This window comes from Lampetra planeri, chromosome 32, assembly GCF_965212315.1.
Source record: "Lampetra planeri chromosome 32, kcLamPlan1.2.h2, whole genome shotgun sequence".
Lineage (NCBI taxonomy): Eukaryota > Metazoa > Chordata > Hyperoartia > Petromyzontiformes > Petromyzontidae > Lampetra > Lampetra planeri.
The window spans coordinates 10,402,500-10,463,151 of NC_136138.1; the positions used below are offsets into that span (position 1 = coordinate 10,402,500).

Consider the following 60,652-nt stretch of genomic DNA (forward strand, 5'->3'; position numbering starts at 1 on the left):
GCTAACACTGCAGCCCATGAGGCGCGACTCGAAGCAAAACAATTGCCACCTCAATGACGAGCACAGGACAAGGTCCCGCATACACAAACTAACAAAAGACAAATATCACACGTATAGGAGCAAGCGATGTTAGCGAGTTGCACCTCTGAAGGCCGGCATGGCACATAAGGGGGTTGGTGGCCTGCGCCATGCCCGGCTGCCTTTGTCTCCCTAGTTGGCGATGTTTACACATCACACCAGGTACTCATTTGAGGCTGAGTCGACCCAGGGGAGGCCCAGGACCGGTTCAGATAATCATAACTGGTGTTGGCCGTGAGCGGGAATCAAACTCGGTCGCCGGGTTTAGGCACAGCGCGCTAACCACTGTACTAAACTGTGAACACACACACACACATTTGTGCATTGTTTTCAAATACTAACACCACGTGGATCGATTTGAATCTAAAAGCTAAGTTTATTTTGCTCTGCGCTGGAGCTTATGGTAAAACGTTTCCAACACAAAGATGCGGTAACAATGGAACAATTTTATTGATCTGATATAATAAATATTATTTTCAAAAACATAACCTGTTCTCTTATCATTAGAATATTCACGCTTTCGGTTTTTAAATGTAATTACACTCAACGTAGCTTAATGTCACTCCTTTACAGCATGTAAAAATTACGTCAAGTGATGGAAGCAAACATCCTTACATAAAAAAAGCAGGCATGTTTTCGGTCGTTCCCTCAGCGGCAACAATGTGCATTGAAAGTGTCCCACGTTGACTGAACGATTAGAAATTGAACATCTTGGAGGCGAATCGAAGAGACTAGAATCACCCCTTGCGAGGCGATCGAATTCCAGGGTTCATAATTGCATTTTAAAATAGTTTCTCCCGTGTTTTTAACACTCACGATCATCGTGTTTCCGTGAGATAGTAAGCAGCACATTGTTGCAAAAGCATTGTCGTGTGCAGAGCACCATTCTCATAAAGGCCCCATCAACATTAGGTTAGAATCACATGATCGCTAAAAGAACTTACATTGTTTAAAGAGGGGAATTTATTTTTGGTGTTGCTCAGAAAATAATCAATAAACCGGGTAGCAACTAAACCCTAAAAAGCTGCTTAAATCTAATATTCAAGTAAAATCGTGTTATGACGACAGATATGGCTGAAAAGGTAGTTAGAAAATCTACTTTTATCTGCAATGTTTTGTTTTACACAATGAAACAACTGAGTGAAAGGCAAACTGTCATGAACACATGATGTTTAACGACCCCAAATAGTCGGGTGTTTACACAACGGTTATTCTGTAGCCCTGCTGGACGGAAAAAACCCACCGAGTGAGCACTTGGCGATGACAACACACATGCAATAGGTAGGTTGTTGTTGTTATTACAACAACACAAAAACAAAGTTGTTACAGTGCGAAAATTATGCAAGGTACCCAAAATAAAATTTGCCTTCACCGAAATTATTCTCATTGGGAGTCGTTATAACGGGATTTTACTGCATTCATCACAATGCCCGCATTTATCAGAATCCGGCGGACGCAACGCAAACGTACGGTACACTGTCGACGATTCCCAAATTTCGTCCCTTTATGCCCGAGCAGCATCACGGGGCAGCATCTCCCTGCCACCCCAAGCCAACAAACAAGGTGCCAACGACGTTGCCCCCAGAGGAGCACGTGGTCCCCCGCCCGTGCCTCGTTCACGACAGCATTCATTTCAACAGCTGACAAGGGGGGGGGGGGGGGGCCCCGTCGTTCGCGGCGGTTCAAGCCATCGACTCGAACGCTGCGAGGAACCTTCAACGCAGTATAACACTGGCTGGTCCGAGCGATAATAACTTATAAAGATCACACCGCTGCTTGTCGACACCGTTAAACAATGAGAACATCTTGAAGTGGCGGCGGCGGGGGGGGGGGAGGGCGGGCAAAATGCACTGTACAGCGACTTGAAATGGAACACGCGTGTTGTCTAATTGGCCGTCAAAAAAAACGCCAAGTGTGGAACCCAATCGAGTGCACTGCTTGCGATGACTTTTTTCTATTTTGTTTGAACCGCAAGACCAAGAGACAGCGAGTGGGAGAGCCCAAAAGCCCCTGCGCATGCAAAAAACGTGTCGCGGTCACGTCCACGCGGGACCGTGGCAGCGGTGCAGTGCAGGTGAAGGTTTTTTTTATTTGCATAAAATAAAAAAAAACACCTCCCGCGCCTTCTCAGACGACGTCCGCTCGCTTGTCCCGCATCTTGCTGCGCGCCTTCGTGCGCGCCTTGAACGTCGCGGAGTTGAACATGTGCTGGCGGGGGGAGGGAGGCGGGGTGAGCGGTAGGGAAAAGGGGAAAATGAATTGCCATTAAAACCCACGCTCGCGCTGGAATAAATCCTTTATTTATAACAAAAGTGACAAGCCATTGAGTCTTGAAATCGCTTTTTCAACAGAGGGAGTCTAAGAGTGGGTTTTTTTTTATGGTACCCTTATGTAAATTATTTATATGAACAACCACTAACCAACCACCACCCACGTGTCGAGCGGAAGTTTTGGCTCAAATTAACCCACAGCTCAGGACAGGGGGAGGGCGCTTTGCAAGTATTCGGCCAAGGGCAATCCCTTATATGCTGGCAATACTCTGGACTGTGACCATAAATGGGCGTGCACAGTGTGCAAGCCAGATGCAACGGTCGGATTGGGGTGCTTTCGCAAATCTCTGCTCTCCTCTGTGCGGCGCTACGCTGGAAGAGAGCGCACAAACTCACGCGCTCGAAGCGAGAGATTTTCGTGGTCTTCAACATCGACGGGTCCAGCAGCAGAGGAGGTCCCAGCTCAAAGATGTCCCGCAGCAGTTCATTCTCCTGGACAAAAATTGACGTATTTAACAAGGCTCGGCAGAAAAAAAAACACACGACACATGACAATTTTTATTAAATTCCTTCACAACGGTTTTGGCTTGTAATTGAACTACAGAGGACGATCGTTTTTCGGTGGTCGATGGCGTGCGTTGTACGTCCCCCCACACACATGCACAGCAATTGAGTGCCGTTCGTGAAGACCTGGGAACCAGTCACCCAGCCCTCATGATAGCCTTGTTTAAAAGGCACGTTCCTTCATATAATAATTGTACAACAGGGCGGGAGTGAGCGAGCTTATAAGCTAGCACTCATTGCACACAATTTCTTGCCACAAATGAACCACAATAGCGCTGGCTGATCTTGTCATGAAGCATAAACCATGACATTAGCTCCGGTCATCCTCACAGCGGCTTTTGGCTAGTCATCGAACAAAGGCAGTCACCGCATCGCACGCTTTGCGATGCCCTTCTGCGGCCGTCTGGAACGCTCTTCCTTCCGTTATTACGAAGCCACTGGAGCTGTTCACTTTTAAATGTATATTGAAAACTCATTTCTTTAGAACTGCTTGTTGTTGTCTTTATAGTTAGTTGTTCTTCCCCCGCACCTCCCATTAGCAAGGTTTGGCTGTGCAGGGTGCGAAAGAAGTTCAACGTGCATACACACGCACCTGGAGGTGCAGCCGGACCCCCGAGCCCAGCGCGTCCTTGAACGCGTCGTACGTGCGCTTCCTCAGCCAGCTGTCCACGTAGATGCACTCCGGCCCGAAGCGTATCGTCTCGGACGGCGCCTCGCCCTCCTGGGCAACGCAACAAATGGAAAGCCAACAACAAGAGGAGGCTTGCCAAGTGACCAACGGGGGAACGGCCCCTTGCTTGCTGACACGTGGGCGGCAGTGGCGCAGAGTGTGGAGACCAGTTTGGGAGTTTGGAGACTGTTGCACGTTCTACATTAACGATACAAACGCAAGCTACGGCGAAAGGGTCAGAACGAAAGACATTTTGCCTTCAGCAAGGGGAAGAATAAACGACAACAGGTTTTTTGTTTGTTAATCCAATAAACCTTCTAAAGCATTTATCTTTGTTTCAGCGTGGGAGGCGGCAGGAAGCAAGCAGCAACTCGGCATGGCTTACTCTTCCACCAGCACTGCCAACAGACAAGGGTTGGCTGAAGGGCAACGAATGACCTTTTGATTCATCTTAAAAAAGTGCATTCATCCACAGCCATCGGGGGACGTCGGCTGTGGCCCGAAGAGGCCCCTAACAGTAAACATCATGCACTCTGCCGGCTCGTGGCTTCATTGTACGACAAACGCTGCCCTAGTGCCCTCGCCCCGATCATTTTTCAGATTCCACAAAGGAGGTGGTGGGGGGATGGGGAAGTGGAGGGGGTGGTGGTGGTGCATGGGTGGGCGAAAATGAATACGAATGTGCGGCAGTACAGCCATATTGCTTAACCTTTGTAAAGGACACTGGAAATGGAGCTGCCGAGCAGCGCTGGTGAACTCTGGTTACGCAAGCGGCTTGTCCCAGCGTGACTCTCGTCCACATTGACGCAATGCCCCCCCCCCACCAATCCCCTACCCCCCCCCCCTCACGGTACAGTGAAGCCGCCGTGTATGTTTCACATGAGCACTCACAGCTAATCGGTGGAGTGCCGCCCATTATGTTCCGGGAGCGTACACAATCTCACGTTCTGCCACTGAATGATGTATAAAGGCGTCTCTCTTTCAATATACTGCTGGATGAAGGTCTCACGCCATGCTGGATATATCGGAGTTGTTTGGTCATACTTCACCACGCTGGTTAATGTGGGGGGGGGGGGGTTGGTGAAGAGAGTAATATGTAGCTCTCCACCGATGTGTACTGTCGCTGGAAATGCAACTGTGGTAGCCGTGGCCGCACCCCGCAGAAAACACGTAAATCCGTTCATATGTTCACTTGTAAATCGGTCACACGTGGGGTGACCATAATCTCCTATTTACAGTCCTAAGCCAGTGGTGGAAATTCCATGTGGTTATGGTAGGGGCAAGTTAAATCGACAAGTTATGAATAGCTATTGTGAGTATTGTTTGACCAATTATCGGTTACGCGTTTTCAAAATTGTTTTTCCACACAATGATTGCCTGCGGTATATTTATAAAAAATATATAGATATATATAAATACGTATGATAATTAATCATTAACAATATAGTGATAACTTAACCAGCACTGGTCCATTCCTTCATCAACCCGTACTGACCAGCTTGGCCAAGTCTGGTCAAACAACCCCAATAACCGACGCAATCTGCCAAAGTTTTTCTCCAGCAGTGGCCTACCAAAGGGCTGTAAATTGATCAACACTGATGTCAGCCATGCCCAAGAACCCAACTCAGGTCACCGGGTTCATAGGGCAACGCGCTAACCACTGCGCCACCACTCCAACCCAAATCATTGTAAATGTCAAAACATCTGAACTCCGCAGAGATGAAGGGCTGAGTCAAGCATTGACCAGGACTTAAACCCGTAACCTTCTGTTTGCGAGACGCGTATCTTCTCTACTGTGCCATCAGATCACAAGAGTGCATGCACATAAACAAAATCCGCATTCCTATCGCCAGAGACTGAAAATATTTAAGACTGTAAAATGACAATGACATTAAACAAGTGGAATCAACATCCCATCGTCAACGATATTCTACTATCATGCATTCATTCCTTGCATCACAGGTCCATCCGAGCCATTTGCTTGGCTGTACCCACTGGAGTGGATGGATGGACCACTAGGTGGTGCTCAGGATACACAGAGACCAGGACAATATATGCCATTAAAGGTTAACCTTAACATAACCCATTTAAAAAAAACCCACAAAACTACATTATCTAAAAGAGTAATGCATCAATCATAGCTGTCATGATACAGACTCGAACTCTGCTGTCAACATTTTGTTCTTTCCCACCTTTCGATGTATTCCAATTGCAGTAATATATAATTCAATGGCACGAGATAAAGAATCCATTCGGAGAGCCAGATTAATTCGGCACGGCTGAAACCCAAATTTGAACCCAGAATTATCAGCGGTGCAGGCTCAGCGCTCCGACCGCTCCAGTCACCCGACCAGCAGCAGCTGCTGCAGTCGGCCAAGTTGAACGAACGCGCTTCGACTCGAGTTTATCATCCCAAAATAATGGTACCGCTTTGAAACACACACGCTCATACACGTTACAAGAGACGCGGTTGACATTTTTTGTTGCCCACCAGGTCAAGGGCACGCAGGACACGCAGCCAGTACCAGTGGCACGCGCAACCGCAATCCCCTTTAATCCACGGCACCGCATTCATCTTGAGAACGCGACGTACACACGCGCGTCTAGCCAACAGCAAGCAGGTACTCACTCCAGGAATGCCGGCTCCGACTGCACAGCCACTGTCCATTATTATAAGAGCCTGCTTATAATAAACCGCGTTCCAGGGCACAGAGGCTGTCTATATTTAACAGCGGCACACTCACTCTCGCCCCCCCCCCACCCCACACAGAGTCGCTGAACACCACTCGCATTACCACGAGATGCTCATTCCTACAGGGATGGACAGTGGGGCATGGTGAGGAGGGTGTGGGGGGGCATGGTGAGGAGGGTGTGAGGGGGCATGGTGAGGAGGGTGTGGGGGGCATGGTGGTGAGGAGGGTGTGGGGGGGTTCAACACAAACTACGATGCCAACCCTCATGCCAACTGGACTCGCCTTCTAGCCACTGATCATGGGGGCGGGGGTACAAAGCGGCCAACTGAGTGAGCAACCCAGCTAGCAAGCTTCAAGGCAAATATTTTATTTGCTTTCTTGTTTTCTTTTCGAGCGCATCAATAACAACGACCCTCTTGGCAAGAAGGCAATGGAAGAAGTGCGTGTGTGTGGTATTCGATTGCGCGCAAACAAAAGCTCCGAGAACAGACAGGGGCGGGCGGGTGGGCGCGTGTCAGGCCGGTCTGTCTCCAGGAAATAAAAAAAAATCCCACACCCCCCCGCCCGCACGCCCCCGAAAAAATGCGTGCAGTTTCTCTTTTACGTACGGGTCATATGGTGGTTGCAACAACTGTGCAATTCTGAGAAAAGCCTGTCTAGAACTAGACATCTCAAATGAAACAAACTATTGAAATGATGATATACGCGTAATCTTGAATAGCAAGGTGACATCAACCATCTGGTGCACATTATGCCCACATCCCACATCCTCACGATGACCCCCCCTCCTCTCAACTCGAGGCTGCTACGATTTTAGCTTTTTTATATTTAAGCTAAAATGATAGCAAGGCAACTCTATACTGGTTCCATTCTTATAATTCGGGAGCATTACTCAAGTACAGCCATCACTGCTCTGCTGCTGCTTTGTGAGATCACGCTTCGATCAGGCCCTGGGATATTTTTAGCCGATGGCTATCACAAAGCTGTGTAACTAAACATGTGCAAGGATGGTGATGTCATCCCGGCATGCAAAGAATGCTGGGATTCCGGCTATTGTTTGCCATTGAAGGCAACTGTGCATTTTTAACACATTTCATGCTGGCTGCTGAATTTCCTCTTCAGCTATAAGTTACTTCAATTTGGTTTTGCTTAAAACAGCAAAATGGAAGAGGCCCTCATCTAGCAGTGATTGCCAAAAGGCTCCCTACGTCCGCGTCAACTTTTTTAAAATAAAAAAAACATCGTAATTGTGATCGTCATCCCACTTCTGAGCCAAGCGAGCACGGCCGATTCTGTTCACGGTTATGGGTGTTTTTTTCACCGAGCTACTTGCTGTGCCAAGCCGGAACAAAAACTATGATCTGCTGGCTTCACAGGAACATCTGAATCTGCCCGAGGGGGGGGGTGGGGGGCAAACAGGGCCAGGGGACGGGGCGAATGACGTGCTCATTGCACGTAACGTCAGCGGCACAGCTCTCGGTTCCCGCAGTCGAAAAACAACCCTTCGCCGAGCTGCGCCGAACCGGCTCGCCACAGCCCTGGGACGGCTCGGTCGCACGGCGCAAAAGATGCATCGGAGGGCACAAAAGATGCATGGGAGGGCACAAAATTCAAACCGTGCGGCAGCGTGAAAAAAACGACGACTCCAGCGTCCACAAATTCGGTTTGACGCGGTTTGACGCGGTTTAACGCGACGATGTAAAATTTTAAAAAACACGGCACCTCGACGGCTTTGAGGACGTCGCGGAAGATGGCGCGCTGCTTGCGGCGGTCGGTCTTGGCGCGGGATTTGTTGCCGTCGGTGGCCAGGTCCTTGAGTTTGTCGCACAGCTCCTCCACCCCCACGTACTGGAAGTCCTGCAGTGGTCCCGCGGGTCAGTGGCCGCCCCCACCCCAAAAGCCGCGCATCATAGGGAGAAGGCACAAGAGAATAATAGAGTTATACATCAGGTACTTTGCACTTCACCCCGCCCCCCCAATTCACGACCCCGAGGAGGACGGTTGTAAGCAGATGTCACAAATGCCCTGCCGACACCCTGAGACTCGGTCTGCGTACAAACCGTCAACGGGAGGGAGGGGGGCTTTCTATTGGCTTTCTCGTCACACTCCAAGGGGGCCTTTATTTCACTTATTATGGGGACCAAATATTATGACGTGTTCAACATGATACTGAAAGCCATTTAGATATTTAAACTGATATTGCTCGATTAGTAAAAGCATAAAACCTTCAGGTTGTAGTTTTTGCAGGCATAAATTAACAAACAGTTGAGATTTATCTAGTTTTAAATAAAGATTGACAATATTTGCACTACATTCTTGCGCTTTTTAACCATTCTGCATCAACATAAGCATTTATTAAATTTGTCAGTGACTCTCATAATTCTCCATCGCTATTACGATGATAAAACGTCAAGGAGAGTCGACTAGGACTATATTCCACCGGTGGGAGTGGACGTTGCGTGCGGTGCAAGCGTGCCACCCGGCCACGGGTCGGCAACACAGAATAACGGAGTCACTTTTTGTTCGAATTCAGTGAATAAAAAGGAACCCAATATTTCACGAGCCGCCATGCACGTGCATACGTGACGGTGGTCCTTTATAAATAACGTCTCGAAGCGGTCCCTGAAAGAGCCGCGTTGCAGGTTGCTGACCCCTGATATAGGGGGAATGTTTGACCATAATTGGGTGCCACTGTGGCGAGATGTTAACTACCTTGCCCGGGGTACAGGAGGTCGTGGGTTCGATCCCGACCGTGACGCCTGCTGTATATTTGGAGTTTGCATGTCTCTCTTCCCTGCGGTCACGTGGATTTGTCTCCGGGTCCTCCAGTTTTTTCCCTCCACGTTTAGAATCAACAATACGCGTTTAGAGTATTTGGCTGCTACTATAAATTTCCACGCGATAAGCCACTTCGTTGGGCTATCATTTGTGGCCAGGTCGCTTCTAAAAAAGAACTACACAACTCAGTGGGCCTTACGTTGTAAATAAAAAAGCTTAGTTTTAGCTTTTATACTTCACCTCACCACGTTGGTCAGTGTGGGTTGTCGAAGTGGGGGTGGTGCGGATATAAGGGGGGGGGGGTGGTGGGCAGGACCAGCTCAGATATATTACTTCAGAGTAATTGCTCACCGCGTCCGCCTCGTGCGCCAGCTCGAACAGCAGGGCGATGGCCTCCCCGGCGGCGATGCGCATGTTCACGTTGTCGCTCGACAGCAGGGCCGGCAGCTTGGGCAAGTGACTGCACACACGGCACACGACACCGGGAACTGCCCTTTTAGAAAACACGCGTAGAGTTTTACTATCAACGACGAGACCATTTTTTGCCGCCATCAAGATGATGAAAAAATAGGGTTGAACCTTTCCGGAACGGACAGCTATTGCAAGGCGTCAAAGTCTGTATTATACCGTAAATGCTTGTGGTAAAACAATGCAGCGAAATTTATTTGATTTCTGTATGTTGAAATTCTTTCGCACCGTACGTGGCCTACCGTGCTAATCGTAGGTGCAACTGATAAAGTGCGCTTTAATAATGTTTGCATCGCCCTTGGAACTGATTGACCTACACCAGACTTGTATGATTGCCAGAAAGGGAAAAGCCTATTCTTTTTGTATCATCTTGTAGTTTTATTGATGCTCTCAAGCATTTCCGGGGTTGTACCGCACGCCGTTCAGCGTCACGTCTGACGTTTCGCAACACATGCTGGGAGCTTCTTCAGTTTCCTGATGAGAAACATCAAGTCTCTAGCAATGAGACTCCATGAAGCCTCCAGCCGCGCAGAGTGAAATCTAGGACGTCACGCTGTACGACGTGCGGTAACTATCCGCAAACAGAGGGCGACACACCACTACCCTTAAAACCTACACATTCCATTGCTGTTTGTTTGCAGTGTTACATCATATACATATTTGAAGGTAGATTTTAGACAAAATGTGCACGTTTTCCCACTTTATAAAACATAGCTTTCATCACAAGAGACTTGTCATCTTGCCAAGCGCTCACAAGGTTTAATATCCCAAAATAAAAAGCTGTACCGTGTTTTTATTTATTGCATTTTTCTAAACCGTTTTTATTCACCTATATTCATTTTCCCGATGGAATGATGTCTCTGGGTTTGACCTTGATGAATTGGTCACAACCACCAGGTGAACATGTACAATAAACGTCGCTGTGATCCTCAATGCCAGCGTATACTTTATCATTTCTGTTGGCGTCTCCCTCCGTCTCTGTCTCAACGTTATTCGTTTTGCCGTCATGTGACAATATTGCCTCAGTACTGTTATTTCTGCTCATCATTTCTGTGTTCAGGACAAGGACATTTGACCCAACCAAAAGTTAAGACAATTTGCTAAACACTCCTTGTTAAATCGACATCATGGGACCTCCTTTGCCATTGCCAAAATATGATGATAGGTTTTTCCCATTTTTTCTGACAACAAAACAGGTGTTAAGATGTTAAAACACCAAACTGAAACCTTTTACAAGGAATCATGTCTGAATTAACCACAATGCTTGTGGTCAGAATGCAAACAAAAAAACACTCTGTGATAATATCTGTGGCATTGTCCTTGAAACTGATTGGTCCACACCAGAGACAGCTTTCTTTTGAGCCTCGTCTCAAACGGTGTTAGACCAGAGGACGCCAAAAGACACGCCTTTTGGCGTCCATATATTATCAGTGTGTTTTTTTGTTTGCATTCTGACCCCAAGCATTGTGGTTAATTCAGACATGATTCCTTGTAAAATGTTCCAGTTTGGTGTTTTAACGTCTTAACACCTGTTTTATTGCCAGAAAAGAGGGGAAAAACCTATTATCACTCCTTGTTAAGGTTGCGCAATATACAAATGTGTGCGTTTAACTTGATATACATTTTACACCGAAACATTTTTTCCCGATTAAGTTGACGTGCATTTATTTTTTAAGCAACCGGACTTGAAACGTGACTTGAACATCGTCAAGTCAAATATAGGACAAGCAGCAGCAACAACAACAAGGCCAGTTCCTTCATTCAACTATACCTGAAACATCCCTGGCTTAATTACGACTCTACAATATTGCACCGAGGTTACAGCGAGAGAGTTGAGCCAGAACAAGGTTAGCAAGGCTTAAATATCCTTGTCCCCAGCACAAAACGCATCAACAATATACACAGAGCAGTCAAGCGGAACCTCCCGCCCATGTCATGTTACACAAGCGCGAGGTGCCGGCCAAAATCAATGCCGTTCGCGACGTCTGCCAACACAGCGGGGCATAGTGCGGCGACAAGTACGGAAAACGTACAGAACACAGCAGATCGCACGCTGGAAGCTGTGCATGATAGAGCACAACGGCCTCATCCGATAACGCTGCCACAGCGAACAGTGAAACGGCCACGGTGCAACACAAAAAAGCCCAATGCAGAAAACGAGGCCACAAAACAACAGCGAGGAAAGAGAAACCAATGAAAAACATTCGGCGGCAAAAACACTAATTACACAGTGGGAGTGGGGGGGAGAGGGGAGTGGAAATCCCAGCACAAAGCAACAACAGCACAAAAACAACACTCGTCAAAACATCACCCAACGGCGCCGGCTGGGTGGCTCGGGAGGGACAAAGCAGTGAGCTGGTCCCGGTGGGATTGTCTGGGTGTGGATCAAGGGGCGAGCTGGTCCCGGTGAGCTGGTCTGGGTGTGGATCAAGGGGCGAGCTGGTCCCGGTGAGCTGGTCTGGGTGTGGATCTCGGGGTGAGCTGGTCCCGGTGAGATTGTCTGGGTGTGGATCAAGGGGCGAGCTGGTCCCGGTGAGCTGGTCTGGGTGTGGATCTCAGGGTGAGCTGGTCCTGGTGGGATTGTCTGGGTGTGGATCAAGGGGTGAGCTGGTCCCGGTGAGATGGTCTGGGTGTGGATCAAGGGGCGAGCTGGTCCCGGTGAGCTGGTCTGGGTGTAAATCTCGGGGTGAGCTGGTCCTGGTGGGATTGTCTGGGTGTGGATCAAGGGGCGAGCTGGTCCCGGTGAGCTGGTCTGGGTGTGGATCTCGGGGTGAGCTGGTCCCGGTGAGATTGTCTGGGTGTGGATCAAGGGGCGAGCTGGTCCCGGTGAGCTGGTCTGGGTGTGGATCTCGGGGTGAGCTGGTCCCGGTGAGATGGTCTGGGTGTGGAATCTAGGTGATTGGCCCATGACTAAATGAGTCTCAAGCACTGTGAGTCGCTGGTCTCTTACCCAGGCACCAGTGCCCGCACAATAACAAAAATCCCTCACCTTTATGTAAATTGTCATGCTATATTTATTTTTTCACTTAATTTGGCTTAAATTCCACTGCTGAGTCACACATTTGGTATTACTCCCAAGTACACAAAAGGTGTATGCCTAATGAAGGCCATTTATAGGTAGTTTGGTGACTTCATTTTCAGAGACCCCTCACCGAGTCAGTGAAGTTTCATATACAATCATGGAAACACACTGGAACAATTTTTTGTTGTAAAAAAAATAATACCGTTCTCTACTGTGGACCAGAGGTCACTTAAAGGGGTCTCAGAGGTAACTCTGTAATATCCACTTCAAAGGGATGTTCTTGCCGGGGGTGGGAGGTGGTAGGGGGCAAGTGGTGTGATGGAACAATGGGGGGACAGTATGTATGTTGAACTTCTTTCGTACCGTACGTAGTCAACCGTGCTAATCGGAGGTGCGGGAGAAGGACAACAAACTAAACACAAAAAGCAGTTCTAAACAATAGAGTTTTCAATCGAGATTTAAAATTCAGAGCTCCAGTGGCTTCCTCATATCGGGGTGGGGGGTGGAGTGCGAGGGCAAGGTTACGACGTGGGGAGCAACGGCGCACCTGGCGATGATGTCGCGGGAGGCCGGGCAGATGGTGAGCAGCAGCGCCCAGCCGAGCAGTGCGGCGCAGCGCAGCGCCTGCAGCGCGGGGCTGGGGGCCGGCGCCGGCGAGCCCGCGCTAGGGTACGCCGCCGAGAACACCGCCTCCAGGCACTTCATGGTGGCCACCAGCTCCTGCGAACGGCACGCAACAATAACGAGCTGCAGCAGCAGCAACAGCAGCGGCAACAGCAGCGGCAACAGCAGCGGCAACAGCAGCGGCAACAGCAGCGGCAACAGCAGCGGCAACTGCAGCGGCAACTGCAGCGGCAACTGCAGCGGCAACTGCAGCGGCAACTGCAGCGGCAACAGCAGCGGCAACAGCAGCGGCAACAGCAGCGGCAACAGCAGCGGCAACAGCAGCTGCAACAGCAGCGGCAATCGCGGCAACAGTAGCGGCAACAGCAGCGGCAACAGCAGCGGCAACAGCAGCGGCAACAGCAGCGGCAAGAGCAGCGGCAACAGCAGCGGCAACAGCAGCGGCAACAGCAGCGGCAACAGCAGCTGCAACAGCAGCGGCAACAGCAGCGGCAAGAGCAGCGGCAACTGCAGCGGCAACAGCAGCGGCAACAGCAGCGGCAACAGCAGCTGCAACAGCAGCGGCAACAGCAGCGGCAACAGCAGCGGCAACAGCAGCGGCAACAGCAGCTGCAACAGCAGCGGCAACAGCAGCGGCAACAGCAGCGGCAACAGCAGCGGCAACAGCAGCGGCAACAGCAGCGGCAACAGCAGCTGCAACAGCAGCGGCAACAGCAGCGGCAACAGCAGCGGCAACTGCAGCGGCAACAGCAGCTGCAACTGCAGCGGCAACAGCAGCTGCAACAGCAGCGGCAACAGCAGCGGCAACAGCAGCGGCAACAGCAGCGGCAACAGCAGCGGCAACTGCAGCGGCAACAGCAGCGGCAACAGCAGCGGCAACAGCAGCTGCAACAGCAGCGGGTGCCCACGGGCTGGTGGGGCCCTGGGCACCGGGCGATGCGGAAGAGGGTGGAGGAATTGGACAGGGGAAGGGTCCCATTCAATTGTTTTGGCACCAGGGCCCACGCTGATCGCGCTATGCTACCAAGTGCCAAGTCACCCACACGAGCACAGGCAGGTGCTAAACAGGTGACGAAATGTTTTCATGGCCCAGTGGGTGGGTATGGAATGCTTTTCTTCTCTGTGGTCCCAAGTCATGTGCGTGTCAGGTCCACCACTGATGGCCTCCCCCCCCCTTCCCCCCCCCCCCCCCCATGCCTTGCAGACTGTGGTTGTTATGTGACCATTCAATGTCTGGTTAGCGAGGGTTGAAGGATGGCATCACAAACGTGGGAGCATCAAGGTAGAGTGCAATACTTTCCTCTGCTGTCCACCATATATATCTCCGCAAGTGATAACTTTATGTGCCCGGTGGTTGCCTATCCAAGCGTTATCCAGGCTCACCCCTGCCGAGTTCCGAGATAGGATGAGATTGCGTGCATTCTGGGTGATTTGGTCATAGGCAATGGCCTATGACAATAGGTTGGGTAGTGGAAATTAAGCAATTAACTAACTCCACACAGGTAGTGAAGATTCAAATGACAAAGAGGCTCTTGTGTTTTGTGTACGCACGTGTCCAAAGTGTTTCAGTTTCATGTATTAGGTATAGCCCTGTGAGCCATTCGGCTCTTGAATCGGGTGCAACCGCAACAAAACAAAAACATGAACAAGAAAACATCTCAAAATGACTATGCGCAAACAGAAAAATCCAGGAAAAAACTGCAAAGTCTTCCAGAAAAAAAGCACCGTACACCAACGGTGTGCAAAAATCCCAGTGACACATGGAGCGCCAGTTCCATAGAACACACAGAAGGATCTTAATCATCAGGCGTGTGCAGCATACGGATCGTGAGGACTGGGGGTTGGAAAAATCTGATCTACACGATTCCATCCCCGTGGCCAGAGGTGCCGTGCCCACATTTTCACTGCACCGACACAAAAAATCCAATAACCAATTTAATGCAACGTATCCATCTATTGTTCGGTGGACACAGGTGATTGTTTTTTTAGAATGAAGGAACCTGCCCGAAGATTCAGTATAGATACAGTAATACCAAAAAAGACTATTTGCAGAAATCCCCTGGAAGGTGGTTTTTTTTTTTTAACTCAGGCAGGCACATTTGATTAAAAGAGTCCCACATATGACTGTGTGGATTGGTTCTTTGAGCGCCTTTAAAAGAGTAAATGGATTCGCTTTTAAGAATTTTTCATGTTTTTTATTCTACAAATTCTTATCAAGCATCATTTTTTTCTTGGCATTATGAAGGAAAAAAAGCCTAAATACTCATCATAATAAGGGTTTTTGGGCGAGATCGCGTAAGAACACTTTATACTCAGGCCATCTAACCCAAAAACCTCTATTATGAATAATATTGGTCGCGAAACCAAAATACTCCATGTTATACAAATAAATATTCAGTAACCAACCCCCACCTCCAAGAGATATTTATTTTATAAACATGCGTTTAAGACTATTTGGCTGCTATAAATTTCCACATGACGATAAGCCACTTATCGTCGAGCTATCATCTGCGATAGCCAGGGCGCTTCTGAAATAGAACTAAACAGCTCAGTGGGCCTTACCTGGTTAGATAAAACAATTGTTGAGTTTCATTGCCACAAAATGTTTCACCAATTGCAGATTGCAATTCGCAAACTATTTTTACGTCCTCTATTTACCATCATCCCGTTAGTATCATTTCTCATTTTCTCCATCTTGTTTGTACATTCCTGCCATCCCCGTTAGCCTAAACCAACATTAGCATTTAATTTGCACGAAATTTGCATACCCCATGAATAATTAATTATCGCGGCGTGATTTGTATTAATCATTGATGCATACTAAACACAGCATGGGGAGCCAACATTTGTCATGGTAAGACGATGCAATCACATGCAGAAATGTGTCCAAATGGAACGTCAATGAATAAAACCCGTGCCCAGACGCGCTTGCCTCTCCTGTTTCACCGCTCGTAAAGTGGCGACATTGCAACGCTGCTCTCTGATGTGATGGTTGCTGCTCCAGAGGTCACCCGGCACGCTTAAAAATCCAGCGCGTCGCCGTCACTAAAATCTTCACCCTTCCTAGACGAGTGAGCAATTGGGCGAGCGAGCAACCACGCCACGTGACGTGTGCCGAGAACGGCAAATTTGCATCGGCTTCAAGAGCATCACCACCAGAAGGAGCACTCGCAATTGTACCTCGGAAGGCTTCACTAGAAATTAGTGTGGCGAGCGACACACTTTCTTAAACCAATTTAAAGTGCCAAAGAATCTTTTTTTTTTTTTTAAACAAGACTGTGACCCGATATGTAAAATTGAGTCAGCCTAGCATATATGGGACATATTTCCAGTTTGAAACTTCACAGACGAGGTTTTTGGGTGATGTGACATTTATTTAAAGTCACGAGGTTGGCAAGCACCAAACTTTCCAGTACCGAGTCACCGTAACAGTTTTATTTTTACACCCATTTATTTAACTCACTCTGTCTGTTGTTGTTGTCGTATCCTCAAATCTTGTAACTCAATTTTAACCAACTTCCCAATGTGCTATCGACTGCAAACTTGGTATACATATGTCATACTGAAGACAATACTATATTCTATCATAAAAAAAATCTATATTTTTAAACATTCTTTTTATATGTTATGTTTCGGCTTGGGTCTAATTGTCCATGCTTAACTGACGTTGGCTGTAATTGGCCATGATCCCTTACGTTATGGCAAACTTCGGGGCCACTTCCTGGAGTCGTGGAGTTCTTCCATTACTCGTACGGTACATTTCATTAAAGGGTGTTTTAACAAAAGTCTTTTTAAATGTTACTTAATCTACCCATAATCCAAAGTGAATGGCATATGGTGGTGAACATGTGTTTTGTAACATTCAAGAAACCTGGCCAAGTTATCTGCTGTAAAGTGGGTTTAAACCAGAGTCAAATGGTGAATATATAAAGGGAAATGTCACCTTCTTTAAGAAACTGAATAAATAAGAAGCACATGCCAAATTTCAAAGGCTTTCAAAGTCATTCACGAATAATAGACATGAATAATAAGATCACATCGTGATAACCACGTGACTGCTGGGATATGACAACATAACATTTGCTGTTTGTATTAATAAATTCCCTGAAGAGTATCGAAATTAAATACCGACCTGTGAAAATTAGACTGAGGCTGTATCGATGAACCCCGTGAACTTCAGTCATTTATTTCTTCAACCATGCTGAGGCCACGGCTCTATCAGACTGATCATTGCATCTCATCCACACTCTCGTGTTCAACCACCACACTTGCAGGTCACCTCACACTCCTCTTTCCGCTTCATGCCTCGCACTGCTCAAATGTGGAATCCCCTCCTCCAATCATCCACCTTTCTGAAGCTCAAGAAATGCATTCACCCTTCAACCGTTACACCTTCAATGGTGCCGTCTTGTTGCTCATCGCTTGCCATTTTGGGACTCTGAGCCTGCAGTCGGCAATTGTTATTTACAAGCCGTTGCAACGTAATTCACCGAACACCAAAGTGAGCACCATGTTATCTTTGCCAACTGTGTTGCATAAAGCTTCGCTTCACCCAACTCGGACCAAACACAACAACGTCGAGCAACTATCCGGCCCTGCGCATGTTGTGGCTTGCAGCACCACTTGAACGTTCAACTCACCTCCATTCCATCCGAAATGTAGCAGCACATGGCCAGAGCTGTAGCACACTGCAAAGAAGTGCAAATGTGTCATGTTAGACAGTGTGCGGATTTTTTTGTGTGTGAAGCAGGTAGAGGTTAACATGGACAAGCCAAGAAATGCACACTTCAAGTGTGAAGTTTTGTTTAAATTGCACAATACAGCTGACATCAGGATGCCAAAGTTTGGCCAACTAAAAAGCTGTTCATTAACAATAAGCACACGTATAAAAACAACAATTGAAATACCATACAACAAGTATTATATTCAACACATTTTCATACTTTTGTTGTATAGCAAAATAGAAAAAAGTTACACAAGATGTAAAATCAAATTTGTTTGTAGGTCCCAACTTTAATGATTAGGCATGTAACGATAGTTTAATATTGACTCTTATGCTCAGATGCATAAAATCATAGCTCCAGTGGCTTTCTAATATCGGCAACAGCATTCCTGACGGCCGCAGCAGTGCATTTGTAAGCGCGCGATGCACTGACCGTCTTTTTCGACGGCTAACCAAAAGGCCGCTGCAAGGACAACCGGAGTTCGCCTGACGGTTCATGCTCCTCAACAAGATCAGCACAAGTATTGTGGTTCACTTGCGGCAAGCACTTTCAATGGACGAGCCGAGTGCCAGACAGCACCGGCTGACCGTGCCTTGTCGACACGACGGGAGGCGTGCAAGCCGAGCGCACTCACGCTCTGCCTGCTGTGTGCGCTCGCCGACGCGTTGACGAGGATGCTGGTGAGCACGGGCTGCAGGGTGCGGAAGCACTCCTCCCCCTCGCTGTTGGCCCCCAGCTGCACCACGAGCAGGGTGGCCACCACCGCCGCCAGCGCCTGCTCCTCGCCCTTCCCTGTCGGGGCGGCAAAGCGGCGAGTGCGGTGTCAGGAAAGAGGACCATGCGAGCGGTCAGCAAGCGGCATTGCTTTGCAGCCGTGCTGCTGCAGCACTGCAGTAATGACAAAAAACAACAACGCATTTCCCTTCTACGTGACTTGACCGAAAGAATCAGGAATATGAATCCATGCAGTCACGAAAGCTTTAAATCGAAATGTGAAGTTTTGTTTAAATTGCACAATACAGCTGACATCAGGATGCCCACGTTTGGCCAACAAAAAAGCTGTTCATTAACAATAAGCACATATATAAAAACAACAATTGAAATACCATACAACAAGTATTATATTCAGCACATTTTCATACTTATGCTGTATAGACAAAAAACAACAACGCAATGGAGCAGGGGCGGTTTGTTGTCTCTTGGGGTGGCATTTTTTTAACTGGCAGAATGTGGTCCGTAATGGCCTCTCAATGTGGCCTGCCGAGACAAAGAGATGCAGATTAGTGAGTGAGATGAGAGCGATAAGTGACAGCTGATAAGATAGCTGTAGGTGAGAGATGACTGAGACAATCAAAAAGAGAGATACGGACAGACCTAGAGAAAAGAGGTACACACATTAGTGGTGACATGTACAGCAATCATGTCGCAACGTTTGTACCCGCGACGCTTGCCCGGAATATAGAATGCAATAGCCCTGTTTAAATTCCCCCTCGCATTATACTCGACGATGAGTCACGATTGCCTCTCGTCAGCTCCCTTCAGGGTACTCAGATCATGAGTAACCGATTTATGCTGAAGCTTGCTTACGCACTCTGCGACTCTTAGCCAAACAGCTTAATGCAGAAGAAGTGTACGTTTGGGGCTTGGGTTGACGGGAATGTCAGTCCATTAACAAGAAACCATTTGTATGATACAGGGTGACTCAACTATATATATGCCCCAATGATTTCTAATGATCCTATTACTGCTCAACAGGTGGCTGAACAGAGTGAAAGCGGTGGCTCCTTATGTTAAGAGCATTACAAGATTTCAGTATATTGATATTGGTGGGAGACATGTCTAGGCTTTGAAATAAATTGTAATAATTATACGCCCGTTACATTCGTGGGGAAATTATAAATGGATCTTCTTGTACTTACGAGCCCACTTGCAACACCATCAGGGACGTCAGCTTCGGCAACATTTTAAATTTCCATTTAGCTCACCTCCGGGAAGCCTATCAATTCAGAAACCGACTTAAAAAGAAAAAGTATATAATAGGTTTTACGTGGCGAGCAACGGTCCTTCATCACAGCACACAGAGAGGCTTCACCTCTGTGGCCTCTCTATGTGGTGTGAGGAATCAATGTCTGAAATGTCACCTGTTATATACTCTCCTTTTCAGGGGAGTGTTATTGATGAACGCATTACGGTTTCGCCATTCCTGCTCGTGCACCAGTGCCAACGCGGTACCACCAAACAATGATTTGTCCGATCGGCAGTGCGAGGAGAGAGAAAGTTTTGCGCGGGACAAACGCTCACCTTTTTTCAGGCATCGCTCCAACGAGTCGGTGAGCGTCACCCTCCGCTCCGTGAGAAAGTCGTAGAGGTTCTTCCTCGACAGGGCAGAGCGCAGGCCTTCCAGCGCAGCCAGGCGGATCTTCACGCTTCGTGACAAGGTTATCGGGTTAGACTATACCAGTGGTCGGCAAACTCCGGCTACGGAGCCGCATGCAGCTCTTAAACGACCGCTTCGTGACTCGTTATTTAGTATGGACCACCATTCACCACACAATGCATTGCGGCTCTTGAAATATTGAGCTGTTTAACTGAATTAGATAAAAATGGCCCTTGTTATTTTGGTTGCCGACTCCTGGACTACATGGTGCGTGATAAAGGAGCGGCCCTGCAACTGCTTGCTCATGCCACTGCCAATGGAAGGGCCTCTACCGCTAGCACGGTTGGCCACGTAAGGTGCAAAAAAAAGTTCGACATTTCTACATAGATTGAGAGCCACACTAGAGGGTACATTTTGACCTACTCTTCCACGTTGACGAGGTGGAATTATCGACACTTTACCTCACTACACACGACCTACTGATCCACTATGGTGGACCCATGTATACTGCTGGATGGATAGGGGTGGGAGAATTTAAGAAATGTGTCCATTGCGTCTATGGCTGTGCGTGTTAGCTGTTTCAATAGCCTAATATCAGTAAATAACAAAACCATAAAATACAATATTTAAATTGCTATTGCAGTAAATGTGCATGTACAGCCCACTATCAATCCACTGCAGGATGAGAGCCTCCCCAAACAATAGGGTCATTTGGAGTTATTTGACCACACAGCGCCACACTGGCGAGTACATGTTGGTAAAGATGGGAGAGCTTAGATGAGGGCACATAGAAGTACAGTACAACAAATGAGTTTTCTGCACAGCCCTCTGCTGCCTAGCACATAGACGACTGTATATATGCAGCGTGAGTCTGCACTCAAGTGCAGCAACACACCTCTTATCCAGGGTGCTTTCAATGAAGTCTTTCAATTTGTCTTCAACGTCCTCCTGGTTAGCATGTTCGTCCGTTGTCTCACCACCCACTGTAACAAACAGCCAGGAATAAATAACACACGAGTCGGCAAGGAGAGGATTTTTTCTATCCCAGATAAACAGTAGGATTTACATTGGCGAACACATGCCTAACACTGCACAGTGTCCCATGCTATTGTTGAACACATGCCTAACACTGCACAGTGTCCCATGCTATTGTTGAACACATGCCTAACACTGCACAGTGCCCTATGCCTTTGTTGAACACATGCCTAGCACAAGAAAGGTGTCCCATGCCAAGATTGCTACAAGTTGTATAAACTCGGAATTAAATGCAGTCTCTTCTTTCACAGGCTGCTATAAAAATGTGCTAATAAGTTAGGTGTCAATGCAGCTTTGAGCGAGACCTGGTATATATAGAGGGTGCTTTAAAAAATGTTAACACTTATATGGGACTATGGTTGTAATGGAAGAAGAACGGATAATACACTGTAACATGATAACAAATGTATGTTTAAATAGCTTCAAAAAGTCAAAACGTGCCTGGAATCTTCTCCAGTTAGTCTCCAGAGCCCGTAGGCACATGTATTGTGGTATTGTTGCAAATTCTCATGAGTGTTAAAAAAACAATTTGAAACACCCCGTTTTTACACAATTCGTTTCCATTGTGGTCAACGATTAAATTACCTCGACAAACACTTGCGGAGAAATATCCCACAAGGCCATTATCAAGGACAAGCCATTGTTGCCCCAGCAGTAAAACTGTTCAAGTGCACCTGAAATTAAGTTATCCAGTAAAAATATCCAACATTAAAACAGACATCAATTTCTCCCTGAAGGAAGATACTACACAGACCCAGAAATTGAAATGAAAAAGCCATCAAATTTAGATTGCCAGTAATATAGTTAGGACGTGTGTCATAACTCACGGTATATCTTTGAAAAGCTTTTCACATTAACCCACAATTTAAACACGAGTGGTAAAAATTGTCGCTGGTCTGCATTTTCATCGGGCGGTCACATCATGCCTTGTGTATCTGGTGCCAATTCCACAATGTGTGTCCCTTGCATGAGAGAATGAGTCAAAACGTAACCAAAGCAATCTGTTACAATTCCAAACACCCCACCTCCCCAACTTCAACATGTCCCCCCCTATTCATTTCAAAAAAAAAAATCAAAGTAAGCCCTCGGTCACAGGACGACCAACAGCATTTTCAGATAAATGGAATAAACAAAGGCCCAAGCACATTAAAAACAAGTTCTGTCGTTTGCAAGCAGCATCTGGACAGAGCCGTAATAAAGCAAGTCCTTGTAACACAAGTGAACGATGGGAATGTTGTGGGGCCAGAGAAGGATGCGGGGGGGGGGGAATTCGTTGTATGGGCCATATCTTCCCGTGGATGCCCTCGGGATAAATAGGCTGTTTCCCAGACTGCCCAGGCTGTCCCTCGGGCTCATCGCTGTTGTTGGTGCTGAGCACCTGAGTGCTGTCCCCTCTCCCACGTTTCCATGCTTCTGACCCCCTTACCCTCCCACACCCCTCTTTAATCCTATCAAGGGTTTTTTTTTCTTCCTTGTGACGCTGTTGAAATTAAGACGCGATAGATGAAAATTGCCAATATTGTCGACGTTGGCAATTTGTTTGGCCAGGGTGCGGCGGCCCCGTCGGTTTTGGCGCGGGCACTGGCGGCGTGTACGCACGTACCATCCTCCGTGGCGTTGGTGACTTCGCTGGCGCTGCTGCAGTGGCTCCGGGCCTCACTCGCACAGTCGTCCTCGCTGCAAACCGACTCCACGCCATAGCGAGCGCTGCCGCCGCCGCCACCTGCCATCGGTGATACGGGGGTACAGGGAGGGTAGTTCGGGACTTTAATTTCATCACTATCATCAGACACAATGTAGCCGCGGACCTCCCAAAACCATCACCATCTCTCACGTGGCTATGTCTGATATGTCATGGGGCCAAAAATTCAGTCTCCCCACTTGCTTAGTTAAAAAATGTTGGCCTCAGGAAGCTTACACTTTTGGTCGATGTAATTCTCACATGTCGAGTTGGTTTAAGTTTGAAGTTTGTTTAAGCAGTCACTCCATGTCATTTGCTACATGCTTCCTGCTGGTTTAATGCATGTTTGGAATAAAGTAAAAAATTCTGCTCAAAGATTTAAAGTTTGGCTTGTACAATTTGAAGTCACACAACTCACTGGGAACTTGAACAATATTGGCATTTTTCCCCCGGCAATTTCTGTACCACACACACAGATTGGTTTCTCACCATCACACATCCTTTAAAATCACCTCATGAGCGGAATGCATGTTCCTCATTGCATTGCAATCATACAATAAAATGTAATAACATTTTAGATGCAGATGCAACATTATACAAAAAAGCAACCAATTTTTTTTCCAGTGCAAATTCGCACAGGGACATTGAGGCCATTGAAAGCAGACTTGCGAAGCCATGCCAACAGGCAAACGGCTACTGGCAGCATTGGCAGAAATACGCCACGCTTTATAAAACACACACACGACTTGCTAAAAGCGTACAGATTGATTGCAGATCACGTACTCATGTCTAATTTGGAGCACAAGTTAATAAAATAATCACGCTTCTATTTGCGATAACTATTTTTTTTTACTTGGCAGAGTTAAGAGGCAATGTAAATCACCTCGTACATGATTTATAGCCAATACAGTTTAAGGGTAGCATAACTTGATTGTGAAGTATGTGCTTGTGCTTTGAAGTGAAAGGGCAGGTAAGGGTTTCTTCACCAGCGCAGAGTGTAAAGAGCAGTTGAACAGTGTCTCGGTACTTCAAGCCCTGGACTACGATGATATGTGAACTCTTCCTAAGCCTCTCTCCCCCAAATTCCACCGACACTGACCAGCATGGTGAAGTATGGTGAAACACCAACCCGTGACCGGAACGGCATGGCGCAAAGCCTTCATCCACTAGTGGGACCGGACAAGAGGGCTACGTATAACTTAACATCTAATGTAGTTTACAGTACACAGGGGCTGCATGATGCACACACACTGTTATCCACAGCTTGCCCCACAGCTGCGTAGAGTCACACGGAGATGACGACATCGAGTAAACTCGGCAACCGACGTCAATTGCAGCTAGTTTTTTTTTACGATGGGTATCGTAATCGGAGGACATGTTTATGCCTTCGTGTACACAATACGGGGTCGATTCCTCACTCCAGTGCGCTGTTTGGATGGGCTGAGAGAATAAGGACGTTAAAAAACAGGGCTTGCGCCACCCAAGACGATAGGACATGAGTGGGAAATTCTGCTAACACGCACTGTATTGAATCTCAACACAAGGGAGATCCATTTGGATACTCCACTAACGGGGCGGACATTATTGGGAACTTATCTCAAAGCCTTCACACGTCTCCCACCAACCTCACTTATCGCATTACAACTTATAACACGAAGCCATCCCTTTGACAATATTCAATCACCTGTTAAGAAGGATCATTAGAAATTAGCAGGGTATCTACAAGTGCTGTATATGAACATCACTTAAGACAATATCAGTACTGGCAAAGGAGGTCCTATGATGTAAAAAATATCAGTACAGTGTAGTTTGTAAGATGTGCAACTGTTCCTCTTTGTTTAAAATATTACAATCGAATAATCAGTGTTGCTGTGTCAACAACTATCCAGTCAACAATATTCTCCAAACAGAGCTACAGCATTTTTTACGTATCACATGATGTTCTGACTTTCAAATGTCAGCAGGGCTTACACCCAATTGCATTCGCGGTGGAAAGTAGTGACAAAGGTCAGACAAAACCAGGTATGTTAACAACCTCATGGGCGCTACGTCACAAAGACAATGTGCCGACCCGCATGTACAATTAGCACCCAGACAATATTTAAAAGTGAACTTAAAGTCACAGTTAAATAACCAGCCATGGTGAGTCCACTGCTGGATGAAGGGCTCCCCAAGCCACCGCACCATCTCTAACAATCGCGCGATGTAATTATGAACGAAGCAAGTGAACACGAGCTGATTGTATCGCTCCATCTCCTGGGTTTAACCAACGAGTCAGGAAAGCAGTCATACTGCTTTACATAGACCACACAGTGTACAATACAACATGCAATTATCATTAGCGTTATCATGGGTTTAATCCTGCAAATACCAATTCAAGTACTCTATTGTGTTTAGGAGCTGTTTACTCATTAGGCATTAGCTAATGTAATCCTCGATATTAGTGTGAACGAAACAATGGATGCTAGTTTGTTAAGCATTCTGTATATACACACCCAGGGCAGTTTGTGGCGCTTTCATCTCACTGCTCCACGAGTGCAGCTGTAAATAAATACTACTTCCTCCCCCCCAACCTCACATTACAGCCTCTCCAACGTGACTAAGCAGGTCAGCACCAATTCATTACTTTGACGGCGAGCACACACGTATTGCCGGTACGCGGCTGCCGTGTCAGATTTACCCCAAGCAGCAAAAGTGTTTCTTCTCGTGCCTTGCGTGGTCGGGGAAGGGTGCCAAGTCCCAAACCATTCCCACATGCAAGATTGTGGGGTGAAAGCTACCCAATGTGTTAGACACGTGCAAGCCCCCTTGGTTAATCCACTCCTGGATGGGGGGGGGAGGAATCCCTTTACACCATGGGCCGGCAACCGGCGGCTCTTTAAAGGACTGCGTCATAGAGTTATTCACATTGCGGCTCTTAAAATATTGAGGGTTTTATTTTTACCGAATTTGATACAAAAATGGCTCTTCTTGCTATTTTCGTTGCCAAGCCCTGCCCAACACCCTGTGGGTCGCGGGGTTATTTTAACTACTTCACCATGCTGGCAAGCACTGGTTGTTGAAATTGAGCACAGATGGAAGCACACAGGACATTAACGGGGTTTGCTGTACTGCCTTCAGCTCACAACGTAGCCCAACGGCAACTTTAAACACATTTTAAGCATGGTGGTCACCCATCCAATCACTATCCAGGCTCAACCCCTTCTATAGCTGCTGAGATCTGATGAGATCGGGTGCATTCAAAGCGATTTGGTGAGAGGTCTACCTAATGACGAGGCATACGTAGTAATGCCATGTGTTTTTGTGAGCTCACTTGTGTAATGATGGCCATTCATGGTACGTGGCAGGAAAGTGGGCAAACATATTCTGCACAACACCACTTGTTGGTGAGCAGGGTGATATGTTCCCAGAGATATTTACCCACAGGGAATAAACGATGGCATGTCCACAGTGGACTGCATGGTAGGCAAAGTAGTGCCATCAAGCCAACGACGGCACGCCAACTATGTTTGGCCAACAGTGGCTTGAAGTTGGGCAACATGAATGCAACAGCATCAGTGTTAGGAAACTACAATGAGAGTGGCGTGGATAAAAAAGCCAAGTCACAAATTAACTGCTAGATGTTTTATTGCATTAATAAAGTGTTAATAAAGCATTACATAAGCTGGTTATAATTACGCCCCTTGAAAGCAAGGTAGGTGTGCTTATATCCAGTGTGCTTAAATCATAAGTTGCCCAAGTAAAGGTTGAGCCTTGTAATTGATTTCTCAAGCCATTGCTGGTGGAAGAGCATCCACTAGAGAGCTAGTATTTGGCCTACTCTTCCACACGAGATGAGGTTGGAGTACAATTACTTAACCACGTGACACTCGACCCGAATATAACCTGTGGTCTACCCATTTATATTGCTGGGTGGAGAAAGGCGGGGAGAGGTTTAAGAAACTCTGCACCATTCCTTGAACTGCCATGCCGGGAAATCCAAATGGATTGCAAGTCCAGTGTGATAACCGTAACACCACAGCAGAATCATGCCATCAATGTAAAGATGTGTGGCTTCACTGAGGACCGTGCTCCCAGCTACAGTACGACATGTAAAGGCACCACCATCACTGCAGCTTTGATCGGAGCCAATTTGCCCGAGGTCTTGACGTCAAAAAGCTTAACCCTCACGGAGCCAGGGAAATAAGCAAGGACATTCGGATTTACATTACCCATGAGACGACTCACAGACAAAAGGGCCTTAACCCTTATTTTAAAAAATATTAATCCATAACCCCACGCGTGTACAATTCCCAACACTAAGTGCCAACTACTGGAATGGCAAGGAGTAGCCAATATTACCAATGTGCAGGCCTAGGGTGGGGGCATTGCCTTGCCATGCAGGAGCCACTCTGTGCCAGTATTAGCGTGTTAGCGGCAGTCTTACTTTCTCACACAAGGCAGGCATCTCTTGATCTTGTTACAGCTGTAGCAGCAAGTCAGCTGGTTTTCTTCACTTTGAAATGGCTTTAGGGTCATGCTTACACGGGAGGCGAGATACTTGAGTTTACTGTGAAGGTGGAGGCCGTGGTATATACTACATCTTTACATTTTTATTTAAAGCTTTCGTGACTGCAGGGATTCATATTCTTGGTTCTTTCGGTGAAGTCACGTAGAAGGGATATAATAAAAAATAAAATTCTCACGACGTTTCGATTGCAACACAAGTAATCATCATCAGGTGTGAAAACCACAGCAAGAACATTTTCTTTATTGTTTTATTTTTATTATTTTATTGTTTCCCTTCTACGTGACTTTACCGAAAGAACCAAGAATATATATACATCTTTAAGCGTTTAGAACCTTACAAAGTGACCCTGCCCAACGAGTAACGCAACTTAATGGCCGTAATTAATTTTGGGGAAGGAAATATAAAAGTTTTTGAATGTTTATAGTTACGAGTACATTCAAGCAGTATAATGTACATCAAGCGCTCCTACGTAATACGAGATACTTATACAAATGTTACCTTTAGTCTACCGACACGAGAAACCTTCTTGGACACCGTTAGAATTTACTTCACGCAGTTCCGTGAGATTATTTACAAAATAGTGTGTGTGCAAGAGTTTATAACTTATATAATCTATATACTAGGGGAGAGGGCACACAAACCCACCACAAACAACATGTCAACGTTTAAAAGTACTTCAGTTCAAAATTTTTCATTTAAAACTTTCGTGACTGCAGGGATTCGTATTCTTAGTTCTTTCGGTAAAGTCATCACGTAGAAGAGAAGCAATAAAATAATAGAAATATAAAACAATAGAGATGTTCACGTTTCGACTGCAACACAAGCAACAATCATCAGGTGTGAAATCCACAGCAAGATAATTTTATGTTTTATATTTTTATTATTTTATTGTTTCCCTTCTACATGACTTTACCGATATAACCAAGAATACTTTAGTCATATTCTGGCAAATCGCCCGATGATGTTGGTTGATGTAATTACCAGCGAAACGTCGAACTACTCAAATTGTTAATATTGTGGATTTACTTCTCCAACACACCGGTGGGGGCTTGAAGTAATAAACTAATTGGCGTGTTTTAGTTTACGTGACAAATCCCTTACTAATTGGCCATGTCGGGGTGGTGGAGGGGTTATGACACGGAGTTTGTTGTCATTCAGACACTGTCTTTCCGACAGACCTGTTCTTCACCTGAGGACGGCTGCTTGCGTTGTGGCCGAAACGTCGTGAGAATTGTATTTTATTCTGTTTAATATTTATATTATTTTATTATTTCCCTTCTACGCGACTTTACCGAAAGAACCAAGAAGAGGGGTTATGACACATTTATACTTACGCGATCTAACCCCAAAAAACCTTTATAATGAATAATATCGATCGCGAAATCGTTAAAACACTAACTTGTGTCCCACCACTCTGTAGGCCTAGAGCCTGCCCCGGCGTGCAGCCTCAAGACACGAAACTTTCTCTATCCACCGCTAGACACGTCCAAGCCGGTTTGCCTCTCACACGACAATTTAACGGGGCGATCGGCTCAATAATCACAGGCGTGGGCAGAGAAACGTGTAGGACATTCCACGTTCGCGCGGCGGGTCCAAGTCCGTCCGTAAACGTTACCGACGACCGTTTTGAGCCCAACTTTAAGCCCGATAACAATCACGGAGGGTGGTGTCAGCCTCCTCGCTTTAACCGGACGACGTCGTCAACGTTACTTGGTAGCGATCTGACAACCGACAACGTTTAACGTCGTAGAATTAAGGAACGATTTAATGTAATCGATACCGAGGCGAGGCCGTACGGAAAGCCTGACGTAGGCCGCAAGCCGCCGCTCCTCACCTTTAGTGCCGGAGCGCTTCTTACACCTGGGCATCGTCTCTTCGTCGCTTTCTCTCCTCCTTATTCTTCTTATTTTCGTCCCTCACTCGCTCGCTTCTGTTCTATAAAAAACAACTAAAACACCTCGAGGTGACGACGTGAAACGAGCGGGAAGCCCCGCCGAGGTAGACGACTGGGAGTAGATGCATGGTCGGAGATGCCCCGGACTGGTGGTGCTGGTGATGGTGGTGGTGGGTTGTGACTGTCGATTTTTACATTTCCCAGCTCGGATACGAGCACCCCAAATGCGTGCTCGTTTTTTTTAACCCCCTCCACCTCTCCCTTCCGGAAGATGCAGACCACACGCACCATACACCACACACACTACACACCACAAACTACACACACTTACACCACCAACCACACACTTACACCACCAACCACACACTACACACGTACAACACCACACTACACACGTACAACACCACACTTACACCACGTACAACAACACCACCACACCCGCCGCTGTTGCTCTGCGGGTCGTGAGTCTCTTCCGGAAGAGGCGCGATGGCTGCGCCACGTGGCTTGCTGCGGCGCGCGAACGCACGCGGCCCGTGTGGGGCAAAGCCGGCTGAGTGACCCAGTGGGTGTTGGTGTCGTCGCTGTGTGTGTACAGTGTGTGTGTGTGTGTACGGTGTGTGTGCGGTGGCCAGTGTGTTGACAGTGCTGTGTGTACAGTGCTCAGTGTGTGTACAGTGCTGTGTGTACAGTGCTCAGGGTGTGTGCACAGTGCTCAGGGTGTGTGTGAAGTGCTCAGTGTGTGTACAGTGGTCAGTGTGTGTTGTACAGTACTCAGTGTGTGTACAGTGCTCAGTGTGTGTACAGTGCTTAGTATGTGTACAGTGCTCAGTGTGTGTACAGTGGTCAATGTGTGTGTACAGTGCTCAGTGTGTGTGTATACAGTGCTCAAGTGTGTGTGTACAGTGCTCAGTGTGTGTGTACAGTGTGTGTACAGTGCTCAGTGTGTGTAAACATAGACAACACGTTCTATTTAATTAAATAGACTTTTAAATAAATGTTTTCTCCTACAACATCAGAGTGCAGCGACACATTAAATACGCACTACAATGACAATAGTTTAAAGCTATTTGAAGCATGTTTTATTTGGGGGGGGCAGAGCTTTGTGACGTCATATTTGAGGGGGGGCTGACTTTTTGTGACGAGGGGGGGGGGTGAAAAATCGTCCAAAATCACGTGACGTCATTTATGGGCGGCCCCGATAGGGTTAAATGCGGCGCGGCCGTGGGAATGCTCCCAGTTGTATCATCCTCCAGTACAACTTCATCTGCTGATTGTGATCGAGGGAACTTTGATGGCAAACAAAACGGATCTTATCTCGTGAGATGGAGGGGGGAGCCTCATTTGAAGTTATTTTCAAGGGCCCGTAAATGTTAATTTTAAATTAGCCTCTTGGTTCTTTCGGTAAAGTCACGTAGAAGGGAAATAATAAAATAATAAAAATAAAACATAAAAGTCACATAGAATATAAAAAATATTTTTTCATTATTTTATTATTTCCCTTCTACGTGATATGTTTTATTTGTATTAATTCTAGATTTGAAGCTTTCGTGACTGCAAGGAATCATCTTCTTAGGTTTTTTCGGTAAAGTCACGTAGAAAGTAAAATAAAATAAAAACAAAAATCACGACGTTTCGGAGGCAACACAAGTCTCCGTCATCAGGTGGGACCGTCACAGCCAGATTAGCTGTATCAAGTGAGGCAATGATTCAAGATGTAATCCCTTAAAAGCGAGTTGAGGGGGGAGGGAGAGGGAGGGGGGAGCTCATCAGACTATGGTAGCCAATGAAAGGAACGTATCGGGAGGGAGGGGGGGCGAGGCCAAAAGGGTGGGCGATGGACGTGGAAGCGCTTGTGCGCAAGCGGCCAATTACTGCACACGCCAACACAATGGAGCGATTGTGCGCAAGCGGCCAGCCACTGCACCCGCCAACACAATGGGCAGAGAGGAGGAGGGGAGGTCTAATACACATGATAGACAAAAGAACGAAAATGATGATGGGTACAAACTTAGGGGGAGCTCATCAGACTATGGTAGCCAATGAATGGAACGTATCCATTCATTGGCTACCATAGTCTGATGAGCTTCCCTCTCCCTCCCCCCTCAACTCGCTTTTAAGGGATTACATCTTGAATCATTGCCTCACTTGATACAGCTAATCTGGCTGTGACGGTCCCACCTGATGACGGAGACTTGTGTTGCCTCCGAAACGTCGTGATTTTTGTTTTTATTTTATTTTACTTTCTACGTGACTTTACCGAAAAACCCTAAGAAGATTATTTGTATTATTTTATTATTTCCCTTCTACGTGACTTTACCGAAAGAACCAAGGAGATGAATCCCTGCAGTCACGAATGCTTTAAATCTAAATTTAATCAAAGGAATTAACTATTTTATATTTTTTTATTTATTTTTTTCCTCATGTTTTATTTTTCTTATTTTCTTTCTACGTGACTTTACCGAAAGAACCAACAAGATGAATCCCTGCAGTCACGAAAGCTTCAAATCGAAATTTAAATTAGCTTTTCCTTCCTGTGCATAAAGCCACAAACTCGCTTAACACACCTTAGTTGCTACAAGATATCAGCTGCGGTACTCTGTGCCTTATTGATTTGGGGTTTGCGTCGTCCTTTAATGGTCACAGTCCATTAGTTATGTACAGCTCTTTGTTCAACACATTACTGCTGCTGATGGCTTTTCCCCCATATGGCGGGTCGCTTGTGGGGGTGGATGTTTGACCACAATGTCGCCTCGCTGCCCAGTTGCGGCTTGTTGATTTGATGGAAGTGCCCAGGACGTATCTTCTTGGTTCTTTCGGTAAAGTCACGTACAGTAGAATGGAAATAATAAAATAGTAAAAAAAATACATAATAAAATAATTCTCACGACGTTTCGGCCACAACGCAAGCAGCCGTCCTCAGGTGGAGAACAGGTCTGTCGGAAAGACAGCGTCTGAAGACAGTCTTCTCGACAGACCTGTTCTCCACCTGAGGACGGCTGCTTGCGTTGTGGCCGAAACGTCGTGAGAATTGTTTTATTATGTTTTATTTTTTATTATTTCCATTCTACGTGACTTTACCGAAAGAACCAAGAAGATGAATCCCTGCAGTCACGAAAGCTTTAAATCGAAATTTGCCCAGGACTTGCGTCACCGCACCCATTCCACGACCCAGTCCATGTCCGCTGGAGCGGTGGCGCAATGATTAGGGGCCGTTCATAAATGACGTCACGCGATTTTGGACGATTTTTTACCCCCCCCCCCCCGTTGTCACACGGCGTCAAAAAAAGTCAGCCCCCCCCCCTCGAATATGACGTCACAAAGTTCTGCCCCCCCCCCCAAAAAAAACATGCTTCAAATCGCTTTAAACTATTGTCATTGTCGTGCGTATTTAATGTGGCGCTGCACTCTGATGTTGTAGGAGAACACATTCCTGCGGAGGGAGCTGGTAGAAACGTTGGGTTGCTCGGTCAATGGCCAGGGTCAACGGCGGCGTGGTGTATTCCGCAAATATGGCCGACTGAGGGCGGGCACAAGCCGGCGTGAGTAGGTTAAACGTTGAGTTTTATAAGGGCACCACGGGGTGACCAGCCCCTCCCCACCCAGCCCCACCCCTCCCACCCTCCCCACCAGCCCCTCCTCACCCTCCCCACCCAGCCCCTCCCCACCCTCCCCACCCATGCCCCTCCCCTCTTCACCCAGCCCCACCCTCCCCACCCAGCCGCTCCCTTCCCACCCAGCCCCTCCCTGCACGACGGACGGACAGACACAATAATCCCCTGTGGGCTGGTGTAACCAGGAGGTTCCAACCAGTATAAGTAACATCGCTAAGCGGTCCTTGAAGAGCCGCTACCTGGGGCTACGGAGTCGCAGGTCGCCGACTCCATGATCATGACTCTGGGGTTATTGGCGACTGCAATCACAACTAATCTTGCTGGCTCCACTCACTGGGTAGATTTAAAGCTTTTTCCTCGTGAACGGGGGAGACGTAAATAGAGTAACCGTGCTGGATTTAACAGCTGTGGTCTGCACTGGGAAATGTTCCCGTCAATTTTTTTTAGTAATCTGAAAAATCCGCTTTTTGTTTCGGATTTATGAAACGGCATGCCTTCACGGGAAATTGCATCATTTATGAGGTCACCAACGCGATTTTATTCTCCCCCGCGGCATGTGGTGTCACGTGGCATCGGGTGATGCACAAACACGTTCCTACAGTGTTATAATTCTCATCATCACAATTATCATCACATTGTCAGATCACTTGCATAATTACATAACTCAAATATCTAAAAATGAGAAAGGATGATAAATTGTTATAAAAAAATTCAAGAAGGCAAAATAGATGTTTTTTTTCTTCCGAAACTCGTCCATAGAGCTTACACATGGGACCAGGCAAGGTCCTCTACAAATTATTTTGAACTCCACATCAGAGGTCGCAATCGGGTACCCGATACCCGTACCCTACCCGATACCCGGCTACCCGTACCCGGCCGGGTACGGGTACCCGTTTGCGACCCCGGTGCGGCCGGGTACGGGTAGGCCGTGAGTCACTGGTGAATCACCGTTTGTCACTCATTTCCCAACGTCTTGTCTCTTCTCACAATTCAAGTTCCTAGAATCAACCCACCCGCGCCTGCAACATGGCTTCATCCCAGAGGTCGCAATCGGGTACCCGTACCCTACCCGATACCCGGCCGGGTACGGGTAGCCGAGTATCGGGTAGGGTACGGGTATCGGGTACCCGTTTGCGACCCTGGTGCGGCCGGGTACGGGTAAGGAATTAAAACCCGTTTGCGACCTCTGCTCCACATCCAGGAAGCCACGTGTAGTTAAACCGGGTTCTCTCAGTGTCGTCAGTTGATGGTTTCTCACCAAATGACTGCACACACAACAAACGGACACTAAGTTCAGTTTGCCTCTGCACTTAATTCCGACTAAATTCCAGCTGAGAGAATTACAAATATCAGATGGACTGTGATGCTATGAAAGTGACTCTCTGCAGCATGCATCGGAGAAAGTGCTGTCGCCTAGTGTAAATAAAACACCGAGTATCTTTGCAGAAAATTTCTCTCGCATCATATACAGTCATCTGCATGGCCACTTAAAAATAAAAGTATTTCGTCCAGAACCCATCGGCTCAATGGCATTTCTGGAAATGCATCATTTCAGCAGCACTGATTCAATACAAGCAAAACATTGGGCCGGTTTTGTCAAACAGCATCTCACAAGGAGAGTCAGGTCTGCTCCAATCACTGCTGGTTAACTGCCATATGCCATTGAGTCCTCCGTTGAATGCAACAGTATTACACATTCCTGCGGAGGGAGCTGGTAGGAACGTTGGGTTGCTCGGTCAATGGCCAGGGTCAACGGCGGCGTGGTGTATTCCACAAATATGCCCGACTGTGAGGGCGGGCACAAGCCGGCGTGAGTAGGTTAAACGTTGAGTTGTATAAGGGCACCACGGGGTGACCAGCCCCTCCCCACCCAGCCCCACCCCTCCCACCCCCCACCCAGCCCCACCCTCCCCACCCAGCCCCTCCCCACTCTCACCACCCAGCCCCACCCTCCCCACCCAGCCCCTCCCTCCCCACCCAGCCCTTCCCTTCACGACGGACGGACGGACACAATAATCCCCTGTGGGCTGGTGTAACCAGGAGGTTCCTACCAGTATAATACATGTAGTACAGAGGTCACTCGAGGAGATGTTAGAAGTCGTTCTGTTATAACCGCTTCTGCGGATCATTCTCTAACACGGTGTTGCACTGCTTTGTATAGTTCATCTCGTGGCATGGTGACAATAACGCAATCCGAATACAATTACGGGAACGACACAAAAAAACAAGAAAATAACATACCACGTAGATAGAAAAATAGTAAAAATGTCTTCAGGTGAAAAGAAAATACGTGAAGACGATTGCTTGTGTTGCGATCGAAACTTCGTAATATTTTTATTATTTTTATATCTGCGTGGCTTTACGGAAAGACCCATATAATGTTATTTTCTTGGTTTTTTGGTCGTAAAATACCTATTTTTCTCACCTGAAGACGATTGCTTGTGTTGCGAAAGACTCATAAAATATGTATTCCTGCAGTCACGAAAGCTTTAAGTCAAAAAGAAAATAATAATTTAAACAATTTTAAACCCAGGCAATGACCCGCCCCCAACTTCCTCATCACCCCCCGCCCCCGCCAAATTTAAAAGACACAAACACCTACCTTTAATTAACAGCAGATAATATGCAACAGTCTGCAAGTCCCACATATCAAACATCCAATCGCTATGATCAGTCTCATTTGCAATCGTTTGATGATCCTATTTCCATTAAACCCGGCCTCATCAGATCTCAAAAGCCAAGAAGGTTTCAGCCTGTGTGGTGCGTGTATCTATGGGTGACCGCCATGCGTACGGCCAGTACTGTCGGATGTTAAGTTGTCAGCAGGGAGCAGTACAACAAAATCCATAGGTGCGCTGCAGAGTACAGGGCTATGCTACGACGTCTCTGTGTATGTGTGTTGAATTTCTTTCGCACCGTACGTACGCAATCCCTGCCTCTCCGCTCCCCGCCTTCAACACCCGCACAGACCAGCGTGGTGACACGTGGAAAATTAACCCCCACGACCCCTATCGCGTGAAGAGGCCCCCATCCAGCAGTAGATTTACGCACGCATATTTCCATTGGGCTGGCCACAAATCAATCCGGGTTTTCCCTCCACATTTAGAATCAACACGCGTTTAGAGTATTTGGCTGCTATAAATTTCCACACGATAAGTCCACTTCGTTGAGCTATCATTTGTGATCGCCAGGTCGCTTCTGAAAAAAGAGCAAATAGGTCTTACTTGGTAAAATCATTTTTAAAAATTAACCCGTAAAAACAAAGTTTTTCACTCTAAATCCTTTAAATGCGTGGCGGCTAGAGTTCTCTCGTCCTCTGGCTTGAGATGGTTGCCACCTATGGGTCAGATGATTGTCTGCCAGCATTAAGCAATTGGTAATTAAATATTAAAAAAAAATTCCCTAAACAGTGTAAAATTTTGCAAAAAAAATGTCACGAAAATTAATTGTCACGCACAACGAGTCTGTGTGGAAAATGTCAGCTCGATTGGATAACGGGAAGTGGGTTAAAAAAACGACCGAAAGATTTGCACGGTCGTAAGCAAGCAAGCACGCAAGCACGCAAGCAAGCAAGCGAACTTAATATAAAGGATTAAAAAAATGAAATAACTCCCACTGTGGAAACAACTGCCCGGCTCTCTCAGCTGAAATGTGACATTGGCATTCAGGCAATCGTGAGCCGACACGGCCGAGAGCAAGGGATCATTTACCCATTTCGTAGTAAATGATACTGTCCAACACAGCGTGTCACACAATCTCGGCGGTAAATAGAGACCTCTGCGACCTCCAATTGTTAAACACGGAAGTTATTCTCTTGACATATGGGCACGCTAAAAACAAATACCGCCCCCACCGTGTGAATATGAAACGTGTGACCCCCCCATGGACAGGTTACACATGCCCGTACATTCGAGTCACTTATGCAGAGGACTTAAACATTTATTCTTGGTTGTCTCTTCAATTCTCGATGGCATGTGTTCAGGATGGCAGAAGATGTGTTCAGGAGCTAGCAGCCAATGTCGAGGTCAACAAGGCACGACAAGACGCCTTCAGGGAAGAGTTCGTGTGGTTTTGCTGTTCCTCTGGTGAAGGAGCGCACCTCCGATGAGCACGGTGCAAAATAAGTCCGACGTACATACAGACGACGGTGGTTTATACGGTCCACAGTTTTGGCTGCACGGCCACAGTGGCTTGTCTTTAATTTTCTATTCAAGGAGAAGATGTGTGCATCGCCATGTTGATCTTGTGATTGTCAACTACATCTTCTTGGTTCTTTCGGTAAAGTCACGTAGAATGGAAATAATAAAATAGTAGTACTAATCGCATATCTGCATTTCCCATAAATATGCTAAATTTCTCTTGATATACAAATTATTTTGTCAAGGCGCTCTTCCCCCTCCAACCCAGCTTAAATAGACGCTCCTAAGCCTAGGGTGTTTCATTCAGACTCTGTCTTCTCAACAGACCTGTTCTTCACCTGAGGACGGCTGCTTGCAATGTGGCCGAAACGTCGTGAGAATTATTTTATTATGTTTTATTTTTATATTTTATTATTTCCATTCTACGTGACTTTACCGAAAGAACCAAGAAGATGAATCCCTGCAGTCACAAAAGCTTTAAAAATGTCAACTACACTTTTCCTTTTGCAAACCAAGGCCTCAATCAATTTCACGTCACCACCAACTGCAGGGGCGATCTCCCTTCTGGGGTCGCGCTACTGCTGCTGCTGCTGTCACCATATCCTAGAATCTCACCCACATCAAAGAAGAACGCAGTGAAACAACGCCGCATGTCCAGAATGAACACCTCATTCGAGACCCAAGGGTCGCACCTCCTGGCTTTATGTTCATTAAAATAAATATTGTAAATGTATTGTGTTTGGTGAAGTTAGTTGACAGCCCTTTGTCAATCCGCTGCTGGACGAAGGATCCCCCCCCCCCCAAGCCGTGTGAGTCTTGGGAGTTGTTTCACTACACTTCACCACGCCTACCTACCCTTGCGGAAACCCGTGAATATTGGCTACGTATGGCGCGAAAGAAGTTAATCATGCACACTATCAGTGCCGAAACCCGTTAATATTTGCTACGTATGGCGCGAAAGAAGTTCATACACACCATCAGTACCGAAACCCGTTATTATTGGCTACGTATGGCGCGAAAGAAGTTCATCATACACACCATCAATACCGAAACCCGTTATTATTGGCTACGTATGGCGCGAAAGAAGTTCATCATACACACCATCAGTGCCGAATCCCGTGAATATTGGCTACGTATGGCGCGAAAGAAGTTCATCATACTATCAGTGCCGAATCCCGTGAATATTGTCTACGTATGGCGCGAAAGAAGTTCATCATACACACCATCAGTGCCATTTTTTTATCCCACGGGTGCCATCAAATAACTGAACCTTCGCCGTCAATGACTAAAGAGCCGAACAAGGGATGCCGCCGCGCGTGTGGGTTGCAGCGCAGTTTGCGAATCGCGGCGTCGCCACTCCCCGCACCGATGCCAACGACAGCGCCACTCTCAGCCACGAGCGAGAAGCCCTCGCGCGTGCTCGGCGGTTGTCCGTCGCTCCGTGCGCAAGTCCGCCGCAGGAGAGGTGTGTATATTTATATATTTTTAAAAAATAATACTTTTAGCATCGTGCATATTTTGGCCGTGGGAGGTGGCGGAGAGATGGATTGAAAGATGTTGGATTGAAGGATGCATGTTGGATTGATGGATGGATGTTGGATTGATGGATGGATTCTAGATTTGAAGCTTTCGTGACTGCAAGGATTCATATTCTTAGGTTTTTTCGGTAAAGTCACGTAGGTAAAAAAAAAATCTTACTTGATACAGCAATCGTGCTGTGACGGTTCCACCTGAAGACGGAAGCTTGTGTTGCCTCCGAAACGTCGTGATTTGTATTTTATTTTTTATTTTACTTTTATTAATTTAAATTTTTTACCTACGTGACTTTACCGAAAAAACCTAAGAATATGATGGATGTTGGATTGAAGGATGGAGGTTGGATTGAAGGATGCATGTTGGATTGAAGGATGGATGATGGATTGAAGGATGGATGTTGGATTGAAGGATGGATGTTTGATTCAAGGATGCATGATGGATTGAAGGATGCATGTTGAATTGAAGGATGGATCTTGGATTGAAGGATGCATGTTGGATTGAAGGATGCATGTTGGATTGAAGGAAGCATGTTGGAGTGAAGGATGCATGTTGGATTGAAGGATTGAAGGATGCATGTTGGATTGAAGGATGCATGTTGGATTGAAGGATGGCCCTGTGGGGGTGTGAGGCAATGCGAAGCACGTGACAATGCCCACGTGTGAGCTGCCTGCTATGAATGGTTTGCGCGCAGCATCCCCAGCTGTTGGCAAATGCCCAGGGATTATTAAACAGTCAAATAACAATGCAGAATATTTAGCGGATGACTTGTCAAATATAAATATATATCTCTACCTCCAACTCGGTAACATAATTATCATCAGACATGATCTATCGACTGCAAGTCTCTCGATGCATCGATAACTCCTGGACTGCATGGCTTGTTCCGCTCCCTTCGGCTGCCACTTCTCACTCACTCCAGCCACGTGTCCCTGTCCCGGGTAACGCGTTCTTGTGTTATGCACTTCGCAGTAGCCAATGTAACGTGTTGGTAGTTTGCAGCGTCCTTTGAAAAGCAGTTGCTAAGGATCATGTGATGTTAGATTTGAAGCTTTCGTGACTGCAAGGATTCATATTCTTAGGTTTTTTCGGTAAAGTCACGTAGGTAAAAATTTTAAATTAATAAAAGTAAAATAAAATAAAAATCACGACGTTTCGGAGGCAACACAAGCTTCCGTCTTCAGGTGGAACCGTCACAGCACGATAGCTGTATCAAGTGAGAGGATGGATATTTTTATTTTACTTTAATTAATTTTTTACCTACGTGACTTTACCGAAAAAAACTAAGAATATCATGTGATGTCATTTATAAAGGTAGACCATTTATCTGCCACCGTGTGATTGTGTGCACTTTTTTCAAGATGTATTTACAGTACTTTCTTTAAATGTTACACTTGTTGTAGAGTGTGTGTATGGCCTGACACGCTACCTTGTGTGCTAATTTAATCTTAGTTCCACGCGAATCCTGAACTTCCGCGAGGAATGTGCATAAATGTGCATTGTTGTACTGCACTCTGCTCGAACATCTACGCTTCCCTGCCTTTACAAATCCGCAATGACCCAGCGTGGTAAAGTATAGTAAAAACACACACACACATGTCTACTATTCGTTTTTTTTGCATTATGACTGCAGGTATTGTGGTCTATGTAAACATTACTCCTTATAAAAAAAGGTGTCAGTTTTGTTGCCAGATAGAAGGGTAAAAAACCAATTATCATATTATTATTTGGTTCTTTCGGTTAAGTCACGTCTAAAGATAAAATAATAAATTAAATTAAATAATAGAATACGACGTTTCGATTGCAACACAAGCAATCATCATCAGGTATAATGAAATAGCGACATAAAATCTAACCAGAAAACTATAGACAGACATATTAGCAGACAGATATCACCAAGATACATAACGGGAGCAACACAGGTAACAGAGAGGGGTGATCGTCTCTGTGGGGTGGCCTTAAATAGACAGAGGGGGGGCGGAGGCAGAGAGAAGGAAGGGGGGTTAGAGAAAAAATGTGCATATCAATGAGTGGTCAACAGACGTGGTGCTGCACGACCACTCATTGATATGCAAATTTTTTCTCTAACCCCCCTTCCTTCTCTCTGCCTCCGCCCCCCCTCTGTCTATTTAAGGCCACCCCACAGAGACGATCACCCCTCTCTGTTACCTGTGTTGCTCCCGTTATGTATCTTGGTGATATCTGTCTGCTAATATGTCTGTCTATAGTTTTCTGGTTAGATTTTATGTCGCTATTTCATTATACCTGATGATGATTGCTTGTGTTGCAATCGAAACGTCGTATTCTATTATTTAATTTAATTTATTATTTTATCTTTAGACGTGACTTAACCGAAAGAACCAAATAATAATTCCTGCAGTCACGAAAGTTCTAAAATTAAGAATTATCATATTTTTTTACTGGCAAATGAGGTTCCAATGGTGTAAATATCGGTGGAGAGTTACAATGTTTAATAAGTGCACGGAGATTTGTGGAAGACACGTAGAATACTTCGGAATACGAAACAAATCTCTACTGTAATGTATTCCCTTAATTAAATTACTGTCTGCAGAATCATCACAATAATCTAATTTGTAGGTAAATCCTCTGACATCCCTGCAAATGAGATGCGTAATCGCATTTGATCTCGGTGAATCCACGTGGCGCTATTGTGATGAAAGCAAACACGCAGCCGCATGATGACATTCAACACGCACCCACGCGGAGCGAGGTTCAATTCCCCTTGTGCCCACCTGTGGTATTTCTCACTTTTTTGTTGCATCAAAAAGCGACTTCTATGTGCTAATTTTACTCGTAAGATGGCTAAGAGTGGCGGTTGTATTTACAAGTCGCGTCCGTCTTAACTTGGCTTAAGGCAACACGAAAAACAAGGGACAAGACGTTCCCGTACGATTATCACGTTCCGCATTCCTGCCAATCTCACAAACAGATGGAGAGCGATGACGAAGCCTTTTCAGTGGCTTCCTTCGTGCAAGGAGCTTGAATCGAGCAGTTTGACGTCCATGTCCACGCTTGTACACAAATGTGTGCACGTTCTTTGGCACTTATCGTGACGGGTAGCGCAAGATCCGACCGTGTTCCTCCGGTTGCCGGAGGAACACGTTGGAAGGTCGCGTACATCACGCACAAAGTGCTCGTCACAAATGAACCACAATACCGTGCTGATCTCGTCAAGGGGCATACACCATCACGCGAACTCCGGTGGTCATCCTCGCAACAGCCTCTTCTGGTTGACCATCAAACAAAGGCGGTGGTCACCGCATCGCGCGCTTTCAGATGCGCTTCAGCGGCCGTCTGGAACGCTCTTCCTTCCAATATTAAGAAACCGCTGGAGCTATGCACTTTTAAATCATCTCGATTGGAAACTCATTTCTTGAGAACCGCTTTTTATATTTTTGTTTGTTGTCCTCCCCCGCACCTTCGATGAGCGTGGTTGGCTACGTACGGTGCGAAAGAAATTCACCACACAGACACGCGCACACACCTAGAGGTGCATCCTGACACCCGAGCCCAGCGTTTCCTTGAAGCTGAGTCGACCTAGGGGAGGCCCACTACCAATTAACACAATCGTCACTGGTACTGGTGTTGGCCGTGAGCGGCTATCGAACTCGGGTCGCCGGGTTTGTAGCGCGCTGACCGTTGCACTACCGCTCCAAAGACAAAGATCACCCGTGTAGCCTTAACAGACTGTTGGGGCAAGTGCTGTGAGCGAGCACCTATAAAGGCCGGAACGGTACACAAGGGTGTGGGTGGCCCGCACTACGCCCGACCGCCTTTATCCCCCCAGTAGCGATGTTTACACACCGCACCAGGTACTCATTTGAGGTTGAGTCGACCTAGGGGAGGCCCAGGACCTCCAGGGTCGCCGGGTTCATAGCGCAGCGCGCTAACCGCTACACCACCGCTCCACACACACACAAACACACCCCGACTGAAAAGAACTAGAAAAAAATCGAAATTGGGGGGAAATAAAAGCACGATACAAAAGAAAGAAATTGAAGACATCATAGCGAGAAAGGAGTCATTCACCAACGGCATCTCAAGGACACCACTAGAGCAGAAAGGCCGAAGCAATCCGTGAACCCGTGGCCTCGACCGTCAGTCAAGAAGCACGTGGAGCTATCGTCGAGCTTGGCAGGTCGGGCCTATGGGCTCCTGCGCTCAGCCAGCCGTAGCCGTGCGTGATTTAAAACAAAAGTCTAGCACGTGCCATGCTGGACGCGTTCGTGCGCGCTCTCATTTTGAAACATTATTTGCTAACAATTATTCGTTATGCAAAATGTTTTGTTAAAAAAAAACTAATTCGTTTATTTAAAAGTTCCCAAAAGATATGTTAACCCATCCCCCACCTACCCCCACCCAATATCCTGCACGTTTCGATGTGGGATCGTTGTGTGTAAGTGTGCGTGTGTGTCAGTGTGCGTGTGTGAAAGTGTGCATGTGTGTGCGTGTGTGTAAGTGTGCGTGTGTGTAAGTGTGCGTGTGTGTAAGTGTGCGTGTGCGTGTGCGTGTGAGCGATGGTGTAGCGGTAAGCGCGCTGCGCTACGAACCTGGCGACCCGGGTTCGCTTCCTGCTCACGGCCAACACCAGTGGCGATTATTTGAACCGGTCCTGGGCCTCCTCTAGGTCGACTCAGCCTAAAATGAGTACCTTGTGCGGTGTGTAAACATCGCTACTAGGGAGACAAAGGCGGACGGGCGTGGTATTGGCCACCCACCCCTCGTGTGCCGTGCCAGCCTTCATAGGTGCTCGCTAACAGCACTTGCCCCTACAGTCTGTTCAGGTTGTACGGGGGATCTTTGTCTCGTGCGTACAACAAGTGAGACAAAGGGTGCCAAGCTGGACTGTGTTGCTGGCCATCGAACAAAGACGGTCACCGCATCGCGCGCTTTCAGAAGCGCTTCTGTGGCCGTCTGGAACGCTCTTCCTTCCAATATTAGGAACCCACTGGAGCTGGGCACTTTTAAATCATCTCGATTGACAAACTCATTTCTTTAGAAGTGCTTTTTGCGCCTAGTTTGTCGTCGTCGTCGCCCCCCCCCCCCACGTACGGTGCGAAAGAAGTTCAACGTACGTCCAGTACGTACATGGGACGTTGACTTCTGCACACGGCGGTCTAGAACTTTGCACGGCTGTTGAGCTGACCCTCTGCGCACAATAAAATGTTGCAAAGCGGAGCAGCGTTTCAACCAACACCCTGACTCCGGCTGTTCCGCGTGTTATTCAGCCTGGTGTCCGACGTTTCGCTCCACGTGCTGGGGAACTTCTTCAGTTCCCGGACAAGCCCCCCCCCCCTCCCCACCAGCATACGTGGAGAGGAACGCGGCACACATCGTGCCGAACAATGCGCAGTCCAACCCGACATACGCACCGGGGAGCTGACACAGGAACTACCGCAGAGACGTATCGAGTGGAATGTCAATGCGCGTTTATAGCAGATGCGCCCGTGGGCTGTTCACGCGTTAGCCCCAAGGACACTGAAGCAAATAGACATCAATCTCTGGCCATGACCACCATCCGTGCACTCTGACAATTAAAGCTCCGCTGAGAGCCTGAGATTGGCACTCCCCTCCCCCTGGCAGTGCCACCGTGCATAAGGGCCCTCAAAGAGCCGTTTTAATGGACTCGCTTATTTATACCACCGCGCGGACGCTAATGAAGAAATATTGAATTCGAGAGGCTCAAGATCTTCTTCAATTCCTCACGAGGACCGTTACTTGTGTTTGCTTTTTTTTCACGAGAACAAGCGCACTGGGACACGCACACACGCACAGGGCGATGGCTGTACAATAATGAAAACGATATATATACTTAAGAAGCTGGTTCAATGTACGGTTAAGCGTTAAGTCGAGTCGTAATTGAACAGCCGCGCTGTTAACCCGCGACTGAACGAAGCCTTCCCCACGCCGCTTCGGTTTTGAGGGTTGTTTGTTGACCATTGCTTCGGCGTACTGATCAGTGCGGGTTGGTGCGGGGCAGGTCAGGCAGGGCGAGTTCAGATGTCGATTCAACTAAACTATTTTTTATTTGACCAGGTAAGGTCCCACTGAGCTATGTAGCTCTTCTTCAGAAGCGACCTGGCCACAAATGATAGCAGCCACGAAGTGGCTTATCGCGTGCAAATGTATAGCAGCCAAAGACTCTAAACGCAAGTCGATTGAAAATGTTTGGGGCTAAAACCCGAACTACCCAGAGAAAAATCCACGCGACCATGGGGAGAACATTGCCACTGATGTTATCCGTGACCAGGAACGGAACGCGGGTTTCACAGTACCGCGCGTTACCTTTCCCTCCTCCGACTGGATGACATTCGACCGCCGTCAATCCGAACCGCGATTTGGAAGACAATGGGTGGGCGGAGCCAAATCGGCGACAACAATAGGCGACCTCTGAACCCTGGGTCGCTCGCGCGCACGCACGCGTCTTGAGAACACCAAACTCGCAAGTCCAGAGGCGCGCGCCACGTGGGCGGCGCGCGCCACGCGGGCGGCGCGCGCCCGTCACAAAAATCCGCCCGCCCGCCTTGGGAAGGCGGTAACGGGACACTTGGGGGGGGGTGTGCTGCGTGTGGTTGCGGAGCGAGATATATAAGTGTGTGTCTGTGTGTGTCTGTCTGCGCGTGTGGAAAGAGGGGGTCCCGGGAGGGCACGGAGGATAAAGACGCGCGGTCGCCAGATGGGAGACGCGGACTGCAGCCTCTAGCTCGCTGTGCTCTGCAAGCCAGGTGAGATGTACAGACACACACACACACACTGGTTGGACTGCGTGTGTGTGTGTGTGGTTCTTTAATGTGGGGAGCGGTCGTTTAGCGGTCAGCGCGCTGCACTCCGAACCCGGTGACCCGAGTTCGATTACCGCTCACGTTCAACACCAGTGACGATTTTCTTAACCGGTCCTGGGACTCCCCTAGGTCAACCCAGCCTCAAATAAGGTACCTGGGGCGGTGTATAGACATCGCCACTGGGGAAACAAAGGCGGTCGGGCGTGGTGCTGGCCACCCATCCCCTCATGTGCCGTGCCGACCTTCATAGGTGGTCGTTAACAGCGCTTCCCATAACAGTCTGTTACAGGCTAAACAGGGGATCTTTGTATTTGTTTTGGTCCCTTCCTAATCCACTGCTGGATTAAAGCCTGCCCGATCCGTGTCCATACTTCACCACGCTGGTCGCTGGGAGGTGGCGAAGTGGGGGACCCAGGATGGATGAACCTGGTGGCCTGAATTTGATTCCTGGCCAAGACCAACACAAGAGTGAAGAGTGAGTCATATTTGAACCGTTCCGGGGCACCCCATTCACCAGCCTGCACTGTCCAGCACGGTGAAGTGTGGTAAACAAACCACAACTGACTTAGCATGGGGAAGTCTTCATCTAATAGTAAAATTTTGATTAAATGAAATTAATTAAATTATTTTTTATATAAACAAATGAAGTGCATTGTAATGATTATTAATATGTTTGTGTTCTTAGTAGGTTCAGTAGTACAGCGAATAACAACACTTTGTATTTGACGTAGCCGCAGTGCTAAAATTAGGTGATAAACTTTACAATTTATTTGGGGGTGCGAGGCTACAGTGACAAGGACAAGCTCGAGAAGGGATAGGGATGGAGGGAGTACGAGCCAAAGACCTGGCACTCAGGCAGATAGATAGATTTGTATTTGCAGTATTTGGTTATATGCCTTTGCCAAACCACTGCCTCATGAAGGAGTCCCCATGCCCTGTCACGGTGGCAAGATGTTAACTACCTCGCCTGGTATGCAGGAGGTCGTTGGTTCGATCCGTACCCTGCCTGTTGTATATTTGGAGTTTGCATATTCACCCCGTGGTCGCGTGGACTTTCGGGGACTTGCGGTTTTTTCCTCCACATTTAGAAACGTGCACTTCGAGTATTTCGCTGCTATACATGTCCACATAATAAGCCAATTAGTTGAGCTATCGTTTGTGATAGCCAGGCCGCTTCTGAGAAATTGCTATTCAGCTCAGTGGGCCTTGGCTGGTAAAATAAAAATAGTAGTAATAGTAGTGACGGGGGTAATTTCACCATACTTCACCACCCTGGTCAGTGCGAGTTGAACTGGCAGGTTACCAAGACCGGTTCAGATATCGCTTGCTGCTGATATCAGCCATGGTCCGGACTCAACCTCAAGTTGCAGGGCTTGCAGCGCAGTGCGCTAAACAATTCGGCCACCGCTCCACCCAAGAAGATTAAATAAGATGTATTTATCTTAAAAACAATACAACCCAAATTACGCTTCACTCATAAACATTTACGCCCAAGACTGTTACGGCAATTGCTGATATTGAGTTTCTTTTCAGGCTGGATGGTGTGGTCAGATTCACACGAGCCCCACTTGGCTCCCCAAAGAGTGATATTTACCGCAAGGTCCCAGGCTTTCTATTTAGGCTCAGCTGACCTTGGAAAGACCCACGCCAGGTACGGTTACGACCAGTGCTTCATTTCAGCCTGAACGGTCTGGAACGCTGTTCCAGGAATTACATTGGCATACTGCATCCAGCCTAGCAATGTTCCAGACGTTGTCGAGTGAGAAATGAAACTATGTTTACCGTTAATAACAAGGAATACGACACTGGTCATTGCGGTCCGCAGTGCAGTTCCCTAACCACAATGCAATTGCCATTATAGCACTCGCCTGGCGATTCGGAAATGTAGTGTCAATTCAGGTCTGTGGTTCAATTCAGCAATCGATCTTTTTGTTTTTACATTTCAGTGACTGTTAGCGGCCATCAATGCCAGGGCTCGGTTCACTCTGATGAAGAATCCTAACGTTCACCGACAGATATTCAGGGAGACGCGGCATCTTGGTGTGAACGGGTTCGTGGGCCTTCGTGAGCACGTGGCCTGCAATCATAGACACAACCTCCATCTGCTCGTGCCCTCTTGGTTTAATATCGTATTCTCTGGATTATACAATGCAGCCTCCCCCCCGCCTCCTTCTATTTTCAAGCAAATCTTGGGGGCTCATGTTATAATTTCTCATCCGGTCGGCGCGCACGTGAAACCATGGAGATTCGTATAACTTTACTGACAACCGCTCACAAGTTTTGGGGTTTGTGTTTTATTTTCCCGAGACACTTTTATTCCGGAGGATACGTTAATCCCGACCCCCACCACCACCTCTAACCCCGCTGCCCATGTTGCTGTGAGCACTGCAGTCAGAGCCTCATCCTCAATGCCATAAACAGAGACCGCCCAGCTGTAGTGTGCCATCAGTCGCAGGCAGAGACGGTGCCTCAACATTCCTGTGCTCTGTTGAGGGTCCCGAGAGCAAATGGCAGCTCAGGGAGATGGGGTTTCTCTTCGTACGGGGGCAACGATATTTCTTCTCGGGTTCCCAATGGACAACTTGACTCATTGCTTGAGCGACGAGTGTTGCGTGTTTTCTTTATTTTAGACCCATACCTCATTTCTTAATTCTTTTGTTGTGTTGGTTTTTGTGTTACCGCCTTGGCAACAGTGACACAAACAACTAAACCTTAACGCATTCATCAATGGCACTGACCTCAAGAGGAAAACAAACAGGCGACGTTTCGAGCAATGCCCCTCCTTGAAAGCAGCAGAAGGGCAACTACCAGAAACGTCATTTTATAACCTATCTTGGAGTTATACATATAATTAACTCTTACAAAATATGTTGTATCAAGGATTATTGATCTGTATTGCGTAATGTCCAAATACTGCATGATGCTGGTGTGACCGGGTTCGTACCCACGAGTATCGCGCTAACCGCTGCGCCACCGCTCCCCCCGCACGTTTACGCGCGCACACGCAGGGCAGGAGAGGGAGGTCGGGCATGGCGGGGGGCAGCCCGGTGGCGGGGCAGCAGCAGCCGCCGCCTTGGGCGTCGTCGGCTCCCGGCAAGGGTGGCTCGGGCGGGGGCGCGGTGCTGCGCGCCGTGGAGTCCATCAGTGACCTGTACCGCACGCCCTCGTTCTTCCTACAGCGAGCCAGGGCGGCACGCGCGCGTGAGCACGTGACATCCACGGCGACAGAGACACCGCAAAGTCCACAAACACAGCAGGCGTCAGGGTCAGGGTCGAACCCACGAGCTCCTGTATACCAGGCGAGGTAGTTAACATCTCATCAGGGTCAGGATCGAACCCACGACCGACCTCCTGTATACCAGGCGAGGTAGTTAACATCTCATCAGGGTCAGGATCGAACCCACGACCTCCTGTATACCAGGCAAGGTAGTTAACATCTCATCAGGGTCAGGATCGAACCCACGACCTCCTGTATACCAGGCGAGGTGGTTAACATCTCATCAGGGTCAGGATCGAACCCACGACCTCCTGTATAGCAGGCGAGGTAGTTAACATCTCATCAGGGTCAGGGTCGAACCCACGACCTCCTGTATACCAGACGAGGTAGTTAACATCTCATCAGGGTCAGGATCGAACCCACGACCTCCTGTATACCAGGCGAGGTAGTTACAATCTCATCAGGGTCCGGATCGAACCCACGACCTCCTGTATACCAGGTGAGGTGGTTAACATCTCGTCACCGCGGCATTCCCGGTATTTGTCATCTCACAAGGATGTTATGAATGGGAAGAGGGAGCCACACGAAGCGTTTCTGCTTCGAGCTCTCGGCGGGCCAGCACCATCACTGGCCTGCATTCTCAGACGTGGTCAGTTCCGCAGATATGGAGAGTGGTTGAATTTTGACTTAAAACTTTCGTGACTGCAAGAATTCATATTCCTTGCTTCCTTCGGTAACGTCACGTAGATAGAATTTTTTTTTTATGAAAACCAAAAATTCACCACGTTTCGATCGCAACACAAGCGGGCGTCATCAGGCGACCGCTTGTGTTGCGATCGAAACGTCGTAGTTTTATTTTATTTTTCATCCACGTGACTTTACCGAAATAACCAAAGAACATGCAGAGTGGTGTTTAACGCGTAGGCTTTCGCGACCAATTGTATTCTTAATAAAGTTTTTTTTTACTAGATCGCGTAAGTATAAATGTGTCGTGACCCTCCACCACCCGACAGAGCCAGTAAGGATTGTCACGTAAACAAAATGCGCCACTTAGTTTACTACTTCAGCCCCCCGGTGGTGTTGGAGAGGCAATTGTAAATGTTGTGGATTTCATCTCCAGCACACCGGTTGGGCTGGAGTAGTAAACTAATTACCCATCCAAGATGCACGGCGAGGCAGCTAATGGCAACATGGGCAATGCGAGACCTACATGGCATGCGGAGTCATCGCCTTAGCCAAATAACCCTACACATTTAGCGCTGGTTTTTATCGGCAAGTAATTTTTTTTTCTGCCAAGCCTGTGATCAATGCGACCAGGGTTTCTTGGGGGTAACTACCGAACAGCAACGCATCTTTACACACGATAATATCGATGTTATATTCGATCATCATTATGACACTTAACCAGCACCAGACGTTGAGAGACGAGACGGACTGAACGTTTGACCTGAGTTCGTCAAAACAAAAAAAAACCACGGTGCTAAATTTCTTATTCCGGCAACTGCATTCCCACCGAGCCAAACCCCAACTCAAATGTGGGTAAATTGACGACCGAGGCATCCTCTCGCGTCGTGCTGTCATCGCTTGCACTGCAGGCGGGAACAGCAACGCCGATGCCACCGTCGCCACCGACTCCTCCACGGCGAAACCTCCGCCCAGAATGGGGGGCTCCGCGCAGTGGACGGCTGCTGCCCCCCTCTTCAACGACGAGGACGATTGGGAACCGGCGTGGAAGGATCTGGCGATTCCACCACTCACGCCGCCACCGCCGTCGCAACCACCGCATTGCCTCGAGGACTCCAGCTCCGTCCAGCGCCCAGCCTCGTGCTGCCCCTGCAGCGTCAGACTTCTCCTCTACCTGCTGCTCCTCGTGTCTCTGCTGAGCCTCGGCGTGGCTGCGTGTGCCCTCTACTGGGCCGGTAAGGAGAGAGCCGCTGACTCCAACCCATCCGCCGCTAGTCTCTCGCTGCCGCCACACGCCTACTGCGGGTTGTTTGGTGACGCCGCTGCTGCTGCTTCTGCTGCTTCTGCTGCTTCTGCTTCTGCTGCTTCTGCTTCTGCTGCTGCTGCTTCTGCTGCTGCTGCTGCTTCTGCTGCTGCTGCTGCTGCTTCTGCTGCTGCTGCTGCTTCTGCTGCTTCTTCTGCTTCTGCTGCTGCTGCTTCTGCTGCTTCTTCTGCTTCTGCTGCTGCTGCTGCTTCTGCTGCTTCTTCTGCTTCTGCTGCTGCTGCTTCTGCTGCTGCTGCTGCTGCTGCTTCTGCTGCTTCTTCTGCTTCTGCTGCTGCTGCTGCTTCTGCTGCTTCTTCTGCTTCTGCTGCTGCTGCTTCTGCTTCTGCTGCTGCTGCTGCTTCTGCTGCTTCTTCTGCTTCTGCTGCTGCTGCTGCTGCTTCTGCTGCTGCTGCTTCTGCTGCTGCTGCTGCTGCTGCTGCTGCTTCTGCTGCTGCTGCTGCTGCTGCTTCTTCTGCTTCTGCTGCTGCTGCTTCTGCTGCTGCTGCTTCTACTGCTGCTGCTGCTGCTTCTGCTGCTGCTTCTGCTGCTTCTTCTGCTGATGTTGCTGCTTCTTCTGCTGCTACTGCTTCTTCTGCTGCTGCTATTGCTGCTACTTCTTCTGCTGCTTCTTCTGCTGCTGCTTCTTCTTCTGATGTTGCTGCTTCTTCTTCTTCTTCTGCTGCTGCTTCTGCTGCTGCTGCTTATTCTACTGCTGCTGCTTCTTCTTCTTCTTCTGCTGCTGCTTCTGCTGCTGCTGCTTATTCTACTGCTGCTGCTTCTACTGTTGCAACTGCTTCTTTTTATGCTGCTGCTGCTTCTGCTGCTACTTCTACTGTTGCTTCTTCTGCTGCTTATTTTACTGCTGCGTTGGCAGTGGTGCACAATCACAATTAACAACAAACTCAAAACACACTCGTCAAATAACACCGTGGCCTTAAAAGAAGAATATAAAAAGGCTACGTTGCGGCCGATGGCCCTTCTTCATGGCACACAAATGTGCTATTGACGATGTATGTACAGTACATAAACGTGCCATGAAGAAGGCCCATTGCCCGGAACGTCGCCTATGATGTCCTTTTGATTGTAAGACCACTGTGTTCGAGTGTTAAGTTTGCTCCTCGTTATGCAGGATGTTTGATGCGTCATCTATAGATAACCCCAGTAAAATAACAGAGATTCGTTGTAGAATAAAACAGCGTTGTGCGTGTTCAAAGCCTCTGCATGCCTCCCACTAACATATTTTGGCCTCATCAAATAAGTACACACCTTTCGTGATGCCCAAGCTACATAGCTTAATTATAATAGCTGTGTGAAACAATTAATGTCATACTCGTTACGATGAGTTTAATTGTGTCATTAGAGTTATTCTATTTTGTTTTATTGTTTTCATAAGGATCTCGGTATGATTGCGTATACTGCTATTTTATCACGAATCTGTGGTCCCATTGGCTATTTGGGACCCGATGGTATTGCTTGGGTTTTCTTAATGCCTGGCTCTGCCACTGCTCACCCATCTCAATAATGCACAGGACACGTCTTCAATCTTGAAGCACACTCCTGTGATGCACTCCGTCCAACAAAGCACGTATGATGTTGCTAGTGCCACCCAGAGAGAGACGTTACAGAAGCTGGAAACATAGACGTACAGTACAACAACACTTCCTCTCTGTAGTCCACGCCGTAGTCAGCACCCCACCGCAGCCTGTAACACCTGTTATGCATGGTGGCCACACATCCCAGGTTCTGTGCAATTTAGATTGCCTCTTAGTTCTGCTAAATAAAATAAAAAAATCGTTATCGCGAAAAGAAACGTGATATTTTTTTTACTAACTTGTGCTCCAAATTAGACATGAGTACGTGATCTGCAATCAATCTGTACACTTTAGCAAGCCCGGTGTGTGTGTGTTTTATATAGCGTGGCGCGTTCTTGCCAAAGCTGCCAGTAGCTGTTTTGCTGTTTTGAATAACACTGCAGCAGTAGACTTATTTATACCATAGCTTATGAAAGATGGATGAAGTTCCCAGTTCATCTTGAGAACAACTTCTACCTGTGCCGCTGCTGCTGTTGTTGCTGCTGCTGCTGCTACTGCTGCTGTTGTTGCTGCTGCTGCTGCTACTGCTGCTGCTGTTGCTGCTGCCACTGCTGCTGCCACTGCAGTGATGGCCCACAATGAGACTCGGGGCCTGCGTGGGACCGTGGAGGCGCGGGCGATGGAGGCGGAGCGACTGGGGGCCCAGGACCCCTCCTACGCCGCCGAGGGCCTCCACCTCCCGGGCCACCCGCGTGGCCTCCGGGCCCCGGCCGGCGGCGTCTGGTGACCACCCCACGGTGGCCGCGCGGTGTCCGTCCGTCCGTCGTCATCACCCGCCAGGATTGCCACGACGCAGTGCAACGTGCAATGCGACGTAGATTCGTGGCAGCGTCTACGGCAAGCGTTCTTCATTGCGAGGCCCGTGGGCCACTGGCGGCCTCTGATGGCCTTCAGTGGGGCCCCTGACACGCCCCCACCCCCCCGCCCGACAATACACAAAGAGTGAAAACAACCCCCATCATCAGCATCGTCGTCGTGCTGCTGTCAAAGCCAACAATGGTGTCAAACGCGTGGCGGACCTCACACTGACGATGTCTTATCGGCGAAAGTCGCCCCCCTCTGAAAGTCAGTGAAAAACACTCGACTAAGATGCTACCCCCCCCCCCCCTCAAAGAAGCCGTCTACGAGCAGTGGAGGGTTCATTTTGTATCGACGGCAACATGCACCTCCCGCGCTACCTGTGCTTTAGGAAAGAAACTACACTGTACGTATATTGAACCTCTGTCGCATCGTACGTAGCCAACCGTGCTCGTCGGAGGTGCTGGGGAAGGACAACTAAACACAAACAGCAGTTCTGAAGAAATAGCTTTTCGATCTCGATTTACAAGTGCATTGCTCCTGTGGCTTCCTAATATCGGAAGGAAGAGCATTCCAGACGGCCGCAGAAGCGCACCTGAAAGCGCGCGATGCCGTGACCGCCGCCTTTGTTCGACCGTTAGCCAAAAGCGGCCGCTGCGAGAATGACCGGAGTTTGCGTGGTGGTGGTTTATGCTCTTTGACGAGATCAGCAGCTTCAAATGATGACCCGCTGCTGGCCACACGGGCGCTTGAAGCTGGACCGAGGCTCCAGCAAAGCCGAGGATGTCCAGCGCCCCGAAACAGGGCTGGCGCAAGTGGGGCACAGCAATCCTGGGCCATGCAGCGGGAACGAGAATGTCTCACGATACCGTAGAGGGGAGTGCTACGCGTGATTGCATCGTCTCGAGTAGTGTGTTACTATTATCGTTATGCAACTGACAAACAACTAAACTATAAAATGTTTTCGCAGATTTCAAAGGACAGCTCAAAGAGATGACGATCCTGGGGAACCGAGGACAGGTGGCAACCTGCACGAGGAAGGCAGTACCTGTGCACTCGCCAGGAGCCCCCAGATTGTTTATACGTTCGGGCCCATGTTGCCCTCATGCTGGGGTGGAGCAGTCCAACCGTGGATAGACGCTGTGCTTTTATACCAGAGCTTTGGGTGAAGAATGTTTCACACCGGTGTATGTTAAACCTACTCCCGGCACATTTACCGCAAACGTGGGCATTGACGAATGAAAATAAAAGTTAAAGAGTGCACAAATAATTGTTTTTTTTACCCTTTTATCTGACAACAAAACTGACACTTTTTTTAAAGGGTAAAAAAAACAAATATCATATTTTGCTACTGGCAAAGGAGGTTCCAATAGTGCACAAATAATCGTGGAGGGGTGGATGCTTTCAATGACACTCAGAGACAGAAGGAAGAACTCGCCGATCAGAGAAGACATGCAAGCGAGAGACATCAACTTAACTTTTGATGTAAAGCTTTCGTGACTGCAGGGATTCATATTAGTGGTTCTTTCGGTAAAGTCACGTAGAAGGGAAATAATAAAATAATATAAATATAAAACAATAAAAAATCTCACGACGTTTCGACTGCAACACAAGCAATCATCATCAGGTGTGAAATCCACAGCAAGAAAATTTGAAAAAAGTGGCAGTTTGTCCAAATTTTATAGCTGTGGATTTCACACCTGATGATTGCTTGTGTTGCAGTCGAAACGTCGTGAGAATTTGTATTTTTTATATTTATATTATTTTATTTTTTCCCTTCTACGTGACTTTACCGAAAGAACCAAGAATATCAACTTAACTGTTTAGAAGACGTGAGTTGGCTCAGGCAGCACATGTGTTACTTGGTTGTGACGATTGCCAGGTGGTCGAGACTAGCCATGGAGTGGCAGCTAAGCGGGGGATGCCAACCGCAGAGATGAAGCGACGAGATTAACATCTGACAGTGGAATTGGTTCGCGCAAGCCTGACTCTGCTGATGAGATGATGTACGTTCGAAGCCGGTCCCAGAGTGCTGCTTGTGTAAAGACGACTTGATACACTTTTCTTGAGATGGTTTCTTTATTGAAGACGCGTTCACTTGAACAGGCGGAGGCCCCACTGCAACAGCCTCGAGTCTCCCCGTGCATCTCCCTTATATACGGACCGAGACCACGCCCCCATTCTCGAACCTTCTCGCTGACTCTGGATGCTCGCTCCATCGGCAGACTCCACTGCCCTCTTCCATCACCAGACCACGCTCCCTTCTCGATCATTCCCGTAGCCACCAGTCCCTTCGTACTCACAGCTGACTCCCCTGTCATTACCTCCCGTGGCCACTAGTCCATTCGCACTGCAGGTTGACTCCCCTGTCATTACCTCCCGTGGCCACTAGTCTATTTGCACTGCAGGCTGACTCCCCTGTCATTATCTCCCGTGGCCATCAGTCCACTCGTACTGCAGGCTGACTCCCCTGTCGTTACCTCCCGTGGCCACTAGTCCATTCGCACTGCAGGCTGACTCCCCTGTCGTTACCTCCCGTGGCCACTAGTCCACTCACACTGCGGGTAGACTCCCCTGTCATTACCTCCCGTGGCCACTAGTCCACTCACACTGCAGGCTGACTCCCCTGTCGTTACCTCCCGTGGCCACTAGTCCATTCGCACTGCAGGCTGACTCCCCTGTCGTTACCTCCCGTGGCCACTAGTCCACTCACACTGCGAGTAGACTCCCCTGTCATTACCTCCCGTGGCCACTAGTCCCGTTGCACTGCAGGCTGACTCCCCTGTCATTATCCACCAGTCCCTTCGTACTCACAGCTGACTCCCCTGTCATTACCTCCCGTGGCCACTAGTCCATTCGCACTGCAGGTTGACTCCCCTGTCATTACCTCCCGTGGCCACTAGTCTATTTGCACTGCAGGCTAACTCCCCTGTCATTACCTCCCGTGGCCACTAGTCCCGTTGCACTGCAGGCTGACTCCCCTGTCATTATCCACCAGTCCCTTCGTACTCACAGCTGACTCCCCTGTCATTACCTCCCGTGGCCACTAGTCCATTCGCACTGCAGGTTGACTCCCCTGTCATTACCTCCCGTGGCCACTAGTCCCGTTGCACTGCAGGCTGACTCCCCTGTCATTATCTCCCGTGGCCACCAGTCCACTCGTACTGCAGGCTGACTCCCCTGTCGTTACCTCCCGTGGCCACTAGTCCCTTTGCACTGCAGGCTGACTCCCCTGTCATTATCTCCCGTGGCCATCAGTCCACTCGTACTGCAGGCTGACTCCCCTGTCGTTACCTCCCGTGGCCACTAGTCCATTCGCACTGCAGGCTGACTCCCCTGTCGTTACCTCCCGTGGCCACTAGTCCACTCACACTGCGGGTAGACTCCCCTGTCATTACCTCCCGTGGCCACTAGTCCACTCACACTGCAGGCTGACTCCCCTGTCGTTACCTCCCGTGGCCACTAGTCCATTCGCACTGCAGGCTGACTCCCCTGTCGTTACCTCCCGTGGCCACTAGTCCACTCACACTGCGAGTAGACTCCCCTGTCATTACCTCCCGTGGCCACTAGTCCATTCGCACTGCAGGCTGACTCCCCTGTAAAAACGTTACCTCCCGTGGCCACTAGTCCACTCACACTGCGGGTAGACTCCCCTGTCATTACCTCCCGTGGCCACTAGTCCACTCACAGCGCGGGTAGACTCCCCTGTCATTACCTCCCGTGGCCACTAGTCCACTCACACTGCGGGTAGACTCCCCTGTCATTACCTACCGTGGCCACTAGTCCACTCACACCACAGGTAGACTCCCCTGTCATTACCTCCCGTGGCCACTAGTCCACTCACACCGCGGGTAGACTCCCCTGTGATTACCTCCCGTGGCCACTAGTCCACTCACACCACGGGTAGACTCCCCTGTCATTACCTCCCGTGGCCACTAGTCCACTCACACCGTGGGTAGACTCCCCTGTCATTACCTCCCGTGGTCACTAGTCCACTCACACCGCGGGTAGACTCCCCTGTCATTACCTCCCGTGGTCACTAGTCCACTCACACCGCGGGTAGACTCCCCTGTCATTACCTCCCGTGGTCACTAGTCCACTCACACCGCGGGTAGACTCCCCTGTCATTACCTCCCGTGGCCACTAGTCCACTCACAGCGCGGGTAGACTCCCCTGTCATTACCTCCCCTGTCATTACCTCCCGTGGCCACTAGTCCACTCACACCGCGGGTAGACTCCCCTGTCATTACCTCCCGTGGCCACTAGTCCACTCACAGCGCGGGTAGACTCCCCCGTCATTACCTCCCGTGGCCACTAGTCCACTCACAGCGCGGGTAGACTCCCCTGTCATTACCTCCCGTGGCCACTAGTCCACTCACACTGCAGGCTGACTCCCCTGTCATTACCTCCCGTGGCCACTAGTCCACTCACACCGCGGGTAGACTCCCCTGTCATTACCTCCCGTGGCCACTAGTCCACTCACACCGCGGGTAGACTCCCCTGTCATTACCTCCCGTGGCCACTAGTCCACTCACACCGCGGGTAGACCCCCCTGTGATTACCTCCCGTGGCCACAAGTCCACTCACACCGCGGGTAGACCCCCCTGTGATTACCCTTCTGCTGAATCAACGCTGCTGAGATTGTTCACCCCCAGAAGGCCGTGGGGGCCGATGGGTTTTGTGAGGAATCCTTTTTATTTTTGTTCATGCAGAGAGACAAATACATGAAAGGAGACACCATACGGTCTCTCTATTTTGTTCATGATGAACGTGAAATCGAATTACATTGATTCCTTACCTTCACTCGACGCATGCATGTTAGCGTGAGCCTGACAATCGTATACATCGACCAATCATGCGTCAATACTCACCGAACTGGAGTGTGCAGCAACAATCAAAATGATTAAGAAATGAAGTCGTCAAAGATACAATTATATTTTTATTTATTTTGCGTGACAAAATATTTGCCAATTACGCATGACACAATAACTTACAATAATTCATATTAACCAAGAAACCGTTACGAATACTGTACAGGGCGATCCATTTATAGATGCCCCAAGGCATGACCCTCTTTAGTTTAGTCTCAATAGGTGATTGAATGCTTTGAAATCGATGGCTATGTCAGGAAAATTTTAGACGATGTATTAAGGACTAAGGTTGGTGGGAGACGTGTAAAGGTTTAGAATTGAAAGTTGTATTTCTATATAATGTCTCCAAATCATATTAATTGGGTATCTATAAACGGATCGCCCTGTACCGTCAACAAACTAATTACGTGTTGTTGTGGAGCATTGTGGGTAAAAGCCTATAATAAGCTGAATTCAGTGTTACGTCTCTACATATAAACTCAAGATTGTTTAATCCATCGGCCTATTGGCTTTCAAGACCAATATTATCCATACTCTTTGGTTCTTTCGGTAAAGTCACGTAGGTATAAAATAAAATAGATCACGACGTTTCGGGCGCAACACAAGCGTCCATCATCAGCAGACCATGCTGTCCCACCTGATGACGTCATTTATGGACGGCTCCTGAGCACATGGAAATGTATAGCAGCCAAATACTATAAACGCACGTGACGTTGATTCTAAATGTGGATGGGGAAACTCCGGAGGACCCGGAGAAAAATCCACGCGACCACGGGGAGAGAGAGAGACACGCAAACTCCAAATATACAGCAGCAGGCGTCACGTTCGAGATCGAACCCACGACCTCCTGTATATCTGGCGAGGCAGTTCACATCTCGCTATCACGGCGCCCACTGGTAGCAGCCATGGACAGAACATTTTTACGCACCACTCGTGCTACCGAACCCAGCTCCTGTGACTCATGGTGGGGTGGGTGAAGGGGGGCTTGCTCTCCGTTATCTTTGCAGTGGCGAGCGGAACGCTCTCTTGCTCAGGGGGGGTGGTGGTGAGGTGGTGAGGATGTCACGGGGCAGATTCCCGCGCGCTTAAAAATAAACGGGCAGCACTGACGGACGCATCGTAGCTGCAGCACAAACACATTCAGCCGCGCAAAACACCGCGCGCTTTGCCACCGATGCTGCTCATCCTGCTGCTGATCCTGCTGCTGATCCTGCTGCTGATCCTGCTGCTGATCCTGCTGCTGATCCTGCTGCTGATCCTACTCCTCCTGCTGCTAGTGCTGCCAGCAGCAGCAGGAGCAGCAGATGGCCACGCTAACGCGGGGTCGTCGCGAGAGGCGCGCGTGTACGTGGTGCAAGCCTGCCAATTGGGGGGGGGATGGGGGGAGGACGTTTATAGCAACTTGCCCTTTACTCAGAAAACCCACAAGCACAGCTGATCGCTCCCAGACGCCGGCACCAAGATCGGGTCTCGGCGTCCGACCGTTTGTCGTGACCGGCCAAAGAAGTTGCCCTGCAAAGTCTACAGACAACCCCACAGTCACACACACACACACAACTCCCATAGGTTTGTGATGGTAATTCGGACCGAAAGGAATACGCAGGGACACGGCACGCACAGTGATTATTTAATATGACTTTGCGTTAAAGGGCTTTGTGTGAGACGCAAACACGCCATGGGTTTGTGTACTGGCCGTTTGATCCGCACAAAACTGAAAGCTTCCATCAGTTACATTACCCCGAATATAGGAAAGGATTTCGCATTAAAATTACTCCTAGACCCTCTCTTTTACCCTTGTCGACCATCAAATAAAAATAAAACATAATACTGGCCGGAACAAATATGGCAAATAACAATAGCGTAAATGTCTCTCGTATTCCTCTCCTGCTGCCCTACGGGCGCGTGATTGTATGCTTCGGGTTGCCATGATATAACGACAACACGATACACATCGTACGATAAAACAGCCGTACGTACGTACCTTGAACTTCTTTCGCGCCGTACATAGCTAACCGTGCTCATCGAAGGTGTGGAGAGCCATGATAATCGATTTTTCTCAATATCGTCATATCCCGATTTATCATTGCTCGTGTTTTTTTCTGAAGTATTTTATTTCTTGACCAAAAAACCCCAACAACTACGAAATGGCAAACTCGTCTTTAACTTGCAAATAGATGAGCTGTTATCTATTAAACTAGTGCAATGCTAGATATTCTTTGGAGCAATTGACGGCGTGGGATTTTTATGGCAATTGAATATTTCGTTTATTGACTTCTTTATTCATCATAAGCATTCCAGATTGTAAAGTTTGCAATGGTTATACGACTCGTGGCTGACTCACGTTGCAGTGAACTGCAACGGAATAACTTTTAAGTAAAAGTTTTATCCACACGGGTCATCAAACGAAGCGCAAAAAAACGTCCCCGTAAACTGACATCACGGTAACCGCCACATCGCGACATTTCATATCGCATCGTGAAAATGTAGATAATGGAGAACGTCTTCTTGGTTCTTTCGGTAAAGTCACGTAGAAGGGAAATAATAAAATAATAAAAATAAAACATAATCAAATATTTTTATTTTCTTTTATTATTTCCCTTCTACGTGACTTTACTGAAAGAACCAAGAAGATGAATCCCTGCAGTCACGAAAGCTTTAACTCGAAATGGTGAACGTATCTATCAATGGGTCTTTCGGTAAAGCCAACGTATAT

General features: G+C 48.0%; 2 protein-coding genes across 2 annotated transcripts; one reads left to right on the forward strand and one right to left on the reverse strand.

Annotated features, from left to right (window-relative positions):
* Nucleotides 1–434: 434 nt before the first annotated feature.
* On the reverse strand, nucleotides 435–30,391 carry LOC144729451 (interferon-related developmental regulator 1-like). Its single transcript, XM_078609750.1, has 12 exons — nucleotides 29,329–30,391; nucleotides 22,907–23,026; nucleotides 21,164–21,251; nucleotides 20,193–20,317; nucleotides 18,526–18,683; nucleotides 17,808–17,855; nucleotides 13,091–13,263; nucleotides 9,405–9,513; nucleotides 7,998–8,132; nucleotides 3,505–3,633; nucleotides 2,745–2,840; nucleotides 435–2,286 (listed from the first exon to the last, which is right to left on the reverse strand). The coding sequence occupies exons 1-12, from the start codon at nucleotides 29,360–29,362 to the stop codon at nucleotides 2,206–2,208; spliced, it is 1,296 nt and encodes a 431-aa protein (XP_078465876.1). The 5' UTR covers nucleotides 29,363–30,391; the 3' UTR covers nucleotides 435–2,205.
* An 18,112-nt stretch (nucleotides 30,392–48,503) lies between these two features.
* Nucleotides 48,504–55,128, forward strand: LOC144729507 (uncharacterized). The gene is made up of 3 exons (XM_078609843.1): nucleotides 48,504–48,675; nucleotides 50,287–50,610; nucleotides 52,837–55,128. The coding sequence occupies exons 1-3, from the start codon at nucleotides 48,504–48,506 to the stop codon at nucleotides 52,995–52,997; spliced, it is 657 nt and encodes a 218-aa protein (XP_078465969.1). The 3' UTR covers nucleotides 52,998–55,128.
* Nucleotides 55,129–60,652: the final 5,524 nt, after the last annotated feature.

What these genes read in the sequence shown, in the direction of transcription:
- LOC144729451 (XM_078609750.1), bottom strand. Translation starts at nt 29,362, where the DNA reads ATGCCCAGGTGTAAGAAGCGCTCCGGCACTAAAG. An exon ending in TGGCGCACGAGGCGGACGCG is followed by an intron (nt 8,133 to 9,404) that starts GTGAGCAATTAC and finishes GGACCACTGCAG; the next exon opens with GACTTCCAGTACGTGGGGGT. An exon ending in ACGTCCTCAAAGCCGTCGAG is followed by an intron (nt 3,634 to 7,997) that starts GTGCCGTGTTTT and finishes TGCGTTGCCCAG; the next exon opens with GAGGGCGAGGCGCCGTCCGA.
- LOC144729507 (XM_078609843.1), top strand. Translation starts at nt 48,504, where the DNA reads ATGGCGGGGGGCAGCCCGGTGGCGGGGCAGCAGCAGCCGCCGCCTTGG. An exon ending in AGCCAGGGCGGCACGCGCGC is followed by an intron (nt 48,676 to 50,286) that starts GTGAGCACGTGA and finishes CTTGCACTGCAG; the next exon opens with GCGGGAACAGCAACGCCGAT. An exon ending in GTGTGCCCTCTACTGGGCCG is followed by an intron (nt 50,611 to 52,836) that starts GTAAGGAGAGAG and finishes CTGCCACTGCAG; the next exon opens with TGATGGCCCACAATGAGACT.